The following is a 60948-nucleotide window of genomic DNA, read 5'->3' as shown; positions in this document are numbered from 1 at the left end:
AGCACTTAAACATGGAAAAAGGCAGAATTTAATAATATGCCCCCTTTAAGATAAATTATTTTCAGTTAAGAAAGCTCAAATGGTATTTTAGTCTGGAACTAGACTAAAGCCACGTCTGTGAAAACGGGCCTTATTGTTTTTTTCCAGATCAGCAAGGCCCACCAATTTCTGCCATTTTTATTAGAAAAAAATGCATGAAAATACATAACAGGTGCGATATAGAAAAAGACATTTGTGGATTGTAGTTCCTACTGCTTTATTAGAAGTAACATATTTTACAACTTTGTCTGTAGAAAGAAACTGTGAAAAGCTGTTTATATACAATGATTTTAAACTACTTTTAAACAAGTATAGGAAATTAATATTGAAGATAGAAAATATCTATGCCTGTTCTAGTTATGTGAGACCGACACAAAGTCACATCCTCACCTTAACAACGCTAATAGAAAGTACATTTGCTTTTCGTTCGTTTTAGTACATAACCATTTTAGAAACATAAGAATTCTCATAAACAAGTAGATCTAAACAAAGCAAAACATATTTACAGAAAGGTACTGGATTTTCAAAAATACCTGGAGCACTGTATAATGGGACGTGAAAGGTTATGAATGAAAGGAGGGTTATCTAAGCTTAGTAGTATACATGCAAAATTACAAAACAGCTCCAGAATGTGCTCCAAACCATCCCAAGCTTTGAAATATGGCAAAATATTATTTTATAGCTGTACACTTAACATACGGCTTTCAGAATGTTTAGGCACAATTGAAAACTAGGACAAAGACATCCTAAAAACAACAACAACAAGAAATGTACGGAAAGGAACATTTTATGTGCCACAATCTAGTTAAATGAACATGTTCCTCCTAAAAAAATAAACTTTAGATGTGAACCCTCCTCTTAGATCCCTGTGTGTCACGCATTAGGGAATATAAGAGGGGGTTAACATACGGACGTGCTGCAGAAAGCCAGGGGCATCACTACATAGTAGTATTTCCCTCTCTCATGCCTTCTGAGCAGACGTGACAGATGTCACCGTCAAGGCTGGTGAGGTGGGAACCGCTAAAGATGCAGAAACACTGCATGCCATATAACACCTCCCTGAGGAGTGACAGAGCGCTAGCAGACCATTAGCAACCTCGTTAGCCACGTACCCGACACAAAACACATATGCTCACTATCCAAGCCAAAAAGGAGCTGGAATATGATTAGACCACACGGAAATGCTGGACCTGAGGGATTAATGACATAAAATATATCAACCTTGGTTTCGTAAAGACCGGGAGGAAGATTTTTTCGTGGTCAAGGGTCAATATTGAAATGAAGTGCTCGTGAGAGATCAGGAACACCGTGAGATGGGTGCTAGCTATATCAGGAATGTTTGCGGAGACGAGATGCAGAGCAGCAGCCTATTAACACAGCTTAATACATCAGTGTTCCAAACATGTGGTTATAAAAACAATATTAAAGGAAAAACAAAAAAATGTACACAAGACAAGACTGTAAGGCAGTGACTGGCAGATTTACCCCCTTGCAAATGCCCTTTTTGCAACCGTTTTACTGTAACACTGAAACGCTCCAAACACTGGCCTGTTTATAAAGGCGCTTGTTGTTTATGTAAAAGAAAACTAGGATTTACGGGTTGTTTCTTGTTCTCTCTCAAGCTTTTCCCCTTGAAGTGCTTTGCAGATGCTCTTCTACATTCATACAAATACTTTTATAAAACATATAAACTCATTTCGATTCGCACTTGTTTACGTCTGTTTTCACGTGCCAATCTATCACCGAATGCAGGCGTAAATAAATAATATCACTAAAAATCTTCTGTCTCTTATGTGTCTTTCGCCTGCATTCATTGCTAAGCCATCATAGGCTTCTCCTGTTGTAACAGTAGTGATAGGGAGGCCTCAGAAGGGGTCCCGAATTGGGAATAGTAAGGCATTTGTTACGGGGGTCACTAAAAGAAACAGAGACAGAATAAGGGGGTAAAAACACCCACAAGGCAGTTTGGAAAACCATTAGACAATAAATAAAGGAATTTCCTTCAACATTTCACTTTTCTCTCAATCTACTTTTTTTTAAAAAGTTTGTTAGTTTCAGGAGTGTCCCCAAGTCTTTGAAATGAAAGACGTGGTTTTCTTCTTCATATACTTTTTTTTTATAATTAAAAAACAAGTCCATCTGTGACAGAATGTCTTACTTCATTAAATTGTCTTTTCTTTAGAAGACAACACACGTTTCCCTTTAACTTTCTTTCTGCGTGTACCAGCAGACGGTCCTCTCGACAAGAAACAGTCAATCCTAATCCAATTAAAATCTTGGAAATGGGCTGACACGATAAGTATAAAAATAAGCCCTACAATGAGTCGTCACCTCTATACTCTGAAAGTCACAAACTCAAGCAAACACCTGCATCTTCCCATTGGACTCCTGGACATGGGAGATCTGGGTTTGGGCAGGAGCCGTGACTGCTGGGCTGGGGGTGGAGTCAGACCAATCAGACACGCAGTGAGGGGAGGGACTGGACCAGGGTTCCGGAGACTCGGGAGAGGGGGTCAGGTAAGGATGTTCACTGTGAACGTGCAGGTAATGCTTGGGTGTGGCATCCATGGCCGAGGTGTAACTGTGTTGTGAGGGCGGCGTGGGGTAATCCTCAAGGACCGCTGTGCTTCCGCTCGCCTGTGCTGGGGGTGCCTGAGATGGGACAGCCTGTGTTTGCGAGGCCTGAGGTGCTGCTGGTGCTTGGGAAGGCTGATAGAAGGCTGGAGGTGGCTGTGCCTGCTGCGGGGTTGGAGGAGTGGATGACATGCGGGAGAGGGTGTGGCTGTGAAGCTGCTGCTGCGATTGCTGCTGCTCTGCAATAGGGGGCAGTTTGACAGGGCTAATAGTAGGCGTGCTGGAAACAGGCGTAGGTTGGAGTATTGACTGCTGGTCAGTACGGAAAACTTGCCGCTGGTGCATGAGCATGCCATTCTGTTGCAGGGTAGATGTCAGGGAATGCATGCCTGCTTGGTTACTTGCTTGATGCACCATGTTGACCATGGGCTGAGAAGACGAAGGCATGCGGGTGTGCCAGTCAAACGGCACGCTTACTGGACTTACCAGGCCCATGTTGAGGCTCATCTGGCCAGCATTTAGCACGTAGTTGTGGGGGCCTTGATTGACTCCGCCTCCTTGCATGGCCACACGGCCCTGCATGGATAGCCCACCGTCACCTAAGTCACTCAGCTGAGCCAGGGAAACGGCAAAAGGGCCGCTACCATCCAAAATGTTGCTGTGCACCATGGGAGTGTTAGGGACAGACATGGAGGTATGGAAAAGTCCAGGAGAGGGCATGGCAGCCGGTGATGTCGGATTTGTGATGTAGCCAGCGTTACTGGCACCTCCGCGTGGTGAATCCAGTGAGTCTACTGGGGACAGTGTGACAGAGCTTTCCAGCAGAGCACTCTGCATGTCCAACGTCAGCCTTTTGTTGCGACTTTTGGCTGAATCTTTCATGCTGGTCGTGTGCGGTCCACCCATGCCTTTGGCCCCCGGACGCCGGTTCTTCTTGCCCTGCGGGGTGCTCTTAAGCCCTTGCAGGAAATTGCTGGGAGGGCACATGAGCGGCGAGAGCGTGTGGCCACCGGACATGTGGTGACCAGGTCCTGCGTGGCCCTGTGGGCTTCTTACTGTGTTATATTCATCCAGTAATTGTACAATGTCGTGGTGCATACGCTCCTGCGCAATATCTCGAGGAAGCCTGTCCATATGATCCGTTATCTCTCTGTTGGCAAAGTGAGCCAACAACACCTTCACTGCCTCGCAACTACCTTCCCGGGCAGCCAAAAATAGTGGAGTTTCCTCCTGAAAATAAAAAATGTAAATAAAAATGAATAAACATGGCTGAGGGTGATATATAAAATGTCTGATCCTCTGTATAAGATAGGATTGCGTACCTTGAGGTCCTGCATATCTTTATTTGCTCCATTCTTTAACAAGGCCACTGTAGCTTCAATATTATTCACCGCTGCTGCCCAGTGCAAAGCTGACTTTCCTGCAAAAGACCACAATAATATGGACCCATCAGAAACGATGCAATTGCACATTTAAAGCTGAACGGTTTATCTCTATTATGTTTACCGATTTCATCAACAGCATTGACATCAGCATGGCAGGTGATCAACTCCTCCACCATTCCCTCTACAGCCAGACGAGCAGCAAGGATCAAAGCAGTGGAGCCATCATACATGCGTGCATCCAGGTCTGTGGCACGGTTCCTGATCAGAATCTGAAGAATACGGGATAGGAGATCCACCGTAAATATTAAAATTTTACATCAGCTATAAAATATTTCATTTGTTTGACGCTTGTGCATACCTGGAAGACCCCCTGAGCATCAGCCGCTACAGCTGCATGCAGAGGTGTGCGGCCTGTGTTGTCCTGCGCGTTTGCATCAGCCCCGGCATCGAGTAGCCTTTTAGCCGCATCGGCTCGGGCATAGCGTGCAGCCAGGTGCAGGGCAGTCTCTCCAGTGCGGTCAGTCTGTGCACCAAGCGATGCTCCCTGGTAAATGAGGTCAGATATGATGTTGGCTGAGGATTCTTCAGAGTCGTCCTCTTCCATCACCTCCGGCTCAAGCCCACCTCCACAGAACGATGCCAGCATCAGGGGTGTGAAACCATCTGTAAGAAGTTATTAAAATCGATTAGTTTTTTCTAATACACACCAAGTTCACACAAAGCAGACAGGAAAACATATTACTTACCAGGGCCGCGGACATTGACATCCATGCAGTCACTGTCGAACTCTCCCTGTGGGGGTGTGAGAGCCATTGAAGGCGGCATACGGATGTCTGCTGCTGCCAAGTGGTGCTGTGTCCACTGTCTGCTGTCAACTGCATCCTCACCGTCTGACAGAATGCTGGGCTCTTCCACCTGTGCCACACACAAAGCAACAGAGTAAAAAGGCAGTCCTTTCCCAAACACATAAGGATACACAAACATTAAAGAGCCTAAAATGTGCAAAATCCATTTTTACAAGGTGTTTGTACATAAAAGTGTGCTGGCAGTGTGGCAACACAACCACCCTACAATGAAAAAAATTCACACACTTTGCCTTTTTTAATCCCCATTAAAGCAGAGTAGTCTCATTAGACATGCTGTATTTATTATCTTGTTTATGTGATGTCACACTAAAAAGGCCGCCCCAGTTTTTTGAGCTGAAACTCCCTGAAATTTCCTGACTTTCACTGACTAAAAAGGTGAATTTCCATGACTTTTTTCACTAATTTCTAAGTCCAGGATGCCGTAGATTTGATCGTAAAGTGTGCATACACAAAAATCCACGGCAAAGTCCATATTTATAAAAACTGTCTTTGACGTGGAAAAGTTCTTATAGCGCCACGTCAGGGTCTGAGCAGACGTACGCACTTTTGCTTGTCTGGTTGCTGTAGGTTTTTGGAAATATAAGCCATTCTTGCTGCTCGAAATTGTGTTTAAACATTGATATGCGCTCTTTTATATGTCTATGACATTAATCAGCCAGCGTTTAAAGGCGGAGATATGAAACTGCTCAGCTGCGCACACGTTCAAGATCATTTGTGATTTATAAAGTTCACATCGTACGCGCATTTTTTTGTGCGTACGTTCGGTTTATGAATCACACATACGCATTTTTGATAATGATCGTAAGATCAAATGTAGGATGGTTTCTACGAAGCATTTTATAAATGAGGACCTGTGAGTTTTTAAAAATGTAGCTTAAATCAGGAAATGAATAAACAGCTGTATAAATTGTAGTCAGCGGAGGCTTGGACCCAGAAATTGTATTCCTTACGTCACAAGTTAACAAGTGGATTGCATTTTAATAAATGTAAACCAAAATTTAAAGCAACAAACAAAAATCCCTGATATTTCATTGGACAAAAAATATATAAAATTCCGTGACTTTCAATGTCTGGAATTCCATGGTATTCCATGACCTGTGGGAACCTTGTAAGAATAGAAATAGTAACGGTTTTTCACCTTAAGTCTTTTGGCTTCTGGGAAGTCTGGATCTATCCACTGGTCACTGTGATCTCCCAGTAAAGACTCTTCCACTGTCTTTGGCATGTGTCTGCACAGTCATGAATGCTAATTAGTGCTTTTCAAAGGGTTACTTTTTTATGACCTCTACTTAAAACAGCAGCAGCTATTTGAGGTATTGAACGAATTGAAACACTCACTTCATGCCCAAAGAATCTTGGCCCACAGGTTCTCTGCGATTTTTGTTACTGCTCGTTTCTTGTTTGAGGAAGAAGCCCTCGGGAAACCAGAGTGTGCTGTGTTCGCGTTTGCGGCGTGCAATCAACATGCCCGCCATCAAGATCACCATCAAGAAGAGAGTAGCTACCGCCACCAACAGTAGCTTGGCCCATAAAGGAATTTCAATGATTTCTATTATTTCACCTAAAAGAGATGAACAAAACTACTTTATTGAGGAGAATTCAATCTGACCCGGAGATGGATAAAAGTGAGTAAAAATTGGTACTTACTGCGAACTGATTTAAGGGGGTACGGGAAACGCAGCAAATCCGTTGCTGACAGGGCACCCAAGTAATCGGCAGCACTCTCAGCTGTGCGGAAACAATCATCTGAATCCTGGGAGCAAAGCCTGTTGTCTATCTCCAAATATACAATTGATCTGCAGAGGAGCCAATTAACATTTGTCAGACTTGCAAAAACAAGAGTGTTTCATTCATGGTTTTAGTGACAACTAATCAACTTACCCGATGACTTCCGGCTGACTTTGAAGCTCCCGTTTAGGACGCGCATCATGGACCGTGTATGGTCGGATCATGTACTCTCCATTCTGGTCGATGCGGAAACGCAGTGTGGTACGGAGAATGGCGCTTAACTTCTGCAGGAATGCCGTTTTTGTCTTTAGCAGCTCATCTGGAGGCAGGAGGACAACGATAACCAACACATTTTCCGCAATGTCTGCCGGTATTTTTCCTGCGCAATCCAGTCCATCCCAGCCACACTCTTCAGTATTGCAGCCTTGATCGCAGAGGCCATCTGCGTAATGGTCAGAACAGTACATCTCATAGATGGGGCTGAGGAAAAAAAAACTGTTTTAGAGAATAAAGATGATACATGGCTCTATAAGAAGAGCACAATATAATTTACTTACTTGCAGACTTTCTCTTTGTTCTTGCAATCAAAGTTATCGTAAAGGCAATCTGCATTATTGCAAAACTCATCACACTGGCTGTTGTTAAAGAGGCGCCAGCACCGTGGGTCTGTGCAGCGTGCCCATGGATTCACAGCCAAAGAGCAATCACCATCATCCCAACGACAGGCAAACGAATTACACTCTTTGTCACACACACCATCATTGGCTTTGCCGTGACAATCAGCAATTGGGCAGGCTGGAGGGGAAGGCAATGACCTGACCTCCACATCACAGCGTATGCCAGACCAGCCTTTCTGGCACTGACAGTGGAAGAAGGGGAAACTAGTTTCCTCCGTACACAAGCCTCCATTGTGACAAGGCTTGGAGGAACATCCGTCGTTGCTGCGATGCTGACACTGTGGCCCGGCAAAGCCCTTAAGACAGGTGCAACGTGCACCCCGTGAGGTTAAAGTGCAACTGCCACCATTGTAGCAGGGCAGCTCTTTGCAGTTCATGCTCCTCTCACAGTTAGCACCTGCATAACCCTGAGAAAGTGAGAAACACAAAGGAAGGAGGTTAAGTAGTGTACTTTTGGGAACGCATACAATATGATTTGTTCGTCTGAAGTATGCGACATTACTTACAAACTGACAGGTGCAGGTGTAACCCAGTGTTGAGCTGCTGGACACGGAGCACGCTCCTCCGTTCTTACAGGGATGAGCCTCGCACAAACCGAATCGATTCTGACACCCTCGCCCTGGAGGCACAAGGAGGAACTTTGTGTTTAGAAGTGCATCACATCCTAAAGTACTTTACAGATGCAGTAAGCATCCCTTACCCGTGAAGCCGGGCTTGCATACACACTGGTAATCGTTGGGCAACTGTATGCAATCCAGACTGTTGGAAGGATTGCAGGGGTTTGACAGGCACTCGTTGATATCTCCCTCACAGCGTTCTCCAGTAAATCCTGGAGGGCAGTTACACCGGTATCCTCCAACCCTGTCCACGCAAGTACCGTTATTTTGGCACTTAGGCATTCCCCTGGGCCATGAGGGGGTCACGCAGTCATCCTCATTTATCTCACAGAGAACCCCTACCAAAAGATCATAACAGAAACATTGTAAACCGGTTTATTTTAGGGCTGTTTAATCATTGTAAGTTGCGAAATCAGTCTTACCCAGCGTGCCGGGAGGACAGGAGCAGATATAGTGGCCAACAAGGTCAATGCAGGTTCCTCCATTCTGACATGGGTGAGACTGACACTCGTTGATTTCTTGTTCACAGTTGTTCCCTTCATAACCAGGCATACACTGATAAAGCGAAAAGATATTTTAGTTTATGAGAAATTCACTTGCATTATGATTTGTCAGCAAAGTGAAGAGACTCACGTCACAGGTGTATCCTCCCATGTAGCTTCTGCAGGTGGCACCATTGAGGCAAGGTTTATCCTCACAGCGATCAAACTGGGACTCACAGTAACTACCTGTAAGGTCTGGGGGACACTTGCAGTAGTGTGTGTTTCCAGTGTTGACACAATGTCCACCGTGGTGACAAAGCTCATCTGTCTGGAGGCCTGTGAGAGAGAGCGTGGACCGTTGATACACCGTAGCCAAGAGTGACATGCATCGATAATTTATGTGCAATTTTATATACCTCTCCGTCTGGCAGCAAGTTCACAGGACATTCCTGGGATGTCGCAAAAACGACCTGACCAACCGCCAGTGCACTCGCACATGAAGGAGGCATCTTTCTGTCGACAGCGACCACCATTTTTGCAGGGGTTGGAAGGTCTACACCAATCAACTGGGGACTAAAAAAAATTAAAAATATTTTATTTTAACCACACATTTGGTCTGCTAATATCGTTTTAATACACAGCTAGTTATAAATTCTGTATATAATGTGGAACTAATACCTGAGTAAGTTATATACTAGCATATTAAAGTGTGGGATTAATACCTGGCAACGGGTTCCAAAGTATCCTTTCGGACATGAACATCGATATGACTCCAGGGCATCTTGGCACACTCCTCCATTAAGGCATGGCTGAGAGTCACACTTGTTCACCTCGTACTGGCAATAATCTCCCTTGAAGCCTGAACGGCAGGTGCATTTGAAGCCATTAATCCCATCAGAACAAGTGCCTCCATTAAAACAGGAACTAAAGGGCAGATGATTTGTTAATGACCACCATTAACAACGCTGTTACTTTTATACACCAGTCACTTCACCGTCTCACCTCTCAGTACAGTCTGGTATGTTGGTCTCACAGAAGAGGCCAGTAAAGCCTGGTTTGCAGGTACAGGTGTAGCTGTTGACATAGTCTGTACATGTGCCTCCGTTCTGGCAGGGACCACTCTGGCACTCGTTCACCTCATTAGCACAGCGTGCCCCCGTGAAGCCTGGCAGACAGTTGCAGCTAAATGAGTTTACTCCATCTTTACAGGATCCTCCATTCAGACAGGGATCTGAAAAAACCAAGAATAGTATTAGACCAAGTCAACCCTACTTTTTAAAGTAATTGTTGGTGTAAATTCGACCTACTTGGTGAGCAGTCATTGATATCCGTTTCACAGTTGTCTCCAGTGTAGCCGGCACGACAGGAGCATAAATAGCCACCCGAAGTGTTGGTGCAAGTGCCACGGTTCTTACACGGGTTAGGAATGCACTCATTTATATCAACGTTACACAGCTGACCTATTGCGAAAAGCACAATTGCCGTTAGTCAACAGAATTCTTACCAGCGATAAGACTTTAAACTTCTGTCGTCACTTACCCTGCCATCCAGGTTGGCAGTTACACTGGTAGCCCAGATAGTCGGGCGTGTGCACACAGGAAGCTTGGTTGGCACAGGGATTGGGCGAGCAAGGTGTTAACAATTCGGCACAGGTGGGTCCACTATAAGGTGGCTCACAGAGGCAGGTGAAACTGGCGACTCCATCCACACAGGTGCCTCGATTCAGACATGGGCTGGACGCACACTCATTGATGTTCACCTGACATAGGTTACCTGAGAATAGTAAAGAAAGGGAGTTGACATTTCATTGTATGCTAATCCGAACAAGAAGTATAGTCAGGAAGAGCAAAGTTTCTTTCAGCAGAAGGTGTTATGTTTGTTTATTTTTAAAGCTTTTAAGAAACATTACACCAGTGGAGTTGACCAAAATGTAAGGACATTCTGTTCTGTCTTGTAATGTGTGTGTGTGATTATATCCCTTTTTGTTGTTATCTCATGCATACTGAGCGTAATATAAATCTTACCTCTAAAACCTTGCCGACACTTGCAGATGAAACCATTGAGCTGGTCAAAACAGGTGCCTGCGTTCTGGCATGGGCTGTTCAAACAGTCATTTCGGTCCAGGTTACAGTTCTTACCCACCCATCCAGGCTCACAGTCACAGCGATACCTGTAAAAGCAATTCAAGCAAGAGTCAAACAAACGATTTCCTATTACATAACATCCTGATGATTTTAAAGTTTATTATGGGATTGGTACCCGTTGGGGTCTTCTATGCAGGTTCCGTGCAAACATGGGTTACTGGCGCACTGGTCCACTTGTGAATAACAGAATGGGTCATGGAAGCCCTCGGGGCACTGGCAGTGGAAGCCGTTTTCATCATCTACACAGGTCCCGCCATTGCGACAGGGGTTAGACAGACACTCATCAATCTCGTCTTTACATTGAGGTCCTGAGGCGAGGAGAAAAGAGGTGTTAAGGTTGCTTTGAGGTTTCTTCCCATATGTCTTTGAATTTGTGAACCCAAAGGGCTGGTAAAGGTCTCACCAGTGAAACCGGGTTTGCAGACACATTCATAGCGGTTTATGCCATCTTTGCAGATTCCATAGTCACAAGGGTTGCTAGCACAGTCATCGAAGTTGATTTCACAGTTTGTGCCTGTGTGGAAAAAATGCATCTTACTTTAATGTGAAATATGTAAACCATGAAGTTCAAATATACCGTACATCTCTATAACAAATACAGATCGATTTTACAAATTAACTTGACTAGAAATGCATTATGCCTCACCTGAGGTGCCATGTTGGCACTGGCAGATATATTTGTTGACTAGGTCCACACATTTGCCGCTATTCTGGCAGGGATTGCTGTGGCACTCATTAAGCTGGTTCTCGCAGCGGTAACCGGTGTAGCCAGGTTCACAGTTACATGTGTAACTGGCAATGCCATCTATGCAAGTGCCATGGTGGCATGGGTCAGGCTTGCAGTTATCAATGTTGCTCTCGCACAGCCTTCCCTCAAACCCTATAGACAAGAAGAAACATGAAGGAATAAATTAACATGGTACTTCCTTTTTGGGCCAACACCCTATACTGAGAGTATGTTTACATGACAGCAATGTTTTAAAATGGAAAAGCTAAATTCACTTAAAATGGATCTCCAGTCACATGAATCTGCAAAAACAGCTGTATTTTACATGCCATGTCAGCGATGCCACAAGATGTCTGAATACATAATACACATGTGCACGACATCACCGTATTTGCACATTTGTACTTTCAGAGACAGTATCGATGTCATTTAAAAATTTGCACTTTTGAAAACCGTGTGCATTTTAGGCCCCACAAATGCTGTTGCCATGTAAACGAATTGCCAAAGTGAATAAATCGTTTTTATTTTTTTAGTTTAAGTTAGAAATGTGTTGGTGAGTCCCGATAAAAAGATTTAAGTGATTCACGAAATGAAAACTTTGGAAATCGTTGGTGTAAACCACTCTCTGCTGAATATATTATCAGAATTACATTAAGATTTTGCTGGTCTACAGGTTTCCATGTTTGTGGTTCTGGCCTGTCATAAAAATGTCCCTCTAAAAAGCGTTATTACATTAATTAGGTGAGGCAACAGTTGCCCGTGTTTATAGTTTTCCCTCTTTCTACTTATCTCTATTGACCATTACAGACCTCTTTGCGTTTTTGTCTGGGATGTAAAAACTTTCATTTGTACTCTTTATCCTTCTTACCCAGCACCCTCTGACTGCCCCTCTCATGCATTTTAGGTCTGAAAATGTCTGTCCACTTTCCCCAGCCTCTCGTTTTTTTCACTTTTCCGTCTCTTTCCCTCATTTCCTTCTTTCTCTTGTAAAAGGTTTTACAGTTTGGAGTCTCTTTTCCCGTGGTTTCCATGTCGACAGGCTGTCAGGGCATCGGCCTTGTGAGGAGCAGGGCAGAGCTGGGCTGAGCCAGTGAGAGAGAAAGCGAGAGGGTGCCCTTCACAGGCCTCACAGACCTGCTTTTGTCCCAACAAGCAGCGGGACAATACCCTGCGTCCCAGCGAACGGGACAGCTCAGCAGAGGGGAACTGGAGCACAGAGAATACCAAGCAGCAGGCTTCTCCAGACAATGCACAGACTCCACGTCTGTGTTTTTTAAAAGGCATCTATGCCCAGTGATGCATGTGTACATACTGAATCTTTAAGCTAAAAGATTCAAATATGAACTCATGCTAATTTGCTGGATAAGTCCAGTAAAGGCCCATTCCAATACACAAAACTATGTGAAAGGGAATGCTGGAAGCTTTGGTTGTGCCATACGGTGTTGTGTGGGTATTCATTGTGGGTTACAGATGAACAGATGTCGGGGTGACGACCGAGTGTAACCCCCTCGTCAGCAGCTGCCGGCCTTGGTGACCCTGTGACATTAGGGTCTGTAGGGCAGAGGAGGGGGAATAAGGGCTTCTCATCTATATGCCCAGCAGTGTGATCCCAGACACATAAAGCAAAGGGTCTGACCCTGAAATCACTACACACAGGTGTGCAGATCTAATCGGTGACAACAATGATTTTGACTTTGAACTCTAAAGGAATCCATCAAGCACAGCAACACATACACGAACAGACAGATAAACAGGCTTACCTTCAGCGCAGCGGCATTCGTACCCGTTGGGTCGGTCAATGCACTTGGCTCCATTCTGGCAGGGAGTGCTGGCACACTCATCAATGTCGATCTGACACATGGTGCCAGTAAACCCTGGGACAGGCAAACACAGAGGTTAGAGGTCAGCCTGAGGCAACAGAGGTGAGCTCCAAACACTGGTTGGAGGTCATTAGGTTGAACTTTGGGGGCTACTGAATCCAGACAAGTGTAGAATTAAATTTTCAAGGCTACGGAGGCCTTTAGTTAAAAATCTCAGTTTAATTTTTTTTCATCTAGATAGCATGCATGAACAATAACACCTGTGTGATGTGACTGGACACTGTTCCAGATTGTATAAACAGAATTTGAAACATCTGACTTGGCTGAAATTGAATAATCCTAGATTATCTCCATGTGGTACATTCTTTAAATCTATCCAACAGACACAAATCAATTTAATAGATTTTGGACTTGATTTCGGATGGTGTGAATCAGATTTGATGTTTTCAATGAAATGATTGCGTTTGAACGTACTTGGCAAATCTAGTCTTTTCTCATTCTGAGTTACTAAACTGACTTGAAATGTGCAATTTTGTATGCATTAAAGGGGCAGTGAGGTTTAAACAATGTCTGGGAAAATGTGCTAGCAAGTATGAAAAACATAAAGGCTGGGGCCCCATAGAAATCTTCATTTCTGCATCTTTAGAGGGTGTTGTGTTGATTAACAGTGTTATGATGGGATCTGTGTTGATGCCTAGGGCAGAAGGTTAGAGGGGGAATTGTTTTCTTCAAGGCCAATGGCCCTCCCCCTTTCCTTACACAAACGCTACAGGCTCAATAGCCAAATGGGGGGGTGCAGGGTTGTCTGCCCCAGATGTAAATTGCGAACATGGAAAAGAATCTCATTAGCAGGGCTGCTGTTCCCCCCAAACTTCTATGCAGAGGGAGACGGGTGAGACTGCTGTCCCTTCTCTATGAACGAATTAGGAAGAGGAGGGGTGGTTGTGTGGCGAGGCCACAATGGTGTCTTTGTTTGGGCACGCAGTTGCAAAGTGCTCGAGACCTCGCTCTAATGAGTAATTACACAAAAACTCAAATCCGAAACTGGGAAATAAGTTACGATGGGTTTTACACGCACATTCTGTTGAGTTGAGTGATTGTACAACTGTGAGAAAGGTTTCATACCTGGTTGACAGGTGCAGGTAAAGCCGTTGACCATGTCTCGGCAGATGCCATCGTTTACGCAGGGGTTGCTCTCGCATTCGTCAATGTCCACTTCGCAGTACTTCCCCTGGTAGCCTAAAAGATAGACATATCCAGAGTTAAACACGGTCTGGTACTTTGATGCACTTAAGACAGGCTGCGGCCTCTCTTGAAAAGAAAGCAGTTTCTCTCACAACACTGGGGGCCCAAAGACACAGGCTAAGATGTTCTGCTACACTGCACCCTACAGCAAGTTCTCAAATGTCCAATGAAATACTACTATGCAAACTGGGGCCCCTGCCTTTACTAGAATCACCACACCCTACTGTCCGCAGGATGCCCTGTGGCCGTATCTCCTTTGAAAACGTGCATGTACTATAATCGGCAGAGTGATGCCCTTCTGCGTTGCCCCATTCAGGTGAAACAGAGTGTGGGCCGGGGCCAGAGCACTGACGGCGGCATGGAATCAGAAAGAATTGGCCCCTCCACATGAGCCCAAGCCAAGTCTTGATGATGAGGAGGGTGGGGAAGAAGAGGTGTCTGTGGAAATGAAAGGGGTACGGGCAGAAATGGGGGAAGGGGATGAGAGTGCTGGGAAAAGTTTGCTCTCTCTCTATGTGCGAAGGGCGAGGAACGGAGCACAGAGGGGCCCCATTGTTCCACTCCATTCCCACCACTCAAGATCTCATTATAATTCACTGCACACTCCTCCCCCCGTTCTCCCAATACACCCCACTCCCAGCACTCATTTGTATAGATCCCCAAAAACCCAAAGATGCATGTAGTGCAGGGCACAACTTTTTACTTTTTTCTGCCCTGTGGTATCTATGACTTGCATGACCCATGTTGCATGAGCTGTTCTTTTGTTTCCTACTACATCTCCCTAAACCACCACTTTGTCTAACATGTGTCCTCAAACAGGTCATGAAATTGCTTCTCACTACCGTCAACCGCACTTACTTACCAGGCATACAGATGCATGTGAACTCGCCAATGCGGTCCAGGCAGGTGGCATCGTTTTGGCAAGGCACCGATAGACACTCGTTGATATCAATCTCGCAGCGTGGGCCGGTGTAGCCCCGTCCACACTGGCACTGGAACGAACCCTCTGTGTTTACACACTTCCCAAAATGCTCGCAGGGGTTGGCACCTGGCACAACAGAGAGAGAAGTAGGAGTCCGTTAACAATTCTTCTCTACCGAGAGAAAACAAAGAAGAGAAAGGCATTCAAAAAGCTGTAAATTTACCAATGGAGCATTCATCCATGTCTTGGTTGCAGGCTCCGCCAACAAAACCAGCGGGGCAGGTGCAGATGGCGCGGCCGTTTAGAGGGTTTGTGTCGCATACTGCACCTTCGTTGCAGGGGTTACTGACGCACGCATCATCTAGATGACAGAGCAGGCCTATGGAGACAGCAAACGTCAGAAACCAGGCACAGAAAACAGACCTGATTATAAGAAGAGATGAAGACACTTGTACCTGTCTTGCCCACTGGGCACTCGCAAAAAAATGACGCCACTCGGTCATGACACGTGGCACCGTTAAAGCAGACAGCAGTGGCACAGTCATCGATGTTTTCACTGCAGTCATCACCAGTCCAACCATTGACGCACACACAGGTGTGACCCCCGATTGTGTTAAAGCACGTACCACCATTGTGACAAGCATTGGGCTGCATGAGACATTCATTGACGTCCTCGGCACAATATTGCCCTGGAAAGACACAAAGGCGAAAATCAAGATATTTTCCCATTTTGAATACTAAAACGCAGCCCCTGAGAATTATGCATATATTTACCTGTCCACTCAGGCAGACACTGACAGTTGTACGTGTTGACACCATCTACGCAGATCCCACCATTCATGCACTTGTGTCCAGGGCAGTCATCCACGTTTTCCTCACAGTTGTGTCCCTGGAATCCTGGGAGAAAGAAAGAAACAATATCCTTGAAGTGCAATGTAAATGTATCTACCTACTTTGCACCCCCTTCCCCAGACACCTAATAACTCATTTAATCCTACTCCACATCCACAAATAGATGTGCCGAAGAAAGTAAGCAGTAAAAAGGTTCAGTGGGTGTCGAGTGTTTACATATTCTCACAGCAGTTCCCACAGCGGCAGAGCCAGGGCCTGACAGAGTTTCGCTCCAGAGGGCCATACTCCCTGCCATGTTTGCTTGTTTTATAATCTCTCACGGTTTCAATGACTTCCTCTCTGGCGAGAGACATTTCCTGCTTGTTCCCCAGAGGAAGGCAGAAAGGCCATAAAGTAAATTCCTGCCCAGAAACCCATTCGCTTTTTATCTTCCACGCTTTTACTGTCTTGCTCGCTCTCACTCTACTGTGTATTCATATCTCAACCAGAGTCTGAGCTATTTATAGCAGCATGGCACAGCAGTAGCACCGCCTGTAAAGTCCAGACTCTTGGAACTAAATGTGAAAACAAACCCAACGTGCAAGGAATGTCATTAATAAATGTGCATGTCTTTACCTGGCATGCAAGCACATTGGTAGGTGTGGTCACCAGTCTGATGGCAGGTGCCTCCGTTAACGCACTGCGAAGGGGCACATGGCTGGGTGGGCACCTCACATGTCCGCCCACTGTACCCAGCCTGGCACTCGCAGCGGAAAGAGCCATGCGTGTTCATGCAGATTCCGCCGTTAAGGCACTTTCCAGGTTTACGACACTCGTTGATGTCATTGTGACAGTTCTTTCCCTGATACCCAGGTGGGCACGAACAGTTGTAGTGATTATTCCAATTGGCACAACGACCACCGTTGGCACAGGGATTTGTGGCACACGCGTCAATCAGGGAACAGTCCTGACCTGCAAATAAAAAAGTGTTATATAAAATAGCCCACAAAAAATAAAATGGCAACCTAAAACGTTATTTAAACATACCTCTGAATCCTCGCTGGCACACACAGGTGTACTGTGGGATTCCATTAGCCATCTGGCTCTTGCAAGCGGCTCCATTTAGACAAGGTGAAGGGTGACAAGGGTCCAAATGCTGACAAAGTGAACCAATATAACCAGGCCGACACCTGCAGAGAAGCATAATTTAGAACAAGGGCACCACCAAAGTATAAAAGCATTGCAGGTAAAACAATTCTTAACAGTTTTAAGTCCATCAGTTAAACCAACTCAGAATCTAATTACTGAGCACCGGGATGTATGGCTGAACATAAAGTGTACTCAACTCTTATTAAAATACAGGAGTTAGCAAGTTAGTTAAAACACACACAAGCACACAAGGAAAAATATGCAATTACACTAGATATTACATTCGGTTTGAATGAAACAGAACTATTCGCATTCCCGAATAGTTGAATCCGGAAAGCACACTTATGTTCAAGTATGCACAATAACAAAACAACCTTTATTCACCCATGATACCTATCGATTTGCATACAGCAAGTTTTACAATAAAGGCCTCTCAAGTAGAAGACATAGGTATGACGTGGTGGTAAAGCCACATATGTAGTTGCCAAATAAATATAGTTTTATAGTGCTTTTTAATTCTATGCCTCTTAGTACAAAAAGATAATCAACAATTGACTGCGACCTGCAATGGTACATAAAATAAATATATATTTTTAATGACCATCTTTCTCATGGGCTCTGGAGCCTTTGGTAAGCCAGGATTGAGAAGCCACTGCGTATAGGGTAACCCTACACCCGCACAGGGAGCCCCGCCACAGGATGAACTCCCACATCAAAAAGGCCGTTTGAAGCTGATGACAAGCACTGGGATGGTCTGTTCTCTCTGTGTCCCCCCTCAGGCCCTCTCTCTTCTTTCACTGTAAAACAACCCCTGGGCTGAAACAACAATGGCTTTTCCTCCTCTTTCTGCTACAGGATGACCAGTTTTTACACTGAGCTATCTGTCCCTTTGTTATTTTGCCTCTTTTGTGGCTGCCGTCTCCTCCCTCACACTTATTTGATGCAATTTCTTTTTAACCTCCGAGTGGAGGTACAATGAAGGCTTTGGCCTTTAGGGGGTGCTGTTTTTAGAAAGATATTTGGTGTTTGATAATCTATAGTCTCTGATATTTGTGTACCATGCAAGACTGCAATGCATGAGAGAAAAGTGTTCGGCTTTGTGGAGGAAAAACGTTTCAAGTAGACGAATGTAATAACCAATTTGCTGGCGCCCAGAAGTCCACATTGTATGATTAATGTCTTGATTCACGTTTGATACTGAACAGGAACCGTTACGTTAAAGATTAAATGGACCGTTTGACATTTCCTCACTGCTGATGAAGTCATATTTCAGAGTTAAATTTCAGGAAAAACGCTCACTCGCTTTGTCTAATAGTGGTCAGAAGTGCATTTGCTGAATAATGTTACTTATTTTTATAAGACAGGCTGAGAATTTGTCATTTAATCATGCCTGTCTACCCAGCTACACGAAATACCACAAGTTCCACAAAGAAGAAACAAAGCAGCAATAATAGAAAAAAAAAGAGTTCTTCATGAATACCCAGGGTTACTCCTCCATCTCCTAAAGCTCCGCTACAGGCGCTGTTTTTCCCTATGAACCCTTCACATGCTGGGAGGTCAAATGTCAGAGGTTAGCAGTCTGATTGTGATGATAATGTCAGGCAGTGGAGTGGGGGTGGGTCGGGGTGTCTGTTAGGTAGAAAATGTCTTTCGGAGGGTGGTATGGGGGAACGGTCCGGTACGGAGAGTCATGTCATATTTCCTGTAATCCCTCGTCTCCTGCTCTGAAAACATTCGGAGTGTTTCTGAATCCCAGATCCTTGTTGCTGTGGCAACCTCACAGACGACCGAGCAAGCCTGACACCCCACCAATCACCCCCTACCCTTCATCCCCTTGGCTATTTGTCATGGCTTGGCTGGGTTTATTTAGAGGCAAATTAACTATGTCTGGAATCTCGGGGGTCACAGAAAAAATGAAACTGGGAGTTGGAGCACAAAAAGGGGTTTGAGGAGACTCACATCAAGGTTCAACTAGCATGCAGTCTGACACTCAAACCTTTAGAAATTGCCCATTCGGGCTGATAGGACATTAAATGCAGAAGAATGCCTACTTTACAACCTGTTGTTCGCCATTAGGAAGCATTTGAGGTGAATGAGAAGTGAAAGCGTGCATGTATACATTCATTTGTGGAATTCAATGTATTTTGTTACAGAATATATCTGTGGTGTACATCTCTTAAATATACGGGAAATATTTTGGAAAGACCAGCATGGACCGCTTGTGGGATTTCAAAGACTTACTGGACTATGAGGAATTATGGATGTGTTGACAAAAGCTATTTCAACACAATGAGAGCGAGCCTCTGGCCCTACAAACATGATAACATTCATGTGTGTGTGAGTTTTGAAACATACCCCATGTGCGTGTATACGAGAGTATTTCTTCTGGAGTTTTATACTTTTTGGAAAAAAACTTGGTGAGTTTTGAAACTTATTCCCTGTGCGTATCCCATATAACATTGTAAAAAACCTTGGTGAAAGTGTGAGAATGTGTAGATATTGGTCAAGTAGCAGCAGGGGAGGACTGGAGAGGTTAGACTATTTGTCCTCACGCTGCATTCGGCAGCCAAAACACACATTCTTTTGTCTAGGCCTTGGCCGTGCCTATCAGAGTCGTCCAAAAACACACAGCCAAGAGTCCTATCAGAACCTTCGCAGCGAAAAATAACTCATTGTAATGGGACACAAACTACACATAAATGAGGATGTCCTACAAAGAATCTGAAAACCGAACGTCATGCGGATGGAAATTTGCCGGTTTCGCTTTCAGACAGAAGGAGGAGCTTACTTAACCTGACCACGGAGTCAAATGTACCAAGAGTTGACCCTTGACCTAAAGAAGATCCGGGTAGACAAGGGTGAGATGGGAAGTGGCAGTGGGTAGAAACAGTAATCCTCTAATGTCACAACACCAGTGAAGGCTCTCGCCAGCTGCAAATAGTACCGCACAACTGTTCACATCTGTCAGCACTGTCAGTTTTGGCTGGCTTCCTCCTCCTCCTCGCTTTATCAAGGATTACACCAAAAACAATGGCACTATTTTGTCTATAAAAGTAACTCTAACCAATGGGTACAAATACACAAGCACACGCATGTAGAGTTGTTAGTAAATAAATAACATGCAGATAAGTTTAACATTACACGCACAGCACACCAGCCCTGATAATGTTCAATCCACTATGTATGCTAATGAAACTCTTTAAGGGATAGGTCACCCAAAAATGAAAATTCTGTAATCATTTACTCAACCACAGTTGTTATAAACCTGTAAAAATGTCTTTGTTTTGCAGAACACAAAGAAGCAGGAAACAGAAGCACCATTGACTTCCATAGTAGGAAAAAAGTACAAATATTAAAAGATTCTTGACGATCAAAATGACGTAAGAAAATAAGTCTAGTTTTTAAACAAAATTATAAAACTCTAAAAAAAAGTAAAAATTAAAAAAATCTGCCAATGGGGTAAGAATATGTTTTCTTTAATTAAGTGTTTAAGAAAAGAGTAAACCTATTGCAAGATTTCTTTCTTACCCCCCAGTCACATTAGCTACAAGCGACAGAGCGGCAGGCTACCATTCATTTTCAATGGAAGTGGCCGTTTGCCAGCGACAAGTGACGAGCTCGCTGCTGCGCGAGCAAGGCGGGGCCAAAATAGACAAGCAGGCTATTTTATGCAAATGCTGTGCGATGCGACAAAGCGACTGCCAATCGGAGTGAAGGAGCAGCGTGACGTAGGTCTGTGGTCGAGTCTGAGAAAATAATTCAAGATGGCGGAAAATGCGTATTTATGTATATATCTGATATGTTTGGCATTTTATCTCATATATTTTGTTACTTTTATCGAGAAATAAATACTTTTAAATCCAAAAACACCGTTCTTGTAACCTTACAATACCTCTAAAGTGACTTTTGATACCGCTTTTGGAAACTAGCCAAGGAACGCCCATCAAGCGAGTGTGTGTTGCCTGGTGTCGTTTTACTTTTGTAGCTAATGTGACTGTAGGGTTATGCTGCGTTCACACCAGACGCAGTAGAAGCGTCAAGCGCAAGTGATTTCAATGTTAAGTCAATGTGAAGACGCGTGTCTGGAGGTGTCGCAATGCCAATGAGGCGTTTAGCTCGGCACGGTAAACGCGACTCCGCCTCATTCGTGCGTATAGTTGAGCGTTGCCGTGGGAAACGTGCAAATTGAAAAGTTTGAACTTTGTCTGTAAAAATGGGCCGCGTTAACCAATCAAGAGCTTGCAGTAGTAGTGATGTTATTGCAGGAAGCGAGGAGTTGCTGAAGCCCTCTTCCATGAAGCGAATTTCCAAGTAATTGTCTCGATGACTAGAATATCATGCGCTGCTTTCACGTGCGAATGAAGCGAGTAAACTCAAAATGTTCAAGCGGCAATCTAGACACGAATTTGACGCCTCAAACGCGGCTGGTGTGAACCCACAGTTACCCCATTGGCAGATTTTTTTCTGCTTGTTTTAAGCACAAATTTACTTAAATTTATATATGTTTTGTCTAAAAACTATACTTATTTTCTTAGATCAAAAAATGCATCTTAATTCAAGAATTTTTTGATATTTGAACTGAAATTTTTTGCATTGTACTATGGAAGTCAATGGTGCTCAAAAACGGTTTGGTTACACACATTGCTCAAAATATCTTTCTTTGTGTTCAGCGAAAAAATAAATGAATACAGGTTTGTACCAACACAGGGTTAGTAAATGATGACAGAGTTTTCATTTTTGGGTGAACTATCCCTTTATCTGAGAGAAATACAGAAAACAGTCAGACACCACTTCAAATACTTCACATGCACACTCCAACGCAACGTTTGACTTACGATCATTTTCCTCTTCTAGAACTGAAAAACCACAAAACATGTCAAATTAAGAAAGCAATGGACAAACAATGCACACAAAACTAGCTATGGTGTATCTATAGCTCATTTTAAACCAAACAGCCATTATAACTATAGCCATTATAAGATGAATTTCTGAATGCTGTGAGGATGACGTGCGTGTGAATTTTGATATATTTTCTCATTATTGAAACCCTATGCACTTTTTCCTGCTCTCAGGGTCATTGTATAGTATCGTGCTAAGGAGAATAGTGTCAGGTGACATCGCCACAATCATCTAGCGGTCTAAGGTCACAACACCTGTGGGTGAGAAGCAAAAACACACCATATTCATCTGAAAGAGCCTCATCTGGTCAGTCATGGTCCAGGAGGCACCAGACACGAGAGAGAGACCCCGAATGGATTCCAATCTCCCGGTTACCTAAAGTCATCCATCCCACACTGAGGTGAAAGACAATAAGCATGCATTCCAGAAGGACAACTATTTCCTTAGTACAACAGGAAGTGCGTTGAGTGTAGGTCACCCACTATTAATGTCACCGTAACCAAACCCTGTTTTGTTTGCTTTGAAAACAACAATAACGTGAAGTTTAAAGCAACATCCAGGGTATCAAAATTCAGAAAGTCCCTTAAGATAAACTGTCCATGGCGATGTCTGGCATGTAGCCGCTCCATTCCTTTGTGAAGAGTCCATACTGACACCACACTGCCAACAAGAGCCGGTTCCCTTCCCCCAACTGCCCCCTCCCAGCCCCCATCTTCATAAAGAGGAACCAAATGGGGGTAGGGGAGTACTTTGTGGGCCAAATAAAAGAGCTAAAGTAGTCAGAACCCTATTGTTTGTGGACGGGGGAGCAATGGCCCAAACAGCCAAGCTTTCAGGCCTGTGCTGAAACGAACCTACAGGCCTCTGCTGTAGCCTGGCAACAGTAACCCATGGCTGAGGAGAAAGCTGAGAGGGTGGGGGTTTGTGAGGACAGTTTCTGAACTTTCACAGGAACTAAACTTCCAGAAATCCGGATAAAATGTGGATAAAGTGAATTGTGACAACTAGTAGCGTTGACATATAAAGTAACTGTATACTAAATTTACTTTTGGCTCCTTAGATAAAATGTTACATGCTCTTGAATTCGTACGTCGCTTTGGATAAAAGGGTGTGCAAAATGAATAAATGTTCATGCAAAACTAGGCCTATGGATCTCACAGTATGGAATTAAATCAATATAAGCAAAATTATACAAAAAGCTTAAGATCACTTGGCTGAAAAGTTAACTATGATCTTCAAAATAAATAAATCTGAAAATTTACGTTTGTAGACATAAATATAACTGTGCCGAACACATTCATTTCTGTTATTAGAAAAGTAGATTTTATTTTAAAATATTATTTTTGAAATAGATGACTTAGACTGAATATTGAAGAAAAGCAGGTTTCCCGCAGCACTTTTCAGTTCGGGCGGCCCACCTAAGCTGGGATACCCTACCACCTTAACTAGGTCGTCCAAAAAAAAATGTCTGGAGGATAACTAGCCTGCTGATAAAACATTTAATTCATTAATAATCTAGTATGTGTTCATTTTCTGTCATAGTTTCTTCAAAATTGAGTTTTATTTGAGTGTTTTAAATCAAATATTTTCATCATGACGCATACGCCCCGCCCCTTTGATTGCAACGCCCCCAGCCCGCCCACCTGCACAACCCTACCACCTTAACTAACAAATTTTCTGCGGGAAACCCTGAGCAGCCAATAAGAGCCCAGAATAAATGCAAACTCCTTCGATATTCTTACTCGAACTTCAGAATGCTTATTGATAAAATGACACGGTTTTGCATTTCTAGGCAAAGGGTGACAGCACTACAGATGATAAAATGTTTTGATTTATTTTGGATGCTTTTAGTCACCAACATAATTCCCACAGTTACCCATAGTTTGGATGAGTTCATTATTATTCTGTAATTTGAAAAGATTATATAAATAAAGAACGAGTATAAGATTTAATAAGATTATTGCATACTGAGCAGTTTAGCCTATAATAAAATAGTTTTATCTACTTATAAAAACTTAAAAAGCTTATGTAAAATGATAGTAATTTATTACCTGATCACATTTGGTGACTTTTGCAAAAAATAAGGTTAAGGAATGTAACCATGTCAATGCTCATGAAAACGATCCCTGGAATTTCTGGTATTGCTAACAAGCCAACCATAACCACACATTATGCACCCCAGACTCGAGGTCTTCCAAAGCATTCTTTGCTGTTCGTCACCACGAAACCTCACCCCACCCCGGCACCTAAACCGAATCCAGATCTCTTGCAAATTAAAATCAAGCAGTCTTTTCATACTGATTCTGTTGATCTAAAGAGACTATGTTCCTACACTATCATGACTCACACAATGACTTTTCAGGACGCTACGCAAGAGATGAAAATCTGAAAATGTTCAAATTCAAACATTATGTCAATCTGAAGATTATTAAAGGGATATTTCACCCAAAAATAAAAACTCTGTCATCATTTTCTTACTCTTATGTTGTTACAAAACTGTATACATTGCTTTGTTCTGATGAACATAAAGTTTTATTTTTACCCAAACTGATCATGAGCCCCATTCACTTCTACAGTAGGGATAAGGAATACTATGAAAGTGAATGGGGCTCATGAATGGTTTTGACAAACATCCCTCAAAAAATATTCCTTCATGTTCATCAGAACAAAGAAATGTATACAGGTTTGTAACAACATGAAAGTGAGTAAATTATGACAGAATTTTCATTTTTGGGTGAACTATCCTTTTAAGGCACTGTATTCTAATTGTAATCGGTATAAAAGTTTAATCTAAATAAAAATGCCCCATGTAAAAACCTCAAGAGGAATAAAAATAGCCAAAATAATTCAAATCGAAATGGTTTGAGAGGAGTGGTTGATACCTTTTATAATCCGTTCAAAAGGACATGTAAACAAACACTTGATCGGATCGAAAACTGAAACTGGGACGCTCTGCACATGTGCAATGACGTAGTTCTGGTGTAATGATGAATGTCTTGTCGTTCTTAAATTATCCGTCCACTAATCGTCTGTAAAGTGATACAACGTTGTCCGGCCAGTCCCCGATTTGCACTCTCATCCAAAAACGCATGTTTTCGACTTCAAATGGCGTTGCGCAGCCCGATTGGTGTGCGTATTATTTCAAGTACCGCTGTAGCGATACAGCACAAAAGGAAAACTGTGGACTTTGGACTCGCTTTCCATCTGTGCAGCGTTGCGTGAAGTTAAACACACCTTCTGTTTACTTTTTTATATAGTCTACTAAAACTTTTGGTTTTACTTGTTGATTTTATTTTATTTTACTTGTTGATATGTTTTATTATTGTTAAAAATGTTTACATACATAAAAGAAGCCAAGCTAATATAACAATTATGTAATAAATACATATTAAAATTAAGGCTATTAATAAAATGTGCTTTGGCGGGCAACTAACAGACTCCATGTGGGCACCACGTTGGAGACCACTGTCCTACACTATCATGCGACTAGCTAGATATAGAAATTAGGGATGCACCGAAAGTATTTTTGGGGCCGATACCGATTTAAACAGACAACTTCTGGCCGATACCGATATTAAACACTTGTATACAATACTATACAGTTGGTCTATTAGCTAGTTTATTTCTGCATCAAATTATTTTTACTGAACATGGATTGGATCTAATTAACATTCAACTGAACAACATAATAAGAGAGGCACAAATTAAGCTAAAACAAATATAATAAGACAGCATGACAACCTTTAAAGGTGGTTTTAGCTATTCAGCATTTATTTTATTAACAACATTAACTATTTTTACATATAATGGATTTCTTTATGCAGTTAATTAATAAACAATCCGTATCGGCCTTTCTCGTGCTATTGCCGATGGTTTCAAATTCATCAAAAATCGGCCGATTAATATCGGCGGCCGATACATTGGTGAATCACTAATAGAAATCTGAAAATGCCCAACCACAAACTAACACTATACATATAACAAAAAGTTTATATTACTAGCATATTGTTCACTGAAAAAAATTGCATTTAAATTTTTTAATTAGGATTTACAAGTCATTTCAACAATCTTCACAATTGATGAGTTGCTGTAGCTTATTGAATCAACTTGAATTTTCTTTAGTTATGTCAACTTTATTTTATAAGTTACAGCAACTCATCACAAGTCAATACAGTTGAATTGATAAATGCAAGTTGATTGAACTTAAAAAGTGGCAAAAGATTTTTTTAAAGTGTAGTACAACAGCACAAAACACTTTTCAGTACCGCATTTTGCAGTATGAAAAACATCCTGTAAAATGCTTCCAACTACTTTAATCTTTGCCCTAAATCAAAAACAAAGCCACTGAAACTCAAAAAAGTCTGGTTTATCTCTATATATTTTGTGTTTAGAAACACTTTCGAAAGCTTTAATGTGGTTCAGAAAGCAAAGCTTCAGAGATCCTGATAAGTGTGTAAAAGGACACACAGGTAGAGGCCAAAGAATGTCTCTTATCTGCCGCTCTGTTGCCCATTAACTGCTCAGGCACTTGAAGGGTGAGGTCTCAACTTTAATCTTCTCTCAATAAACACACAATAAACTACCCTGTAAAATTCTTCGTTTAATGCAGCTAGACTTACTTAACCACCTATGATGCGCAGTCGTATCAGACTGGGTAGCAATATTGTTTAAACTCAAGTAAATTAAATTCTGATGGCAAGCCACTGTAACATAAATGTTTCTCTATAGCAGTAAGATAATTAAAAGGAAAAATTAAAGGAGTTAGAAAGAGAGGGAGAGAGGGCAAAAGCAGATCATACACTCTCCTCAGCTGTCATGATAGACAGGATGTGAGTAAAGCAGAAGGGTCAGGAGTCAACACTTCCTGGGACAGGGCCTGGGAACCAGGCATCCCTGCTTGCTGCGTCAAACCATGCTTTAATCACTCTATTCGCTCTACTGTCAAACTCAATTATGGCCAACTGTCCTCTACCTAAAAGTTAATTGAATCGGTAGGGTCCTCTTGTTAATCTGCTTACTTTTAGGTGAAGGTCTCAATTGTTTCACTAGATGGACATGTTTTCTCAAGCAGTAAAAGTTTTTAAAGATACCTTGATGAATAGACTGGATAATGAATGGAATTCTGACAGAGTAGGAATCTTAAAAGGCATTCCACAATAATCCAATATAAATAAAGAGAGAAGCACTTTATCTTTAAGTGCGTAACACTAAACATAGGGGCCATTTACATGACATCGTTTTCAACTAATATCGGAAAACTTTTTTATTAGTTTTGGCTGTTCATTTACACAACATTTCAAAAATGAAAAACTTTTTCAAAATGGGTTTTGAAGTGCATGTTTCTGAAAACAACATTATAATAGAGTGCCGCAGGGATGGCGCATTTTTGTAGGCTAACCCGAAAGTTAGGGGGCACTGGTTTCCTTGGGAAAAAGCCCATTTATTTTCCCCATAGACTCATGGATTATTACAAAAAATAAACTTTTGTTAAACAGAGAATTTATGACACTTACACATTTTGTCCTACATGTTAGTCTTTACAAATTAAACAACTTTAAAGCTTTAAATCTGTGATTTTTCTTAATTTATACTACGGGTCTGTTGAATGCTGTATTCTGATTGGCTGAGAAATGTTCTGTGGGTATGCATTAATTTCTGATAACCGCACACCTAACTTGTCAAATGTCTTAAAAGTAGTCACCAGAGCAATGTTTGTGATAACCGTGGTATTAGAGGAATAATTGACTCGGCACGTGTGCATTATTTTCTTATAATTCAATGGCCTATCGTCAAATATTCCTTACTTGTACAATGCCCTTTCCTTCTTTTAATTGTATACTTTTTGTATAGTTTCATTTGAGCCATGAGTTCTTTTTCCCTTTTGTTTTATTTTTCTCTTATGATGTTACTCTAATTGTTGGTATGTTTTGGTTGTAATGATACAACTATACGTTTAATAAAGAAAAAAGAATTGCGAACCCAAGTTGGACAGAATCGTGAACCAATCTAGACCAATAAAAGAATCTAAAGTGAAAATAAATAAATTAAACAGCTTACACAACTTTATGAATGTTGAAGCCAAATTTGGCTTTTTATATTACTAGTAAACGCATTCATAACATTTGTATTCCTCTGTGAAGATTATCTTGTTGGACAAAACATATGTCTTAACTTTTGTTAAACACAGAGCTTATTTTATACGATAATCCAAAAGTCTATGGAAAAAATTAATGGGATTTTTTGCAAGGAAACCAGTGTCCCGCTAACTTCTGGGCTGTCCTACAAAAATGTGTGCCATCTACAAAAAAGTGAAAAACCTATGCATGCATATTACGTAGTTGTGTGACATTGCCAACTACTGTACGGGATGTACGGTAACATGGATAATTTTGACAATGTTGTCATTTTTGTGGATCCACGAGAATGTGAATCATTTTGACAATGTTGTCTGTCGTCTGTGAATGTGAAGTACAAAACTTTTCCATTTTTAGTAGTTGTTGTGTAAACTTACACTTAGTATAAACAGTTTATTAAACTTTATGATATGAACACTGAAGACTGTATAAACCATCCTTTACATAAATCATCAGGGATCTTACACATCAACTGTCAAATGGCACCAAATATTTCTTTATGTAAGGTCACCATTAATTATTATATGTAAATATGCTCCAGCTGTTAGTCTGCATTGGTGAAGCCTGCTTCATGTCTAACTGTCCTCATAAATCATTTCTTAAGAGGCAGAAAGCTTCCATGGGTCACTAAAGCACAACACTCACAATTTATAGACTCGCTGTGCTACTGGGGTCAAGGCGACACCATCAATAACGAAAAGCTCGACTGTATCCACTTCCTACCCGAGAGGGAGTTGGAAAGTGCAAACATAGATTTCTCGTTCCTTCCCATCCCCGCTCAAGCTTTCATCTCCAGTCCGCCACTGTTTGTTCTCCGAGAGCGACGGTGGCCTGGGATTTAAGTCCACAATGGGGAACCTCTACATCACTTCGCTGCGCGTGAGAGCGTTGCGTTCGGAGACCCGTGGGCCGCCGGCTCCGCTACTCCATAGGCCAGTCTGTCTCGGCATGGGGCAGCAGGCCCCTCAATGGCAGCACCTGGCCCTCCGCTCCCCCTTTGTAAGGGTCTGACTTCACTGGATTACCATCACAACATCCACCAGCTGTCCCTTCACACCCCAGTACAAGCCCCCTTCTCCAACACACATCCCCACCCCCACCTTATTCTTCCAGCTGGACCCTCTCTGAATGACACCCTCACAATCTGCCTAATTATCTCTTTGCTTCAGTCGAGACTTTATCCCACACTGCGGCTGCACTTGCTTGCACACTCTCCACACCGGGGGGATGAGATTAGAGGCACGCCGGCACTTTAACAGAGCTTCCTGACTCTTCACCTAGAGGAGCATTCCAGGATTCTTCACAACAAGTGCTCGGATGTTCCATGTCTTGCACATCCTATAGAAGATGGATTTAAAGGGTGATGGACCATGGCAGGTCAAGAATCTAATACGCTTTTACGTTTCCCTTCCTCTGATTTGCATGTGAAGATCTCAGTTGAGGCTCTGGGTCATCAACATGAGATACCTAATAGGAATTACATAAGATAGAACACCTGTGGTTAAAAAACTTAAAGTTAACATCTGTGTTCCGTACATGCCCAAAACCCTGTAGCCCCAAACCACTGAACCACTGTTTCCCATTGTACGGAAGCACTCAGGGGAGAGAGTTCGAGTGGGATTACACCTGTAATCTGTCATGGACCGCACCAACCACTGAAGTTCTCAGCGCAGAGAACCATGAAATGACATTGGAGGCAAACAAGCACTAGGGCCAAGCGTTTTCTTAATACACCCCAAACAAGGTCTTGAACTAGGTAACAATTACAGTCCTAAGGGTCATATTAGCGTAATATTACGGTCACTTGAGAGCGTGTGCAACAAAGATACCGCACTTGTAAATAGAACGATCAACTTCCTTCAGGCATGTTAGCTCTTGTGCTAAAAAACAAATCATGGCCAGGAACAGGTGGAAGATTTGTTGCTTGAGAAAGCCCTGTAGCAGTCTTGGGTAACTTCAATCTAGTCCTGAATTCAACCAAAAGTTGCCATTATGTCGCTCCTATTCCTCTCATTCTCACATGCCCTTTCTTTTCCAGTCCTCCTCCTTCCACTCTCTCTGGTCTTTCCAGTGGTGCTGGGTTACAAGCTGGTATCTGGAGAAATAAAGGTTGCATTCTGTTGTTTTGGATCTCTGGTTTCATCCTGATCTCTAGGGAGGAGACTGGAGTGGGCCTACTGTCCCCATAGCACAAGGACTGGTTAGACCACTCTCCTGTGAACGGGCCAATCCAGATGGTTGTGTTACTGTGTTGTGTGGCATGACATTTACCATCCCCTTTAAAAAAGTCCCTTCTTTTCATTCGAGAAATACCAGCCGCTGACACTGACCTAACATATTAAATGGGAATGGCTCTTTATGCCTCCGCTATAAACATAACACCCAAATAACCCAAATAATGTCCCAAGCCAAATAACACTTAGCTCTCTAAAGGAACAAATGTACAGAATCTTAGCAAGAGTAAACAAATAAAAAGTGGCCCTACATTTACTAAGACCAAGTTGAGAGGGAACCGAGTAGACTAGGAATGAATTACAAAGCACCATTAAACACCATTACACATTTACTAACACTGTTTTCATAACCTGTCTTGGTGTGTGCCGGGTAATGATTAAAGACTGACACTGACACAGAAAGCATTTTAATGCCATATTGCCATAAAACGCATGAACAGGGGGTTATATATAACTTTTTAAAAATAATAAATCAACGCCTCTCAGTCCTATACTAGACACGGGGACCTACAACCAACCACCTCTTCCATTGAAGCAGGTTTGCATTCTAGTTTAAAGTATAATGAGGTTTATCATTCATAGCTGGTCAGTTAGCAAGGCATGGCAGCTTGCCTAAGGCTTTGAGATTCTTTGGTTAATTATAGGGTGTTTCAAGTAGGAAAATGACTGCCTTGAGGACACAAAACATGAGTCCCTTACAGATATTAAATGACCAAAATTATTGTAAGGAAAGAAGTAATAGTCAAGTAATAAACAGGACAGTAGAAGATGCCAATTTTTATTCTCAAGTAACAATTAAAAGAATTGTTCGTTGTTTGGTGGGGGCACACCTTTCAAAGACGTAAATGTATAGGTTTATATTCTACACCCTACTAAGTTAGTCTTCCCATACAACCACTGTGAGTGGTTCCCACGAATTAATGCCTCCTGGAAAAAAAACCTAACCATCACGAATGAAAGCTCGAGTGCACAGACACAATTTTCCAAACCAGGCGGGAAACATAAAACAACAGCCCTAGGCGTTTATGTGATGACAATCACTTTGTATTAGCATAAACAATGAAGACAATGCTTGAGTAAAGGACCTCTAAGCATTCGGGATACTGCTTGGCATGGATGAAGAAGCACAAATCAAATCTTTCTGATTGATATATTGAATTCAGGTGTAGTGGAACTGAGAGCAATATTAAGACAAAATCACACAACAATATCACAACCATGACTTATAGTTTCCTGTGAATGACTCAGATTCTTATACTAACACACAAAAGAGACACTTTGGACAATTTATCTCCTAAACATTTAAAAAGCAAGGATGTGTTTGACTACATTCCATCTTCTTTTCAGTACTGTGCCAATGTATCTGTGCGTGAATCTCAATGTAAAACTGATAACCACAATTGTGAGCAACAACCATTGAGACTTTAAGAACATAGTTATTCAGATTGTTGATATTTTCAGACCATTATGATAGTAATATCATATAAAAGACCAGACCAAACATTCAAATGATAGGGTAAGCTATAAAAAAATGACAACTGTGTGCTTACAAGCATCTTGAATCGATACACATTCCTTCATTTTCGCACGGTCTGTGTGTATCCAAGCAGCGCAGTCCTGTGGGAAGAGAGGGCACAATGAGGCAAAGACCACTTTATATCCAACAATACTTTACAGAACACTCAAATGTGACATATTAATTCATTTCGGTTACTTTATTTAAGTCAATACAATACGTCTTTAAATACTGTCTCGTAAAACGAAGGTTGTTTACTCTCCCTCAATGATCTTATCTTTGAGAGCGTAGATCTGTGCCGCGCGATGCTTCAAGGCTTTGCCGCGAGATAACATTCAGATTCATCTATTCTACACAGATTGCCGCGTCGTTTAAATGACAATAGAGTTAAGCACGTGAATCCTTATCAAACTCGCAACGCGTTTGAAGGCGTATCGTTTCCGCGACTAATCTAATACATTGAATAAGATTGTTACAGTTAGTATTCCTAACATCGTAAACGTGACTGTTTACTCTGAATGAAGCAGGTGCTGATCTGCTTGTTGATAGGATCTCACTATGACGTTCATTTAAAAGAAATCCCGCTAGACTGAGGCTGTGTAATCTGTTAACCTTAATTTATAATTAATGGAAGCGTTTTGTACATTCAGTAGGAGGAAAGCTGATTGTAATTATTATAAAATTTAAGTTTGTTTGACATTACAAACAAAACTTAAACCTAAAAACTGGACTGATCAAATAATGTCACTTACTAAGCTACTCTCACATCCTTAATATGTGTTGCTGTTAAAATATCGTACAATTGCCGATGTCTCTTTTGTGCTTCGATAAATGGGCACACTAAATGTCCGTTTTCACGAAACGTTTTGAGAACACAAAACATTATAAACATTAAATGTCGATTTTAAAATCTAGTGCAGCGATTTTAAAGTGTACCTGTTGCGAATCTCAATTTACTACACCGTTTACATAGCGCAGCGAAGCGGGCATTCACTCTTATTTTCTCACGGTTCAGCCATTCAAACAAAGACAAATGCATACCGAACCAAATAGCTAACACATAACTCTATAAAATAATACAAGTATACTTAAGAAATAGACTATGTTTGTCTTATATAAATTGCACCATAACAAACAAAGAAACAGTAAATGCACCATTCCTCATCCACAAAGAGATTTTTCCTTACGCGTGGTTTGGATAGCCTACTTTAAATCCCCTTATCATGAAATACGAGTGAATTATGCATTTTACTAATGGTATCAACGTGGATCTTTGCGTTCCTAATGTACCGACAGATTTTTTAAAATAATGTTACTTACTTTAGGCTATAATTTCGCACATCTCATAGACTAAAACGAACGTTTATGAGAAATTGACCACCAACTCATATAGCACAACTGATGCAAAAAGATGTTAAAGGCAAAAGATGTAAAGTTTGATGATACTTGCTGAAGCTCATTACAGAAAAAACAAATTTGTTTTAAAACAAAGACAGATCGCAGCTTCACTGTGCTCTTTCACTGATGCTGAAGTAACAGGTTATGCGTCTGCACATGTCCCATGACTCCGTTAGACGAAAAGAAAATCATCTTACCTTCGCAAATGTGCGCCAGATATAAAAATGACAGAAATATCCAAAGTCTGTAATATCCCATTTCTGTGGAAACTCGATCCTACTCCTTTTTATGAAATGTCAGCAATAATACATCCTTTTAAAAAATGACACAGTGATTGAAGTTCCAAGGATCACATTAAGACAAAGCAGCGTCATAAAGTTAACTCGAGTTATTTACATAGAAAGTTGAGAGCGTTTTCGATATAGTCCAAATCCGTATTTCCCTTTTGCAGCTCGGACTCGGCTGCCGTGTGACTCGCAACAGCTCCAGGAACTTTTGAAAAACTTTCTTCACTTCACTTGAGATCGGAGTCCAGCGCAGAGCTTTGTATTACTCCGCCTCCCTCTGAAGCCTTGTTGCATTGCTGGTTGCTGTTCGCCCTTCCGCCTGACTGAATAGTGCTGAATCGCCTAAGGCATGGGAATGGATCTTCCCTTGGTAAATCACTTGAAAACTTTAATATTTTAAGATTTGAATAAGAATAAAAGCCAAACTTGTGTTTGTAACACAATTCAGAAGAAATTAACAGTTTAGTAAAGACAAACTATAATAGCTAAAGGGGCAAAACAGTCAGAGCAAAATAATATTTTAAAATAATCATGTGGTTATTTAAAAATGAAAAAAAAAAAAAAATCAGCAAGAAACAAATCATTTGAAATGTATTTGTGTGCTTAACATACAATTAGCATGACAATCAGCTGTAAGCTAACCTTTCTTTTCATAAAACTTAACACCAAGCATAACGGTCTTGTAGTAAATATACTAAATAATAAAGACTGTGATGGCACGTGGTTAATACATAAATAAAACATACAATTAATTTATTTGAAAATAAAAAACATAAATGCCATTGAAAGCTTATCAGCTACAAACGTGGTTTGTTAAGATGAATACAATGAATGTACAATACAATCACACAAACATTAATTAGAAAACAATGCAAATATTTAACCACAAAGTTGGTTTGGGATTCCATTTAAGAATACGTTACAAAGTTTTAAGACTTGATGCTTCTGTTTTCACAAACTAAGCCTACCATTCACAACAGCATGTCTGTGGATACTTGTTTGTGTGTTTACGCTTGATGTTGTGGTGAAGCATGTGAATTGTGCTTGCCAGATGAAATGAAAGCAGACATTGCCCTCCCTTTTCACCACCAAAGCAGCATGGATGTTCATTGAAACTACTTCACTACACCCTTCCCTGGTGTACTCATTTTCTGCAACATATAGGGACTTGGTTGTTTTGTGGCACATAGCAGAGCTGGTTGCTTACAGAGACAATGGCAGTCATTTGAATAAGAAAGGGGCTTCTGCATTATGACACAGTTTTTCTCTGCAGGGGTGCAGGAGAGGAAGGGGGCAGAGCACATATTCAGGGATATGGTGCGCCCCCCAATATATTATTGAATAAATTAGTGGCAAGTGATGTGTACGAAATTTAGCACGCTCACAACAAAAAACTAAAAAGTTGTTTGGATTATTAAGCACCATTTTACCAAAAAATCATAGATTGATGCATTTAAATGTATACGTCAGTGTTTCTATGAACTATATCTTGCATTAATGCATTTAACTCTGTATTAGAAAAAGTCAAGCAAGAGGCCGTTGAAGGTTATATGTCATGTAATACAATTTGTTTTTAAACAGAGAAATGGAGTACTCCATCTGCTCAAACTCACTAGGGACTATAAAGATCATACCCCTATATGGATTGGCAAAATTCAGAATAGCATTGTATGTTTTTATGAGTGTGAATGAAATTGGCCACACCCACAGGAAGTTAAGTTATAAATCAATGGCAGGAAGTGGAATTAAGTTCAACAAGTGGCTGTGAAAAAAGCCGTCATCCACTCTCGCCCATAAAAATCCCCAATAAATGTGTATATATATATTAAAGTTTTTTCTTTATTAATGACCTATCTGTGTGCTTTATTACACTTTAAAAATACTTTGCTGCCTTAATTTTGTTTGTTGAATCAACTTAGATTTACAAGTCATTTCAACTTACTATTATTTATCTTGACTAGAGATGAGTTGTTTTAACTACAGGTGAGGTGTTATAACTTATAAAATTAAGTTGACTTTTCTCAACTATATTTTATAAGTTGTGACAACTCATTTCTGTTGACATGACTTGTAAATCTGAGTTGATTTAACAAAAAATTTTAAGGCAGCAAAGTATTTTTTACAGTGTATAAAAAACGTGCCCTCATAATTTTTAATCAAAAACGTTAACCTTCCCCCCTCCCCGAAATGACCTCTCTTCACTTTCTGTCACGAACAATAGGATCTCACGGAAAGTTGTGTTAAATTTGATGAATTTATTTGTGTCCATGGCACAGCTTTTTTACGTGCCTTGAGCACGAATTTCTATAAATAGTTTCTTGTGCCTGTGGCATGACTTTCTTTTTTGTGTAATTTTATGTATTGTTTTCTAATTCCCCCTGTTTTTTAAATCATTGTTGCTTGGGGTTGGGTTAGATTTGTGGTTTGGGTTAGGATGTACTTTTATGTATTGGTTTCTACATGTTTTTCTTTTGCTTTTAAAACTATTCTCGCCTGGAGTTGGAGTTTGGGTTAGGATGTCTAAAAATGTAATAGAAAGATATTCTAACCCCAAGCGAGAATGGTAAGAAAATAGTAAAAACAATGAGAAAACAATACATAAAATGAAAGAAAAAAAAGTTGTGCAACGCACATGAAAACTAGTTATAGAAATTCGTCACAAGTGACGATAAAATTGATAAAATTTTGCGTGACTATAACACGACTTTCCGTGAGATCAGTCTGGTTATGAAACAAGGAATGGCATGAGGGCGGGGCTATCAGAGACTTGTTTCTGCCCGGGAAAAGATTGCAGCAATTAGCAACATGGCCCAACTTTCAATTATTCAATCAGTTCTTGTAGGGTGGGACTTGATTTCATCTATCATTTTTTCTTCTTATTTCTGAAGCCGTTTCATTCGGATAAATGCCACTATATGGAAAAAAGACAATTGCTACTTCCATGTCACGGTGACTTTAAATATATAATATAAAGATAAATATAATATGTGCAAATATTTTCTAATAGATATTTTTCTAGTTTATTTCTGCAGTTATGTGAATTTCAGTTAATAATTTTTGAGTTTAATTTACTTAAATTCAGATTGCAATTCTGCATCTTATTTTTTTTAAATGCTTTTCAATACCTGAATTTAAAAACTTGAATTCATCACTTTGATCTGAATTCTCAGTTGAATTCTAAATGAGCACAACAAAGTCTTAGTCAGTTCCCTTCAGGATCTTTGTTTTTGTATTTATAATCATAGAGTTGTTTAGAGTATTTATATTGTCTTGAGTGTGTGCTTAAGTTTATCTTCTTGTTTCTCCAGATAAATGAAGAATGTTAAGCAACAGTTGTCTGGTGTAGCTTCTTTCAGATGTCATTTTGAATAGTTGTCGATTTTGAGTGGTAACAGGACACATTCTCACCCGCTGTGTTTCAGGACACGGTTATGTTTATTGTTTTTGTTCTATATGAGGCTAATTCAGGCAGTATTTTCTGTCTGTCACTGTGGTTACGGTTGGCAGATGACTTGGCAAAGATCTATAGAGATGGGTCTGCTCTCACATCGCTCAGTAATTTGAAGTCTTTTTAAATTAAATATGTGGCCCTGGACCTCAAAACGAGGGTCTTTTTTAAAGGGGACATTTCACAAGACTTTTTTAAGATGTAAAATAAATCTTTGGTGTCCCCAGAGTACATGCGTAAAGTCTTAGCTCAAAATACCATATAGATAATTTATTATAAAATTGCCACTTTGTAGGTGTGAGCAAAAATGTGCCATTTTTGGGTGTGTCATTTAAATGCAAATGAGCTAATGAAATACACTAATCGCCATAATGGTGCCATTTCTGCATTAAATGGCAGTGCTGTGGTCGGACAGTTGCAGATTAAGGGGCGGTTATCCCCTTCTGACATCACAAGGGGAACCACATTTCAATGACCTATTTTTTCAGATGCTTGCAGAGAATGGTTTACCAAAACTACATTACTGGGTTGATCTTTTTCACATTTTCTAGGTTTTCTAGCACTGGGGAGCCAATTATAGCACTTAAACATGGAAGAAGTCAGATTTTCATGATATGTCCCTTTAAATTTAAATTTATTACTGACCTGAAAGCTTGTTTAATAAGTTTTCCATTGATGAATAGTTTAAATATTTGTCTGAGATTAGTGATGCACCGATGTATCGGCCGCCGATATTTATCGGCCGACTTTTGATGAATTTGAAACCATCGGCATATCAGGAATAGCACGAGAAAGGCCGATACCGATTGTTTATTAATTAACTCCATAAAGAAATCCATTATATGTAAAAAATGAGTTAATGTTGTTAATAAAATAAATGCTGAATAGCAAAAACCACCTTTGAAGGTTGTCATGCTGTCTTCTTATATTTGTTTTAGCTTAATTTGTGCCTCTCTTATTATGTTGGTCAGTTGAATGTTAATTAGATCTAATCCATGTTCAGTAAAAATAATTTGAAATAAACTAGCTAATAGACCAACTGTATAGTATTGTATACAAGTGTTTAATATCGGTATCGGCCAGAAGTTGTCTGTTTAAATCGGCATCGGTATCGGCCCCAAAAAATCCTAGTGGTGCATCCCTATCTGAGATACAATTATCCAAGAGTGCAAAAAAAAATCTTAATATTGAGAAAATCGCCAAATCGCCTTTAAAGTTGTCCAAATTAAGTCATTAGCAACACATATTACTAATGATAAATATATTTTTGATATATTTTCGAATATTGGACTTGATCTTCACTTACTATCCTAATGATTTTTTTTTAAGTCGACAATTTTGCCCAATACAGTGTATTGTTGGCTATTGCTACACATATAATACCTGTGCTACTTATGTCTGATTTTGTGGTCCAGGGTCACATATGAGAGGAAATCTCAGCTTTGGTTGGGTTTCCTACAGCAGCAAGATAAAGTTGAGTTTAAGTCGTTCAAGTGGACCCTTGATCTTGTCTAACTGTTTGACATCAGATATATAATTACATGTGGTCAGTATACAATTAAAGCCCCCATGTTTATTTTTTGTTAGTATATACATAACATTGTTAACTGTATATGTTGACTTATGTCACAGCGTATAAATCAGTGATGTTTATAGAAGGGAACGTGGCCATGAAGGGAAAGTAGGGTGACAGGATTCTCGCAATGCTCACAGGGGTTCCAACATCAGATAAACAAAAACGTGATGGACATTAAGATTTACTACCCTAGTGACTGCTTTTGAAGGAAAAACATAGTCTCGCGCCGGCCCTCGGCACCTGGGCACACAGTATATTGCCGAGATCATTTCCCTAGCTTTCTGATTAGTTAAACATCCCAGTGATGTGGTATTTTTGAATGAGAAACTCCATGTTTAGAGAATTTTGCTCAGCTGTACTCTGATGACATTACCACACTGATGTGCTGAGTATCACTGTTATTTTTAATATCGTAATAATGCTTTTAGTCTTCACTGCTATTTTCTATTGTTTGTGTTGATTGAATGGTACTGTATGTTTGCCTCGCTGTAAATGGAAGTGGGACGGTAAATCTACGTTGTAAAAGAAGACCACCCTGTGGAGAGCAAAGCCAAACGCCCCTGTTCTCCTATCTTTACCCACTTAACCCCCACCCCAAGCATCCCAAGGGAAGGTGCTGATAACTAGGCACTGATACAACAATTAAAGTAAAGGTACACCGTAGCCATAATAATTACAAGCTGTGAATAACAACCCTGCTTTTACATTTTTAAAGAAGAGAGCAAATTAATTTGTTACCTGATACCGTCTATCATATAATAGTAATATATATACCTGATATCATTGCATATAATTACCTGATATTCAAAAGATTGGTATGCATAAGATGTTTTCATGACAAACCCAAACTCATGGCCCACATTTGACTGAAAGTAGCGTATTTTACATGTGAAGAGTTGAATATTTTAAATGCAAAATCTATATATTAATTGCTTAACTGACTAGTCTGACTAGTGTAGAAATGTATAAAACGTGTTAAAGCATTTCACAGGTAATAAACGTAATTATACTTATATAAAAAGTGTACTTAATAATACTTTTTATTATTTATTAGTGTATTAAAATAAATGGTGTCTCAAATATCACTTAGATGGTTTTAAGTTTATCTTATAAGACAATTTTTTCCAACATTAACCCACATAAATAGTGGGTATTATTTTTAATGTATGTTTAGTTTGGCTTTTAGTGACCACTACAAAGTATACTTAGCTTTGAGTAATAAAATGCTGAGTGGACTGTGACTTTTTAAATGCAACTTAACCTTTAGCAAGAGGAGGATGTGTGTGAACTATTTGTGCTAGCTTACTAAGTGCTAGCAAGCTATGAGACTGAATGGACAATAATGATTTTACCACCCCAGTGCAGTGTGATTTATGTGGGAAAACTCCACCGAGCGCCTGCAGAGAGTGTGGAGAGGATTAGAGCCCCCTCCGCAAAGCTCGTCACGGCCAATCAGCAACGCAGACCCCCTACTAGGAAATGTCACGACCAATCAGAGAGTTGCTTTTGTGAGCGCTGTCTTTATTATCTTTCTGAGAGCATGCGATCTCTTATGATTTGATGATTGCATCACATCCTGTGTTTTGGAGAGATTTACCTTTATGCATCTGGCAGGCGCTTTTATCCAAAGCGACTTACAGTGCATTACAAAATATAAATTTTTATCAATATCTGTGTGTTTCCTGGAATCTAATCTACAACCTTTTGTGCTGCTAACGCAATGCTATACTACCACTGATCTACATGAACATAACATGTCCTCCAATCAATGATATCAGCAATTCCAGCCTGTCATTGGTTTCTGGTGTTTTTTCTCCGTGGGACATCATTCTCACACCGACCTATCATTCTTGTTCTTTGCATAAAAATTTACAAAGTGGGCTTTGGTGTATTAGCGTCATCATCCTACACCTCTGCTTTTCCCAAACAGAGCTTCAGTATAGCTTCCTGAGTTTTATTCTTTCTCAATTGTGAAAAACCCACAAACCACAGACCCCATGGCATTGTTATATTTGCTCATAAATGTTTTGTTAGTTTTCGTTTCCACTAAATGAATATGTGCATGAAGTTAAGCTTGCTATATGGATACAACTGTGCTATTTGGGATTGGGAAATAAATCAGTTTTTATTATGACTTTAAGGAAGAGTTACTGGGTGAGCGGTCTCCTTAGTTTGACCTCACTCTTAACACACACCCCCACTTTTCTCTTCCTAATTCCCCTCTCTCTTACTCATACGCACATAGAGGTTGTTATCCCGAGCAAACAAATGAGCGATACATCATGGTGTGCATTCAAAGACAAGGTGTTTGATTTTCACACCAGCCATCTAAACGACTATTAACTTCTGTGAAACTCTGTGCTGTGTTACAGTGTCTGTAGATGTGTGGGAGCGAAGAATTGTTTATGTTTAGGGATCAAGGGTACATTTGTCCTTTGGCTCATATCCCGCTCATTCCCATGTTCTGCTCGTTCTCCTCCTCCATGAGTTGGCTGGATTTAGGCAGAAGCGGGTTTAATTGCTAGCCTCAGGGGTGCAAACCCAAAATGCCATGAGAAACTATGTGGTGTCCCCATCGCAAACTGCTCAGCTTTTAACAAGTCAACAGCCCATCAGAATCTGTCCACAGTACAGAGAGCGGGAGTTTGCAAACTGGAACGTATTTCGCACGAGGGCTGGACGAAAACCAGCTGGTGGAATTTTGATTGCCATTGCAGTTTTTTGTGCGCGAAATAACTGCTTAAGTCCACCGTGGACAGCTGCAGGACAGTGCCCCCTCCGCTACCGCGCCTCCTCCCTCGGGCTGTAAATCTGACTTGAGGACAGGAGGTACTGGCGACTTGTTGAAAAGGGCTCCTGAGAGGGTCTCGAGGTTTAGTGCACGGGGTCAGGGGCTGCGTTAAAGGCCCTGAAGCCGCAGCTCAAATACCGATACACGCTGATAACCTAGCGTGTGCCTGAGGCTACACTGATGCTCGTCTTCCCTCCAGAGGTTAAATTACCAAACCACACCTACAAGGACTCATATCCGCCGGGTCCGCTTGCTTGCTCGTGGGCTGGCTGATTTCTGACACGGCGTCTGCACGCACCAAGACTAAAGGAATGTCTGGTCACTGAAGTCAGCCGTCACGACGGAGAGCGCATTTGACTAATCTGACAAATAATCGCTAAACAAATAAGTGATGGAATGTCTCGTTCCCTTGGCACTGGTTAAAAGGTCTTTGAAGAGTGTTAAGAGTGGCATATGTTCGACCTAAATGTCAGAATGAGACATATTGAGAAAAATGACTGAATTACAACTTCAATTGATCCTGCATTTGCAAGAGAAGAAAAAGAGTTCGAGGCAACCCTAGGCCTCTGTTAGACTCCGTCCCTCCCGAGTCAATTGTTCCTCGAGCCTGGTGTCAACCTTGCGCCATCAATCACCCTCTTTCAGAGGAGGGGAGACAGGCTGTGGGCACGCCCCTCAGGACGGGGGGGTGGTAGTTCTCATGCCCTCCCCGCCTCGAAACAGCCCCACATCCCCACAGTCACAACTCCGACAGCTGGTCTGGTCATTAGGGGTAGGCCGGGACCTGTGGGCCCCTGAACAGCAACGACAGCTGCCAGCCCACCGTCCCCCGGCACCCACACGCACTCGATTGCCCCCACTCCAGACTATGATATGTATTATATCTCTAATCTATTGTCATTCCTTTCAGCTTCCTTGGGGAGGCCAGGGCTTATGTACTTACGTGGAGATTTTAGCAAAGTTCGTTTTCTGTATATTTGGTTTTGGTGAATCGGGTACCTGTTGCATCCACCAATTTGTTGCAATGGCAGTTTAAACATTGCAAGTTTTTGGATGTAAATTTATCTCTGGGAAATTACAGTCAATACATTTGTTAAAACCTTTTTACCATGCCATTTCAAATAAAAACAAGCGTTAGTTTTAATGACATACCTGTCCACATGTTTTTTTTGTGTGCTTTGTCTGTTTACAACTTAGCACAGTATCTCCATTCACATTAATCCACCCGCATTACCAGTAAGTATAGCCCTGTGTGACTGGTCACAAAGGTAACAGAAAAAGCAAATCTCAATGTGCATCACGTGCATAAGCGTAACTCCATTAGGATTGTTTGTTTAATGTAGGAAAAATAGGCCGAAGTGTCAAAAAGTGCATGCACAGATTGACGATCTTAAATGATTGAGCGGTTCAGTGTGTTTACATGTGTATCTTTGTGCGTGTAAGTGACGATGGAAGATAGAAAAGAAAAGTGGTAGTTGAGATTACACCACACTCCCTCAGGCTCTTGTTACTCATGCACTACTGGCAGGACTCTGGTTCCCACACCTCCTTACAGAGGTGAGCGAAACTACACCCACAACTCCACCTGTACGTGCCTGCCTCGGCACAGCCCTCCAGCTCCTGCTAAACCGTGATCTGTTTTTTTCTCCGTAAGACGGACAAATTTGGCAGGAGTTCAGCAATAATATCAGCGAGAAAATCACAAATGTAATGCTCCCCTACACAAAGGGGTATAATTATAGCTAACACTGCAATAAAAAAAGCTATCAAAAGACAAAGAGGTTTTGACTGGAAGGCCTCCCTAGTGCAGAGAAATCAGAGTAACAGAGTAAGTCTCATACAGACAGGCTTGTCAGGTTTTGTTTGTTTGTTTGTTTATTCCTAACGCCATTCCTATTGCATCTATGATGACTATATTCATGGCGAGAACTGGTTAATCCATACACACATTTGGGAAGGGCAATTTGGCATCTCCAATTCACCTAACCTGGGTTATGTCAAAACCATGTTTATTTTGTGGTTACCATGGTTTTACTACAGTAACCATGTTTTGTAGGAACTGTAGTAAAACCATGGTTAATTTTTGTAAGGGCTGTGGGATGAAACTGGAGTAAACCCACACTGGAAGAACATGCACACAGAAAAGCCACCGGACCTAGCCGGGCTCGAACTGGGGACCTTCTTGCTGTGAGGTAACAGTGCTACCCACTGAGCCACTGTACCATAAAATGGTGTACTACATTTAGTCGTTTATATGTACATCATTTTGTAATGCTTTGTTACTTTAATTAAACTTTTTGCAGCACTTTATTGCTTACATTTTAGCCATTTCATCTATCCAGTGGATCTTTTAGCATGAAAACTGATACAAGGCCCAACTTTTTGTCTAAGAGTGAAATGATCTTTATCTGTACGAAAATCTTCCTGATGCTGACGTCTGAGTGCGCGACCCCGATATATATAGACATCTACGCAAAATTACAGTTTTAATATATATTGATATTGTTTTTGCTTTGCGTAAACAGGTGTAGTTCTGTCATGTTTTGTCAGTTTCCAACAAATCATGCATTGTTTTGAAGTTTTTCAATAGATAATGTTAAAATATAAATAACTAATTTTTGAAAATGTGCTCATCCCAACTCAATTTGCCAGCACACGTCAAAAATAATGCAGCAGCAAACAAAAAAGGGAGAAAGAACAAAGTCTTCTAAAGGGAAAATCATATATAAAACTATGACTGATGGTTCTGTTGAAAATGTAAACAGGCTGCTGTAAACATACATTTGCATATAGCATATATACATTTGTCCAAATCCATGTTAATTAGAGCATTAAAATCTTGAAAAGTGTTACATTTAGGTAAATTTAGAACAGATAAAAATGTGAGATTCATTTGCGATTAATCGTGAATTTACTCATGAAATCATGTGATTAATCTAGATTAAATATTTTAATCTTTTGACAGCCCTTGTGTATATATAGCTAAATTTACCCTTCATGACAACTTTGAGGGGGTGAAGTTTTTGTAACTCATCCATTTAACTTATATTAAGCCTTGAAGTTTTGCAAAATTAAGGGCGTGGCCACTTGAGTGACAGTTGAACAGCCACTGCCGTCACTACTGTCGAGCTAGGAGGGCGTGGTTTCAGCAACCAGCCACCTCAGCTTCACCCACGTCCCGCCACTTTACCCATTTTCGGATATCTGCGAGTGATGCGCGGCCAATATGGTGACTACTATAGGCTTCAAAAAATAATCTCCAGGAACCTATTGGTGACGCCACGGACACTACGTCCATTTTTTTACAGTCTACGTGGAAAACGTGGCTGCGCCATGATCAGTTGTTCCTCCATCTTGAGTAGATTTGGAATAATACAATGGCCGTTTCTCAAACGGAAGGCTGCATCCTCCAGAGGTTGCATTTGTTGGCTGCATACGTCATAAAGTCTTATTTCAGAATATTAACAATTATAAAGATAACTATTATTTTTAGTTAATTGTTGTTATATGCTTATGACTTGTGAATGTAATGCTCAGTTAACTGAAATAACCTAGGCTTGATAACCTATGCAGCCTGCATATGCGACCTCTGGAGGATGCAGCCTTCCATTTGAGGCCAATGTCACATGACCTGCGGTGTGGATATGGCATTCTGAATTTGTTGAAAAATGTTAAACTCGCTGCAGTACCGGCATGCCTGGAAAATTTTCCGAATTGCATGTGCGTTCCCTTTTTGAAATGTGCATTAAAAGTGTCAGCTTTCATTTACCTTTTACCATACTCATCCTCCTCTTCCTCCTCACCGCTGACTCAGACGCAGGCCATGTTACATATTCACTCACGGATGTTATGACATACTGCAGTGCAGCTGCTGTTTCTCTTCATCAGAATGGAAGTATACTGACACACTGGCTGCTCGGCGGGCTTTACGGAGCCGAAGTGGGGATTAAGTCCAGATAGAGGGGGGAAAAATCAGTTTATTCACGGATTCCATAAGGTCCTTTAAATCATATTCAACTTACCCAGGCTTACTGTAGAGGAAGCAAACCGGCTTACAAAAGTGTAACAGCACAAACCAGTGTTAAAATAGCTTGCATATTTTATGCTTTAAGGATAACCACATTGTAGAGAATATTATGAAAGAACTTTGACACTTAGCGTACACAAAACAAGTTACAAAGTGTATAACGTGAAGAACGGGAATAACAGATTTAGGTGAACTGTTGTCGGTTATTTGTTTTTCCGCATGTCATGGAAGTTCACTTGCTCTTTTCTTCATTTGTGGGAGAGATGAGGAGCAGACAATACAGGTTTGCCTGAGAGGCAGGGTGGGGGCAGGCTGTAAGACCACTTTTATTAAAATATATTGAAGCAAAACAACAAGCTTGCATTGTTGGAGGAACAAGAAAATCAGCGTCACAGGCCTCTCTCTCTCTTTCTCTTTCCCCTAGCCTCTCTCTCTCTCTTTCCATCTCCTCCTCTCCAACTCCCTATTTGTGCAGCTTCACTGATTTAGTTAATACTTTAAAGGTCCAACAAATATAGTCCCAGGATCTCCGATCAGCTTTTCTGTCTGTTTTAAGCCCTTATTCTTTCAACCCCTCATTTCCTCAGTCATTATGTTCCTGTCACCGTGAATACAATAGCCCGCTGCCTCAGGTGAGGGTTATTGCGCTGGGTGTGGTTCACAGTCCATGACTGAGGAGTCACATTCCACTGACCATCTACAATATACCGACTCATTGATATCCCGGTCCTCCTCTGTGTCGGGGTGATTAAGTAACCCTGCCTCTGGCCATGCTGACCTCTCTGACCTGGTCAGTGTGTGTCTGTGGACACTGACTAATTACAGATCTGATAATGCAAGAGAAAGCAGCTTTTCACCATATCTCTCTGATCTCGGATTGTTCCACCGATTTCTGATGGAAAATGCATACAGAGAATAACTTGCTTCCCAGAAAACGTTGGAACTTAAAGATCCACTGAGGTGTTTTGAAAGGCGCAGTTTTCTTTAATGCTTTGACATAATTCCAACTAAAATAGGAAATTAGGGCGTGGCTTTTCTAGTGGCTCCTCCCCCTTGTAACATTACCAATAGCATTTAGTTTACCTGACAACATGAAATCTGATGAGAAGCTGAAGTGCAGAATGATGCAAAAAATCTTGAAAGACTTCAGAGACTTTGTTTCGAATGTTAATATCTTTTAAATGTGATGTTCGATTATTTGAAACTTGTTTACAGATATCCTTAAAGGAATAGGTCACAAAATGGCCCATATTTTACTCATAAGCCACTGTAGGTGTATGACTTTCTTCTTTAAGCCTCACACAGTCTGAGTTATATTAAATAATATCTTGGCTTAGGATATTTTCAGCTTTTATAATGGCACTGGATAGTGCCCCATTTTAAAGGGGTCATATAAGGAGTTTTTTTTAAGATGTAAAATAAGGTTAGGGTTAGGGACCAAAGAGAGCTTTTTAGTACCTCAAAAATACATATAGTATTAAGTATCTCAAAGTATCTCAAAGGTACATGTTAGTACTAAATCTTTACATATCTGTACCTAATGGTCCATAAAATTACCTTTTTAAAGGTTGCTGCCCCACTGACAGCTAGGGTACATATTTTGACTTTTTTCTAACAATGTAGGTCCTTAAGGTACGGTAATCTACCCAAAATTTTATTCTGTTTTGTATTCCTGTAAAGGTACCAAACGGAAACTTAGGGTACAGCCCCAGTGACAGAAAAGGTACAGTTTTGTACCTTTATTTTTGACAGTATAGAAGCACTGGGGACCCGATTATAGCACTTAAACATGAAAAAAGTCAGATTTTCACGCTATGACCCCTTTAAAGCTCAAAAAAGCACATTCATCTATCAAAACTAATTTATACAGCTATTTAATGTCTTCCAATGTGAGCTGATGTACTGCTGTACGTGTGTACAAGAAAACGCTGAGGTCAGGCGGAAGGCTGACCTCTGACCCAACACTACTAAAACCTATCACTTCACTTCAGAAGCAGTGGCGGCCGGTGACTTCTTTTACGAGGGTGCACGATGTATGTAGCCCGTCATGTGTGTGGTTCGTCATTTCAAAATATGTGTTCTGCATGTCAAGTGAACCTACGTGCATCACATGTTTTGTCAAAATAAGTGCCTGCTGCAGATGCGTCTAAAGGGTTTATGATTGCGTGTATTTTGTGATTGTGAGCGTCTCTTTTATAAAAAAGGTTTTGATGCGTGTGCAGCAGTCTCTTATTTTGACAAGACACTTGATGCACATGGTTCACATGACGCAACAAACACATATTTTAAAAACACGAGCAACACACATGACACTCCGAACACATTGCATTTGCGGCCCTCGGAAGAGCAGTCACGAGCCGCCACTGTTCAGAAGACATTTAATAACGGTATGGATTCGTTTCTACTGGGTGAATGTGCTTTTGTGCAGCTTTAAAAATAGAGCACTATCCAATGGCATTATTAAAATAATGAGATCTATTAAAAGTTGGGGCTGCCCAATATATATGAAAATTATATCGCAAATCAAAATATTGCAAATGTACATATGGCAATATGCATATTAAAATAGTTTGCAATTACTTAATAATTGTAATAAAATAAAAAGGTTATGTATACACTGTAAAAATAAACAGTGCTAAATAGCACCATAAGTGGTTCACTGGCTCGTAATCATAGGGGAACCATTGTGTGCCATATTGTAGCACCTGTGTAGAACCATATCGTGCTATATAGAACCATATCTGGTACTATAGTGGTGCTATATCACCCCCATATGGTTCTTCATAGGTGCTTTATAGGTGCTATATAGCACTAAAAATAGTTCCCCGTACGATTACGTGCTTTTAGTGCAAAACTGTTTTAAGCAAACAGTCTGGCACATGAATGAGTGCTTGTGTGTCCTCTGATGTATACGGTATACTGGTATGACGGTTTACCGTGATATTAACCCGCCGTGAACATTTGCTTATCTACGGATTTGGGGGGCAAATGAAAGCCAATCTCACCTGCGCTGCTGCACATATGCAACTTTATTCAATGTGATTGTTTAGACTGCACTCATACATGTACAGCTGAGAAAATATGTCAGAGGCTACAAATTCTTATCTCTATCCTCTGCCAAAAAAAGTTAAAGCATACAGTATGGGAATACTTTGGGTATCCGAAAATGGCCCTGCACATTTTGCTCTCCCATTTATGCTGTTTAAGAGGAAGGACAGTTTGGTTTATTATTGTCTAATCTAAAGAGAAATAACTTATTCCTTATTTAGTTAAAATAGGAGATGTGCTGCGTTATTTTATCTTAATTTTTTTTAAAGGTAGGGTTAGGGTTAACCCAAACGCGACAACGTATGTGCGTCCGATGAAACCGTATATAACGTAAAGATGATTATTATACTGTTACTACCCTGCTGACATGTGAAAGATGTATGTTATGATTTTCAGTATTTAAACATATTTTATTTATCGTATTACATATCGTCTATTGAACCATTTAGCAAAATGTTTCGTTAATATTGTGCAGCCCTATTAAAAAGGTAATAGAGTAACTTCTCTATCTTTCACAGTAAAGCCCTTATCTGTACTTGTTTTGCCAAAGTTCTAAAGTGGGAAAGCAATGGAACGATCCTGGCATTCCAGGGTGCTGTCGTGTTGTCTTCTGGTCTCTAATTTGGGAGCAGCTGTCAGGCTCTGCAAGACCTCAACCATCAAAGCTCAGCTTTAAGGATTGTGGCCGTAGAAAGAAGGCATGAGGTTATCCCCACAGAAATGCCTGAACTGAGCACACTTTCCAGCCCAGTTTTCAGTGAATCCCATGTACACAACACCTGCATCAAGTTCCCAATGCCAATTACAGGATGACTGTAAAGTCATTGGGGGCAGTAAAAGCAGATGGCCACTATTAGGAGTAAAATTGTCCTATTGGGAATATAACACTCGCTGTTTTCAGATGTGGTGCTGTTTAATTTCTCTATTTGGCAAGGTATGCTCTCTAAATTAAACTACTTAGCGAGGTGTTTGCACAAGCAAACGGTAGTTTCTCTGTAAGTCTGCCACACTTTAAAGGATCCCTTAAAAACAGCTAAAAGCATATATTTTTAACAGAAACCCATAGCTATCATTTTATACAAAACTTTATCATTTTGTACCACACTTCTCATGTTAAGATGAATTGCCTTAGCGTTTATATGAGTTGGGATCTTAGCAGTGAGTTACTTTTGAACTATTCATATCAATCCCTGTATTGAATGCTTTCCAGTATTACCATGCTAGCAGCTATAAACATAAAATACAGTTTTGACATTGTTTACATGGCAATTAAAAATTAGAGCAAAAATCTGTACACATTTCTTTTTTTTAAAGATTTGTGTTATTCCACCTTTATAGTAGTACAAAAAATGTTTTGTTAACCTCAGATTGCGCAACGACCTGTCTGTGACAGTAATGCTTTTATGATCGTAGGTACTCAAGAGAGAGCAGTTTCTCACACTCTGGTGGGCTTGTCGAGACACGGATACCCCTGAGGATTCCAGATGTGGTCTGGTTTCTGTTCCATCAAACCCGTTAATTACACCATTAGGTTTTCTATAGGCTATAATTAGTGGGAATCTAACAGTGTTCCAGGTCAGGTGCATGCTGATTGATTTATCTCGTTCTGTCTCACTCCTCCTCTCACATGCCCTTTATATGTAACCTTTGTGTATGTAAAGACAATTCATTTTTGTTTTCTTTTCAGGGCTTATCGGAGCTTTAGAGTTTCAGGTTGCATGTTGTTGGTCTTGGCCCAATGCTTCAATAACTTCAACACAAGTATAAATATATGAAAATTGCTCGGGGATGCAAGGGATCAGCAGCACGGTTCTTGTGAGAAGGTGATATTTTAACAGCTTGCTTTAATTCAGCTTATTTCCTTTGGACAAACAGAAAAACAAGCAGCAAATCCCAACAATAAGATCAGGCCGGAAAAGAAGCTTTAGCAGTGGGGTTCAGGCCGGAGACAGTGGGAGTTGTAAGGGACTGAAAATCAGTCGAATAGGTCAACTGTATCCAACTGTTGTTATCCAACACGATTTAATGGCATTCGTACATATTTGACGAGATGGCTAGTTCGTATTAAATCATATGACCACATTTGTGCATCTTTGTACTATATGCTTTCGCCCTTGATAATCATATGAAGAGTTCGGTTCCAAAACGCAATAAATCCATTTTGACTAATTTCGGTAAAAACGTGTTTTCTATACCAAGAAAGTGACAAGATGAAAACCACTATTGTCTTTTACAAACTTTCACATAGCATCTTTGGGTTATAAAAACATAAAAAATTAAAATCCGTAATTTGATTTTTAACGATTTATTATAAAATAAATGTAAAGGAATATTCCATTTTCTTAAAAGAAAAATCCAGAAAATCTACTCACCACCATGTCATACAAAATGTTGATGTCTTTCTTTGTTCAGTCGAGAAGAAATTATGTTTTTTGAGGAAAACATTGCAGGATTTTAATGGATTTTAATAGACACCAACAATTAACACTTAACTCAACACGTAACATTTTTTTTCAACGGAGTTTCAAAGGACTGTAAACGATCCCAAACGAGGCATAAGGGTCTTATCTAACAAAACAATTGTCATTTTTGACAATAAAAATAACAAATATACACTTTTAAAGCACAACTTCTCGTCTATATCCGGTCCAGGGCGACCTAACGTAAATGCGTAGTGACGTAGGGAGGTCACGTGTTACATATATAAAACGCACATTTGCGGACCATTGTAAACAATAAACTGACACAAAGACATGAATTAGTATCAGTTGACATACAACAACGTAGGAACGGTCCTCGTTCTCAACACTTGTAAACACTGGGGCGGAGTTTCGCGTTCGTCCTCTGTGACCTCTTGACGTCATGACGTATTGCGTGAGGTCACGCTAACGCATAACGAACGGATCTGGACGAGAAGTTGTGGTTTAAAAGTGTATAGTTGTTATTTTATTTGTCAAAAATGACAATCGTTTTGCTAGATAAGACCCTTATGCCTCGTTTGGGATTGTTTATAGTCCTTTGAAACTCCGTTGAAAAAAACTGTTTAGTGTTGAGTTAAGTGTTAAATGTTGGGCTCTATTAAAGTCCATTAAAATGAGAAAAATTCTGCAATGTTTTCCTACAAAAAACATAATTTCTTCTCGACTGAACAAAGAAAGACATCAACATTTTGGATGACATGGTGGTGAGTAAATTATCTGGATTTTTCTTTTAAGAAAATGGACTATTCCTTTACATTTATTTTTTTTTTCACAAAATGCAATGGATGCCAAAGGTTTTTTTCAAAATGCTATAAATCTATTGAATCAATATATAAATGTGCATTCATCTTTGTCATGTTATATTCATTTAGTTGACTACACTGATTAAAAAAATAAACATTAATGGCATTAATCAAAAACACTTTCTTTGTCATATTATAAACACTGTCATTGCTGCTGTCATCCTTGGGACGTCGTCGCTGAACTTTTTTGACAGCGATCAGCTGAAATGTTTTGGTCCTGCTTAATTTTTGATTGACTTCGAGTAAAATAATGGAAAGTTTTTCATAAGATCCCCTTTGGTCAATGTGTTAGCATGACAGAAGCTTGATGCTGTCGTGTGAGAACAAGCAACAGCCGGCATTTTTCCTTCTCCCGAGTGCCTCTGGCGTAAATTATTCGATTTTGGTAACTTATTTTTTTGTTTGTGTTTGTTTGTTGATCACGAAATACAAATGAGATGAGGAAAACTAGGATTTCATGTGTATTCAACTCGCTGCCATTAATGTTTACAATGTGTGGAATGGTGCGCTGTGATTTGTTGAGCGGATTTATTGCATTCTGCAGAGAACTGCGTTTATCGTGTTTTGGAAAAAAGGGAGAAAAGATAACAGAATACCATAGCGGATATTGGATTTTGCGTAAAATAAGGAATTAATATTGACCTGATACATTACTGATTTTGGCGGTAACTAATTTTTTGAAGAAAAAATGCCGTTTATTGCGTTTTGGAATCAAACTCTTTGGTATGTTTTTATACAATTTAATTAGCCAACTTGTAAATGCATATGAATTCATGGCTGGGTTCATCTGGACATTTGCCGTCTTATGTTTATGAGTTGAAATGTGTCTTTATACAAAAAAATACAACATTTATCTTCAGCTTTTGCTTTTTGTCTAATGACACCTACTAATCTTATTTTTTGAACCTTGTACCGCCCAACCACCTGTCATATGAAGACCATTTTCGACTTCCAAATTAAATTCTCATCAGATAGCACCAACTTAAGCCTATACTGAATATCCTGTTTCACTTGTAAATGCATTGTTTTACGATCATAAAATGAGTTTACGTTGACTTGAAAGCCTTTTTCCTGTGGAGGTTCCTTCCCAGTGGGTGATGATGCCGAGTTGAATCCTTAAAGTAACACTTCCAGTTTAAACACAGCTGGAAACCAGAGGAGGACTGTTGTAAAAACACTGACCTAAGACTTCTCTGGCCCCCTGAAATCAAGAACAAATAAATGTATAGATTTTGTGTATTATAACATGTGGACTTGACATAATGATGTATGCTTTTGACACTTGACAGTGATCAAAGATCTTCAGATATTTTAATGTGCGCTTTTTTACAGAGCTAATACAGATACTTTAATTAATTTTGATAATACAAAGTGCTTAACAAATTTATTAGACCACCTCCCACCGCCTCAAACTAACTTTAGCTTAAATATAATTATCTTTCGAATTAACTGTTTTACAAGAAAGGGAGAAAAAACAGTAAATCACTTTATTATTTATTCAGATGCCCAATTACAGTGATTTACTTGCAGTCCACTTAATGGGGAGAAGTTTAATGTACCGGTTAAAACTTAATTTTTACACTCCTCACTCCTTTTGAAAATGGTAAGATATCGAGACCTCTCTCACTAAAGACCAATATCAGGAAGATGGACATGAAACTTTGAAAAAGTAGTGTGAAAGTAATGGTAGTGTTTTGAAAATGACAAGCGGCCGCCGGCAATGAATGATTTTGCTTTCCTACAAATACTAAGAATGTTGAAGGGTTTGTTTAAAATTAATGGAGCTTTACAAGGTGCACACTCTGTGTTAAGCACTGTGTTTGGTCTATACTTCAGAATCTGTTATTTTAACCTTAAACTTCCTTCTCATACATAAACATGCTTTTCATCAGGTAGTCATAACTTCACATTAACTTCCTTGTTTTAAATGTAAACAGTTCTGTAATATATAAAAATGCAGAAAGTGACAACCGCATTTACAAAACTGCGTAGTCTGTACCTAAGCGAACTGAACAACTAGTTGTTGTTGAATTTTTCAAATGTGCATCATCGACATGACAGGTCTCTTCTGAAAAGAAAACTGAAAAAGTATTCTGAATGCACGGTGCAGAAAATGACACTTAATGGTGTTGCCAGATCTTGCACGAAATAAAACAAGAAAAATCCAATAATAAACTAAAATAAATCCAATTGCTTTACCTCAAAGATCAAAATATTGGGACGGGCACCTTCATAACACCACAAACTTGTTTGCTTTGCGAGCCAAAAGCCATAAACGATTAAAGTGGTAATAACGACGAGGATCTGGCAACACTGCAAGACAGCACTCTGTGGAGCAGCCTCATAAATGTGTACAACACACAACGCCAAGACGGAGGTTTATTGAAAATACAATGCTGTAATATTATTTTGGTCAGCTGTGAATTATAAGCACGTGAGATGGCAGAACGTTGCTATGGTTACCTCTGTGACAATCATCGCATTTTCGGGAGTGAGTCTTGTAGAGTAGTTTATTTCCGATAACAAGCAAAAATAAGCAACACGTAGATTACCTTAGTTCAAATCATAGCTAAAGCGTATTAAAAACGACACTTAGCTAACATTACTGGCTGCCAAACCTCCCATCAAATAGCGGTAATCCATGATTGCCTTCGTCTTTAACATTTGTTATTTTTGACAAGGTATTTCAAGAGTCCAAGAGTTTCTCAACTAGTCAGACCATTAAGCAAACAGAGACCGAAAGTAAAGTTCTGCTCATGCGTAATCGCGTCACTGCAACAATTAATATAACTTTCCTGTAACAACCCCACAGGGCTTTACCCTTTATGATAAAAGCTTAAATAACACTATCAATATAAGAGAGTGATTACAAATATGCAGACAGTTGCATTCGTACAAAGAAAATCATACAAAACATACATTTATGAGAAAAAACTAAAATGAAACCTCACCCCTAACCCCAACATCACCGGCAAAAGCAATTCGCACAAAAATGTACAAATGTGGTCGTACAAATTAATACGAATTAGCCACCTTGCAAAAACGTACAAATTCCTATGAAATTGTGTTGGCATTCGGTGAAAAGCTGCTTTGCAACAATGCAAAATTAGGACATTTTATTTCCGGTATTCTTCTTCCTTCTCTGATGGGTTGTCCAATTTGTAAAGTTTGTTTACAGTACAGGTTTCTAAAGATGTAGTTATATCGGTTGGCATCAGAAGCACATTGGTTGTAAATACCAATACATGATTTACATACAGTAATAAATTGTAAAGAACATTGTTCTTTGTGTTACAGTACGTAGACCTTGCTTAGATGCTGTTTGCCTCTGTACCGTCGAGTCAAAAACATGAGTAGCAGGATGGGGCCGAAAGAGAAGCAGTGCGTAGAGCAGATGTTAAACTCAGTGTTTATTTGCGTTTCTGGAGGGGGTGTTAGTGTGGGAAAGCTCCTCTCTATGGTTGAAATCAATGGGGGAGAGATAAGCTCATGATGTGGCCTTGGTCAAGCATGGATGAAAACTGTTTTGGTGTGAGAACTTTCTCCCATGTTATAATTTCAACATAACATGAGTTTTAGCAAGGTCACTATGAGAACTGTCTGGTTTATCCTCTCCCTGTGTGACAGGGGTGCTCTATGTATACATACTACACCGCAAGCCTTTGGGAACCTAACCCGGTCCTGATCTTGAACATTTTCCCATCAGGTTTGTGGGTTCAGCGTGGGAATCTACAGCAGAGATGAGCGATGTGGGAGAGTATCCTCTGTCACTGATGTACACAAAGCGTATAAGATGGACAAGGGTTTAGAATGTAGTCTCAGGCAACATATATGTGTGTTGGATTTTAAATCAGTTTTAGAACAGTATAGGATTTTTATTCTCTTGAAAGACCCCTATGTTTTTTTTGTCTTTGTAAGTCTTTGATGCATGGCTGTGGTTGATGGCAATTACCTGATAAGAACTTGTACTGCATACATTGTGAGAAAAGAGCAAACCTTTTTTTACCTGATTTTATCAGTATCTTCACATTTGACTTATTAACTTTCTCACACATTTTATTTTCAATGAGAGGTATTTGGAAAGTGAGAAATCTCAGGCCTTGTGCAAGTGATAGACTCAAAAGGGCTTTATATAATTACTTTATTCTCGCCATGAATATAACCTTAGAAACTGGCGTTTAAAAGAAAAAAGAAAGAAAGACCCAAAAGGGTTAAATAGTAATTAAATGGTGCCTTAATTTAAACAATTATTGCATAACAGTGTTTAATGAATAATAGATTATAAATAAGGTGCTACACTGTCAGAAAAAAAAAGTAAAACGAATATGTACCCAAGCTGTCAATGGGATTGTAACCTTTCAAAAAGTACAGCTTTGCACCGAAAGAGTTCACATTAGTATCTTGGAGGTACCATACATATTGGTACTAATGAGAGCTTATTAGTATCTCAAAAGTGCATTTTGGTATCCCAAAGATACATATTAGTATCTCAAATGTGCATATTGGATTCTAAAAGATACATATTAGTATCTCAAAGGTGTATATTGGTATCTCAAATATACAAATTAGTACATTATCTCAAAGGTGCATATTAGTATCTCAAAGGTGCATATTTGTATCTCATATTAGCATATTAGTATCTTATATATTAGCATCTCATATTAGCATATTATTATCTCAAAGATAAATATAAGTATCTCAAAGGTGCACATTAGTATCAAAGGTGCATATTTGTATCTCACATATACTTCATATTAGCACATTATCTCAAAGGTGCATATTAGTGTAAAGTTTAGAAGTGGAGTTCATATTTCATATTTGTAATGATTAGTATTTAATATGATGCATATTTGAGTTTATTTAATGAAAGTATATTTACAATGTTTAGTTAATTATTTACATATGTGTTTAGGATATTCTGCCGAATCTGCCTCTCTGATTCCTTTACTGATTTATCTCAGTCTAAGTTCTAGTCTCTAATTGGTTAGTGGGGGTGACGTAAGAGGTTGAGGAGGAAGTGTTGTTGTTGCGACAGTGTTCAGTAAAAAAGGTATCGTTTGTGAAAGTCTTGTGTCTCCAGTCTGCTGTTTATTGTTTTAAAGAGTGATCTACCACCACATACCGAACCCTCACGTTACATTAGTATCTAAAAGATACATACTAGTATCTAAAAGGTGCATATTAGTATCTCAAAGATACATATTAGTATATTAAAGGTGCATATTTATATCTCACATATACTTCATATTAGTTCAGTATCTCAAAGATACATATTAGTATATCAAAGGTGCATATTGGTATTTCACATATACTACATATTACTAAAGTATCTCAAAGGTGAATATTAGTATCTCAAAGATACATATTAGTATATCAAAGGTGCATATTTGTATCTCATTTATACTACATATTAGTACAATATCTCAAAGGTGCATATTAGTATCTGAAAGATACATATTAGTATATCAAAGGTGCATATTTGTATCTCACATGTACAGTACTACATATTAGTACAGTATCTCAAAGGTGCATAATAGTACATTATCTTAAAAGTGCATATTAGTATCTCAAAGATAAATATTAGTACATCAAAGGTGCATATTTTTATCTCGCATATACTACATATTTGTACAGTATCTCAAAGGTGCATAATAGTACATTATCTCAAAGATACTTATTAGAATATCAACGGTGCATATTTGTATCTCACATATACTACAAATTAGAACAGTATCTCAATGGTGCATATTAGTATTTAAAAGATACATATTAGTATATCAAATGTGCATATTAGTATCTCACTTATACTATTAGTACAGTATCTCAAAGGTGCATATTAGTATCTCAAAGACACATATTAGTATATCAAAGGTGCATATTTGTATCTCTTATTAGCATATTAGTATCTCAAAGACACATATTAGTATCTCAAAGATGCATATTAGTATATCAAAGGTGCATATTGGTATCTCACACATACAACATATTAGTACAGTATCTCAAAGGTGCATATTAGTATCTCAAAGATACATATTAGTATATCAAAGGTGCACATTTATATCTCACATATACTAGATATTAGTACAGCATCTCAAAGGTGCATATTAGTACATTATCTTAAAGGTGCATATTAGTATCTCAAAGATACATATTAGTATATCAAAGGTGCATATTTATATCTCACATATACTACATATTAGTACAGTATCTCAAAGGTGCATATTAGTATCTCAAAGATACATATTAGTATATCAAAGGTGCACATTTATATCTCACATATACTAGATATTAGTATAGCATCTCAAAGGTGCATATTAGTACATTATCTCAAAGGTGCATATTAGTATCTCAAAGATACATATTAGTATATCAAAGGTGCATATTTATATCTCAAATATACTACATATTAGTACAGTATCTCAAAGGTGCATATTAGTATCTCAATGATAAATATTAGTATATCAAAGGTGCATATTTGTATCGCATATTAGCATATTAGTATCTCAAATATACATATTAGTATCTCACAGTTGCATATTAGTATCTCAAATATACATATTAGTATATCAAAGATACATATTAGTATATCAAAGGTGCATATTTGTATCTCACATATACTACAAATTAGTACAGTATCTCAATGGTGCATATTTGTATCTCAAAGATACATATTAGTATATCAAATGTGCAAATTAGTATCTCACTTATACTACATATTAGTACAGTATCTCAAAGGTGCATATTAGTATCTCAAAGACACATATTAGTATATCAAAGGTGCATATTTGTATCTCAAAGATGCAAATTAGTATATCAAAGGTGCATATTGGTATCTCACATATACTACATATTAGTACAGTATCTCAAAGGTGCATATTAGTATTTCAAAGGTGCATACATATACAAATCTGATGTTACATGGGCAACTTTGGGCAGTTTTAGCCTAGTGGTTAGAGAGTCCCGCTTGTGAACCAAGAGTTGCTGGTTCAAGTCTCACGGCTGGTGGGTGTGCGACTGTGGTGCCCTTAAGCAAAGCACCTTACTTTAATTGCTCCCCAGGCGCTGGGATAGCGGCCCACTGCTCTGGGCAAGTGTGTGTTCGTGACTTGCAAGAGGTCGCATTCGAGTATGTGCTGCATGCTTGTAACTTTCACTTCACATATTAGGGCATTTTTAAGGTGTCCTGCCCCAGTGATAGCTGTGGTACATATTTTGTCAATTTCTAACAGTGTACACCGATGTGTTTATAGGTATCTATTGCTACACTCTAAAAAATGCTTGTTTTTAACCCATGCCGGGAACAAATTGGACAGAACACACTGCTGGGTTAAAAATAACCAATTGCTGGGTTGTTGTTACCAAACTTTGGGTTTAAACAACCCACCGTTTTTTAGTGTGTAAAAACTATGATTACTATATGCCATGTCCTGTGTAAAACAGCCCTAACTTTCTTTTGCTTCAACATACTGTTGCTGCTGCTCTAAGATTTTTATGGTGCCCCTTTGGGAATTTGGACTAGTTTAGCTTCTCATGTAATAGTTGACAGCCTGGACTATGTATTTCACTTAAAATGATTTGGACTTATAATCACTTACAATCCCACTGTGTTACTCAAGCACCAGTTTTGCTCAAAGGTAAATACTGAGCCCTAATTCAGAAAGACAGTTTGAGAATAATACGAGAGAAAACAAGTGAAACAAAAGATTGAAGCAGGGTGGACTAAAGAGAAGAGAGTACTGTAATGTGGTATTTAACTGTAAACAGAGTTGCGGTACACCCTGTGTGGTCTCTCAGCAGTACTCTGGATCTACAGTTCTCTTCTACGAGCTTATGTTAGGAAAGGGGAGAGGTCCAATAAGCAGGCCTTTCTGATGCAGGAACAACACTCTGCCAAATCCTCCTTTTGTCTCAACACAGACAGCACCACCATCAGAGTCTCTTCTGAATCCATTCCTCTTAGCTGTTGTATGGCAGCATTTACTTGGATGGCTGTTCACAACATGAAGGGAAAAGAGAGAAGGGGACTTTTTTATTCATGTATCTTACAATCTCTTTCTTTTACTGTGCGTCTTCTTGAGCTGGAAACATCATAGCCCAACGCAGAGCACATTTGGAGGTTATATGTATTTGGATATTACTTAAAGCACATTACACTCATTGTCCGAGTTGTCTCACATCATCCATTTAACTGCTTTTTACAGGTCTAAACATCTAGAGCATTCAAGCATTCCTGTACAGTTGGAACAGGTTGTAAATATAAAATAATGATAAGAAAATCTCTTCTGGGAAAACCAGTGTTCCATGAAGATATTTGTACGTTCATTCTTGCAAAATTTGATTTATTGGAACAATTACATGTCCTCAAATAAATTTTATACACGTATTTTATCTCAATTTGTGGAGGCAAAGAATACTGTAAAATCTTTTACAAGTACTGTTGCTCTGTTTGCCAACCTCACATGAGCTATGGCTTGGCCTTGTCTCGGGGTATATCAGACCAACTGGCCCTGGTGCAAGTACTATATTTTCCATTGCTAGGGAAATTGACGTTTTAAAAATGCCTTTAAAGAGGTACTGAAAGCAATACTATACTAAATAAGCTGTCAGGGTGGGTTCACATCTGGTTCCTTTAGAAAGAACCAAACTCACAACTTCAAGTGGGTCAAAAAGACAAAGAACCCAATTCTCTTTGAATGAATACTGCCAAAGGTTTCGAAAGTGAGGTCACATTTTGTTTTACTTATCCCATCACATGGGACCTCAAAAACAATTGATATTTCACAGATGTGAATAAGTCTTTCTGTTCTATTCACTTTGAAGAGCTTTAGCTTGCTTTCGAGTTTGTTTGGACCGTTCACATATTGTCAAAATACATGCAAATCACTTTCAGATACCTAAAACGAAATTGTCCCCCCAAAACAAAAAATATTTATTAAAAAGCAGACAGAAAGAGTAAAACAAACTAAATCATGATCCAGTGGGCATTACAAAGTTACTAGCACTCCTTTCACATGGCACATTGATCCCAGAAATTTGGCATAAAATAGTGTGAATGCAAACTCCTGAAATTGATCCTGGGATTGCTCCCGCAATGTGGACCT

General features: G+C 39.9%; 1 protein-coding gene across 2 annotated transcripts; it reads right to left on the bottom strand.

The window, feature by feature from the left end:
- Positions 1-239: 239 nt before the first annotated feature.
- Positions 240-33899, bottom strand: notch3 (notch receptor 3). 2 transcript variants are annotated; one of them, XM_065263276.2, is made up of 34 exons: positions 33784-33879; positions 33585-33699; positions 32024-32090; positions 17105-17247; positions 16694-17029; positions 16001-16123; positions 15682-15915; positions 15450-15605; positions 15167-15352; positions 14185-14298; positions 13000-13113; positions 11159-11392; positions 10916-11026; positions 10628-10820; positions 10393-10538; positions 9908-10141; positions 9676-9828; positions 9371-9599; positions 9091-9292; positions 8785-8941; positions 8520-8704; positions 8309-8441; positions 7970-8224; positions 7776-7888; positions 7150-7676; positions 6746-7072; positions 6512-6660; positions 6203-6425; positions 6003-6093; positions 4745-4913; positions 4357-4661; positions 4120-4267; positions 3936-4033; positions 240-3843 (listed from the first exon to the last, which is right to left on the bottom strand). In XM_065263276.2, the coding sequence occupies exons 2-34, from the start codon at positions 33643-33645 to the stop codon at positions 2395-2397; spliced, it is 7365 nt and encodes a 2454-aa protein (XP_065119348.1). In that variant the 5' UTR covers positions 33646-33699; positions 33784-33879; the 3' UTR covers positions 240-2394. The 2 variants fall into 2 exon arrangements, with proteins under 2 accessions (XP_065119348.1, XP_065119347.1); XM_065263275.2 differs by having other exon boundaries at positions 33585-33899.
- Positions 33900-60948: the final 27049 nt, after the last annotated feature.

This window comes from Paramisgurnus dabryanus, chromosome 3 (assembly GCF_030506205.2).
Source record: "Paramisgurnus dabryanus chromosome 3, PD_genome_1.1, whole genome shotgun sequence".
Classification (NCBI taxonomy): Eukaryota; Metazoa; Chordata; class Actinopteri; order Cypriniformes; family Cobitidae; genus Paramisgurnus; species Paramisgurnus dabryanus.
The sequence above is the reverse complement of the archived record's forward strand: the minus strand, read 5'-3'. Positions and strand labels throughout refer to the sequence as shown.

Bases quoted from the DNA above. Each gene is read 5' to 3' on its own strand.
- notch3 (XM_065263275.2), bottom strand. From the start codon at position 33,645: ATGGGATATTACAGACTTTGGATATTTCTGTCATTTTTATATCTGGCG. The intron at 8,942-9,090 runs GTATTAATCCCA...AATTTTTTTTAG, and splicing joins ACTTTGGAACCCGTTGCCAG to TCCCCAGTTGATTGGTGTAG. The intron at 7,889-7,969 runs GTAAGGGATGCT...TTGTGCCTCCAG, and splicing joins ATGCAAGCCCGGCTTCACGG to GGCGAGGGTGTCAGAATCGA.